Source organism: Oncorhynchus mykiss, chromosome 9 (assembly GCF_013265735.2).
Source record: "Oncorhynchus mykiss isolate Arlee chromosome 9, USDA_OmykA_1.1, whole genome shotgun sequence".
Classification (NCBI taxonomy): Eukaryota; Metazoa; Chordata; class Actinopteri; order Salmoniformes; family Salmonidae; genus Oncorhynchus; species Oncorhynchus mykiss.
Genome location: NC_048573.1, coordinates 20,021,750 through 20,092,065, shown reverse-complemented (window position 1 = coordinate 20,092,065; position 70,316 = coordinate 20,021,750). Strand labels below are relative to the sequence as shown.

The following is a 70,316-nucleotide window of genomic DNA, read 5'->3' as shown; positions in this document are numbered from 1 at the left end:
ATTTGTTTCAATGTACTGGTAGGCACCTGCGGCTTATAGACGTGCGGCTTATTTATGTACAAAATACTTTTTTTTTTTATAATTCAGTGGGTGCGGCTTATATTCAGGTGCGCTTAATAGTCCAGAAATTACGGTGCTGTAGCAGAGAGAATGATGGCATGGAATGATAACACTTTATTTTGCTTTGTTTTTCACTCCCTCAAGTACTCACACTGCGTTTGTTTACTTGTGGGCTTTTTGTAGCTCAGAGGAACACAAACTTGCCATGTAACCCAGTGTTTGTAGCCAGGAGCCAGTCTAAAGCCTGAACTAACACTTTTTCCCCTCTTACTAGCTTTGACTTTGCTGATATCTACTTTATTGAGAAAGAATGTACTTACTATGACTGATTTATGGTTCTCAGCTAGCTATCTTAAGATGAATGCACTAACTGTAAGTTGCTCTGGATAAGAGTGTCTGCTAAATGACTAACATGTAAAATATGTAAATGTCCTGATTTACTGCAGTCAAATCCCAGTGGGATCGTAGTGCCAGCTCTGTCAAGTATCCATTTTGATATTTTTATGTCTCTGCCTTTCTTTACCTCTCCCTCCCTACGTCTCTAGCGGTGGAAGACTACCAGGAAGCGAGGGAGTTTGACACGGAGAACAATGAGATCAGGGAAGGTCTGGAGCGAGCCCAAAAACTGCTCAAGCTCTCCCGGAAGAGAGACTATTACAAGATCTTGGGTGTCAATAGGTATGACTGACCTAGAGAAGGGAGCTCTGTTTAAATATTTCTTAAAAGCATAATTCCTTCCTTCCTTGACATAATCTACTGTCTATATGTGATATTTAAGCAATTGGACAATTGAGAAGTTCATGATGTTGAAATAATTTTCAACCACCCTCCGTGATAACCTCAGGGAAATTGGCATGCATTTGCTCCTTGTATTCAAACAGTCATTTACCTTAGCTTATGTTATTTTTCTCCAGGAGTGCCAACAAACAGGAAATCATCAAGGCGTACAGGAAGCTGGCCAAACAGTGGCATCCTGACAACTTCAGAGAGGAGGCAAAGAAGAAGGAGGCGGAGAAAAGGTTCATCGACATCGCCTCTGCTAAAGAGGTGCTCACTGACCCAGGTACTGTACTTTACTGTATATGCACCTGATAGTGTTCGTCAAGCTTGTAGATAAGAGGACTATTAACCCCTCCCATATTGGAAAATGTATATCTGGTATGATTGTATTTAGGAAGCTGTAACCTATTTGCAGTATGATGACATCCTGTTTTCAGGAATCAACATTTCTGTTGAAACCTAGCCGGAAACAAGATTAACTTGTTGCTTATTCCCACATCTCTCCATCTCCTGTAGAAAAGCGTCAGAAATTTGACTCGGGCGAGGACCCCCTGGACCCAGAGAGCCAGCAGGGTGGCCAAGGACGGCCCTTCCACTTCAACCCCTTCGAGTCTGGTGGCAACTACCACTTCAAGTTCAACCACTAGTGAGGACAGGAATCATGCGGGGGCTGACGGAACGGGAAAGGACCTACGATTGGGGGATTTAAGGCCTATGAAAACCCGTGGAGTAATTTATGGATGTACCCAGGTGTCGGGTTTGGGGGATTGTGGGTAATGTAATGAGACTACGGGGACGTGAATGACTGTCAAAGGCGGTGGACTACTACTGTCCCTCGAGGGTTAAACTTTCTACCACAGATTCTACATGGATGAAACTGGGTGACAATGTGTCGGCAAGTTGACTCTGAAAAGTATTTTATTAGGATCCCCAATTAGGCGCTTCCAAGGCAATGTCTACTCTTCCTGGGGTCGAAACAGGAAACAAAAAACTAATAATATACAATACATAGAAAAATGTCTGTCTCTCCACAGTCGGCGTCGTGAGGTGTTTTTTTTTTAAATCTGGTTTTAAGGCTGGCTGATAATCTTACCTGGGGTGGCAGAGTTCCATGTAGTCATGACTCTAATTTAGTACTGTGCATTTCCCAGCCTCATTTCTTGACCTGGGGACTATGAAGAGTCCTCTGGCTGCATGTCTTGAGTGGTACTGAACTGTGTACCAACTGCTTGAACGGACAGTTCAGTACCTTTTTAACCCATCATCACCTCAAAGACCAATAGTGACGCAGTCAATCAATCCTCAACTTTGATCCAAAAGAGATTGACATGCATACCACTGATATTCACCCTCCGCGTACATCTAAGTGCAATATGTGCTGCTCTGTTCTGGAGCAATTCCAATTTTCCACTCGAGTGGTTGAAGATGCGAGAATGAAGACTGGAATAGGTGTGCTGTTCAGTCCTCCCAACTAGGCCCAGGCTGTAGATGACATCAGTGCATCCCTCCTCCAGTATCCATGTCCTTTTTCTTTGGGATGTCTGCCTGCTGCTATTGCTTTGTTTGCAGTTTTTTTTATTTCTCGCCTCATTCTTCCTCAAAGGGCTCGTTTTGGTAACAACGTAGCTCTTTTGGTTTTTGCTCTGCTACAATAACCTGGGTGTCGGACTCCTTATCCATTTATTTATAATGCTAAGATGAGCTCAAGTCGGATAAAATCAGATTGACTGACATCCAAGCTACTCAGACAGATTATATTCAGAAAAGTACAACATTCAGAGTTTTCAGAATGTTTTATAAGAGATTGATGTCATTCTCTTCACCACACAAACTGTGTCTGTTCTGTTTTTTTATATTTCTATCTGCAAAGCTCTGAACGTTGTTCTCCACTAAATTGGCTTTCACCCCTTCCTGGTTGCGTACCAAATCACCATAGAAAATTATAGAGGCCTCTAGTGGCCAAAAGGCAGTTTTGGCATGGGCAGTGCCATCGAGGGCTTCCACCATTTTAATGTAGTCAACTGGGAGGGACTTCCAACTTCATTGGCTGACGATCAGCCAATCGTGAAGAAAATTGACTACATAAAAATTGAGCTTGCTATAATGGCACAGATATAAAGATGAGTCTTTTCTCAATGCCAATCACACGACTCCTTCCTAGTTGTGTACCCAATCAAAAGGGTGAGCATGAAGCTTCTCTGTCTGCTTCCTGAAAGAGCCTGCGTTGTTGCATTCTCTCCTTTTTTCATTGATTTCAAAGCATGTCTGAATGAAAACTTGCACTTTTTGAATTTTGTCGATTTTCTTTTTAATAACCACTCCTGATGTTACTGAAAATGTGTTCCACGGTTCAAAGCAACTGAAGGGACTGACTGCAACAACGAACAAACTATTGAGTCATTTTAATGTGTCAAACAAATGATAGACTACAACATGTATGGACTGTCAATATCGTCCCATCAACTATTAACATGCATTGAATTCTAAGGATACAGTATAGCTGTAACTGAAAGCTTTGAATGTCACTGACTGCTAAACTGACTGCTAAGCCTTCAGAAAGTATTCATACCCCTTGACTTTCACCACATGTTGTGTTACAGCCTGAATTTAAAGTGGATTTACACAGATGGTTTTTAGGACGATTTCACATAATAACCCATAATGTCAAAGTGGAATTAGGTTTTCATAAATTAACAAATGAATGAAAAATTAACTAATTAAAAGCTGAAATGTATTCAGTCAATAAGTTTTCAATCACTTTTTGTTATGGCAAGCCTAAATAAGTTCAGGAGTAAAAATGTGCTTCACAAGTTGCATGGAATGTTATGTGTTTAATATACTTTTTTGAATGAGTACCTCATCTCTGTACCCCCACACAGGGGATCTGTAAGGTCCCTCAGTCGAGCAGTGAATTTCAAACATCGATTCAACCACAAAGACCGGGGAGGTTTTCCAATGCCTCGTAGGGAAGGGCACCTATTGATTGATGGGTTGAAAATATATATATATATATATTTTTAGAGCAGACATTAAATATCCCTTTTGAGCATGGTGAAGTTATTAATTATACTTTAGATGATGTATCAACTCACCCAGTCACTACAAAGATACAGGCGTGCTTTCTAACTCCGTTGCAGGAGAGGAAGGAAATCGCTCAGGGATTTCACCATGGGGTCAATGGTGACTTTGAAGCAGTTAGAGTTTAATGGCAGTGATAGAAAACTGAGGATGGATCAACAACACTAGTTACTCCACAATAGTAACCTAATTGACAGTGAAAAGAAAGCCTGTACAGAATAAAAAATATTCTAAAACACGCATCCTGTTTGTAACAAGGCACTTAAGTAATACTGCAAGAAATGTGGCAAAGCAATTCCCTCTTTGTCCTGAATATAAAAGTTATGTTTGGGGGAAAATGCAATGCAACACATTACTGAGTACCACTTGCCATATTTTCAAGCATAGTGGTGGTTGCATCATGTTATGGGTATGCTTATAATCGTTAAGAACTGGTGAGTTTATCAGGTTGAAACAGAAACAATGGAGCTAAGCACAGGCAAAATCCTAGAAGAAAACCTGGTTCAGTCTGCTTTCCACCGGAAACTGGGAGATTAATTCACCTTTCAGCAGGACAATAATCTAGAATACAAAGCCAAATCTACACTGAAGTTGCTTACCAAGAAGTTTTGACTTAAATATACTTAAATCTATGGCAAGACCTGCAGCTGGTTGTCTAGCAATGACCAACAATCAATTTAACCAAGCTAGAATAATACAATCCAGGTGTGGCAAGCTCTTAGAGACATACCCAGAAAGACTCACAGCTGTAATCGCTGCCAATGGTGTTTCTACAAAGTATTGACTCGGACGTGTGAATATGTATGTAAATTGGATATTTCTGTGTTTCATTTTCAAAAAATGTGCTTTCACTTGGTGGAAGAGGTGGTGAGACTTTAATCCATTTTGAATTCCGGCTGTAACAACAAATTATGGAATAATTTGGGATGGGTTATTTTCTGGGGTTTGTTTTTTTACGGATAGTTTTTACATTGCCAAACAGAATCAACTGAAATGTTAAAAACTGTATTAAAATATGTGAACAAACCCTGTTTTTATGTGGATGGTGTGATCTTATTTTGAAGAAAGTTTTAAAATGGTACATTACTGATAGCAAACCATCTCTAGCTCTTGTTTGAGTTGTCTTTTTATTGTTGTGCAAATATGAGAATCCTCTTCCAGCAATCTGTGGCAGGTGGTGGGTCTGTCTAGTTCCATGAAAATGAATGTTTATGTGGACTTTAATTATTTGTTTGACACACCTACAATTTAGTTTCCGACTGCCCTGTAATCACAACCAATAACTAGATGTTAACTTTACAAGTAAAGTTGTGGGGCTTGGTAAAGCTCTTTTAAAAGTAGTTTGTGGTAGTGGAAGAAGTTTAAAAAGTGTTACTTTAATGATATTATTCGAAAGTGATCATTTCAAATGCCAAACCCTAGCCAGTAGTAGTGGTCGGTAGTTGTGTGGTTGTGGTGCGTAGTTTTGGTAAGTAGGTATGTGTGTAGTTCAGTAGTTGTGGTGAGTAGGTAAGTAGGTGCGTGGGTCTGTAGATGTGGTTTAGCAGTTGTGGTTGTGGTCAGTAGTTGATTGGTTGTGGTCAGTAGTTTTGTTAAGTAGGTGTGTGGTTCAGAAGTTGTGGTCAGTCGTTCTGTGGTTGTGGTCAGGAGTTGTGGTCTAGCTGTGGTCATTAGTTGAGTGGGTTAGTAGTTGTGTAGTTGTGGTCAGTAGTTTTGGTAAGTAGGTGTGTGCTTGTGGTCAGTAGATGTGTGCTTGTTTTCAGTGGTTATGGTCTGTAGTTATGTTGTGGTCAGTAGTTGTGTGGTCAGTAGCAGCTGTGTGGTTGTGGTCAGTAGTTGTGTGGTCAGTAGCAGCTGTGTGGTTGTGGTCAGTAGTTGTGTGGTCAGTAGCAGCTGTGTGGTTGTGGTCAGTAGTCATGTGGTTGTGGTCAGGGTCAGTAGTTTTGTTAAGCAGGTGGGTGGTTCAGTAGTAGTGGACAGTAGTTGTGGTTCAGTAGTTCTGTGGTTGTGGTCTGGAGTCGTTGTCCCATTGTTTGGTTGTGTTCAGTCGTTTTGGTGAGTAGGTGTGTGTGGTTGTGGTCAGTAGTTTTGTAGTAAGTTGTGGTTCAGTAGTTGTGTGATTGTGGTCAGTAGTTGTTTTCAGTAGCTATGGTCTGTATTTGTGTTGTGGTCAGTAGTTGCATGCTTGTGGTCAGTAGTTGTTTTCAGTAGTTGTGTGGTGTGTCAGTAGTGCTATGGTTAGTAATTGTGGTAGTTGTGTGGTCAGTAGTTATGGTGTTATGGTCAGTAGTCTTGGTCAGAAGTTGTCAGTAGTTATGGTCTCTAGTTGTGCTGTTCAGGTCCGTAATTGGTTGTAGTCAGTAGTTATGGTCTCTAGTTGTGTTGTGGTCAGTAGTTGTGGTAGGTAAATGTGTGCTTGTGGTCAGTAGTTATGGGCAGTTGTGGTCTGTAGTTCTGGTGTTGTGGTCAGTAGTTGTGTGGTGCAATAGTGTGGTTTTGGTAAGTAGGTATGTGGTGCAGTAGTTGGGGTCAGTAGTTTTGTGGTCAGTAGTAGTGGTTTAGTAGCTGTGGTCAGTAGCAGTTGTGTGGTTAGTAATTGTGGTTTAGTAGTGTGGTTTCGGTAAGTAGGTATGTGGTCAGTAGTAGTGGTTTAGTAGTTGTGGTCAGTAGTTGTGTGGTTGTAGTCAGTAGTTTTGTTAAGTAGGTGTGTGGTTCAGTAGTTGGTCAGTAGTGTTGTGGTCAGTAGCAGCTGTGTGGTTGTGGTCAGTAGTTTTAGTAAGTAGGTGTGTGGTTCAGTAGTTGTGGTCAGTAGTTGTATGGTTATCGTTAGTAGTTTTGTGGTTAGTTGTGGTCAGTAGCAGCTGTGTGGTTGTGGTCAGTAGTTGTGTGGTTAGTAATTGTGGCTCAGTAGTTGTGGTCAGTTGTTTTGGTAAGTAGGTGTGTGGTTCAGTAGTTGTGGTCAGTAGCACCTGTGTGGTTGTGGTCAGTAGTCATGTGGATGTCGTCTGGAGTTGTGGTCTCATTGTGTGGTTGTGGTAAGTAGTTGATTGGTTGTGGTCAGTAGTTTTGTTAAGCAGGTGTGTGGCTAAGTAGTAGTGGTCAGTAGTTGTGGTCAGGAGTTGGTTGGATGTGGTCAGTAGTTGTGTGGTTGTGGTCATGTGGCTGTGGTCTGGAGTTGTGGTCTCTGTGTGGTTGTGATCAGTAGTTGTGTAGTAAGTAGATGGTTGGTTGTGGTCAGTTTTGTTGTTGTGGTCAGTAGCTTTGTTAAGCAGGTGTGTGGTTCAATAGTTGTGGTTGTGGACAGAAGTTGGTTGGATATGGTCAGTAGTTATGTGGTTGTGGTCTGGAATTGTAATCTCATTGTGTGGTTGTGGTCAGTAGTTGTGTTCAGTAGTGGTGTGGTTCAGTAGATGTGTGCTTGTGGCCAGTAGTTGTGTGGTTCCGTAGTGGTGTGGTTCAGTGGTTGTGGTCTGGAGTTTTGGCCTAGTGTTGTGGCTAGGAGTTATGGTCTCATTGTTTGGCTGGGTGGTAAGTAGTTGGTTGGTTGTGGTCAGTAATTTTGGTCAGAGTTTTGTAGTTATGGTCAGTAGTTTTTCTTAAGCAGGTGTGTGGTTCAGTGGTTGTGGTCAGTAGTTATGTGGTTGTGGTCAGTAGTTGAGTGGTGTGTCAGTAGTGTTGTGCTTAGTAATTGTGATCAGTAGTTGTGTGGTTGTGGTAGTAGTGTGGTTCAGTAGTTGTGTTGTCAGTAGTTGTGGTGTTATGGTCAGTAGTCTTGGCCAGAAGTTGTCAGTAGTTGTGTTGTTGCGGCCAGTAGTTGTGTGGTCAGTAATTTTGTTGTTCAGTAGTTGTGTGGTTGTGGTCAGTAGTTGTTCTCAGTAGTTGTATGGTGTGTCAGTAGTGTTGTGCTTAGTAATTGTGATCAGTAGTTGTGTGGTTGTGGTAGTAGTGTGGTTCAGTAGTTGTGTTGTCAGTAGTTGTGGTGTTATGGTCAGTAGTCTTGGCCAGAAGTTGTCAGTAGTTGTGTTGTTGCGGCCAGTAGTTGTGTGGTCAGTAATTTTGTTGTTCCGTAGTTGTGTGGTTGTGGTCAGTAGTTGTTCTCAGTAGTTGTATGGTGTGTCAGTAGTGTTGTGCTTAGTAATTGTGGTCAGTAGTGTTGTGGTAGTAGTTATGGTCTGTAGTTGTGTTGTTGTGGCCAATAGTTGTATGCTCAGTAGTTGTGGTCAGTAGTTGAGTGGTGTGTCAGTAGTGTTGTGCTTAGTAATTGTGATCAGTAGTTGTGTGGTTGTGGTCAGTAGTCTTGGTCAGTAGTTGTGTGGTTGTGGTCAGGAGTTGTGGTTCAGTAGTTATGGTCTGTAGTTGTTATTGTGGCCAGTAGTTGTATGGTCAGTAGCTGTGTGGTTGTGGTCAGTAGTTGTTTTCAGTAATTGTGGTCAGTAGTTGTGTGGTGTCAGTTGTGCTTAGTAATTGTGGTCAGTAGTTGTGTGGTTGTGGTAGTAGTGTGGTTCTGAACAGAGACAGCTTCGCTCTATCCAATCAGCGCAACAGGATCAACGTACCAGTTGAGATATTTAGAGCGCGGAGCACAATCCTGAGAATGAAGCTAGTGAGCATTACAAATCTTCTCTATCATTCCAGGTTAGTTTAGACCGGAGAATTATTCAAAATATTAGTGCTAAACTGTTTGGTCCGAAACAGATTCTGAATCATGGGAATTTATTATGAAGACATTGTCCCCCTCCGAGGCACGTGTTGCTAAAGCCAGTGATAAACATGCTAACAAACGTTTGTGCTTTGAAACTAAATAAATGCTGCACCCTGACCCACAATTTATTTAATAGATTCATGATAATGTTGTTAGACAAAGCAAGGAGATAACTTCAAAATGTGATTTAGTTATTGGAATTTACTGCTGTTGGTAAGTAATGAATCTGCTAGCTTCTGACAATAATTGCAAGCAGTTGATGTGTTATTACAACAGATCACTCTATTAATTTGAAGAAGCTATTCCTAATCCGTTTTCAGATTTTAAAAACAGTGAAGTAGAGGAAGATTTCCCACTAACTTTTTGTCTAAATGGTTGGCAAATATTCAAAGTAGCAGATTTGTGTCAAAAGTTGTTGCATTTAAAGTGAATGGAATGTTGGAAGTGATGATGTCACAATGGGGAGATTGTTGAAAAAAGTCCCACTCTCCTGAATGAAGATAGATACAAAGTTGAATATTTTAAAAGATATCAAAAGTTGAATACGAGCAACTCAACTCAAACCAGTCTGTCTACACGTTTGAAGTTTGAATGGTATTTGTGTAAGAGGAGTTGCGCGCTAAAGAATAAGAAAAATGAAGATGTAAGTGGGGCATTTGCTTTGCAAACCAAACCCCACAAGGGCAAAAATTGATACGACAAATACACATTACTAGGAAATAATGGCAAACTTTTGCAATCATGCAACTCTCGTACTGGGGCCTCCCGAGTGGCCTAAGTGGTCTCAGGCCCTGCATCACAGTGCTAGCTGTGCCACTAGAGATCCTGGTTTGTCCAGGCTCTGTCGCAGCTGTGACCGGGAGACCCATGGGGCGGCACACAATTGGCCCAGCTTCATCAGGGTTAGGGGAGGGATTGGCTGGCAGAGATGTTCTTGTCCCATCGCACTCTAGCGACTCTTGTGGCGGGCTGGGCGCAATGCACGCTGACATGGTCGCCAGGTGTACCATCCGAAACACATTGGTGTGGCTGGCTTCCGGGTTAAGCGGGCATTGTGTCAAGAAGCAGTGTGGCTTGGCCGGGTTGTGTTTCGGAGGACGCACGGCTCTCGGCCTTCGCCTCTCCTGAGTCCGTACGGGAGTTGCAGCGATGAGACAAGACTGTAACTACCAATTGGATACCACGAAGAAGGGATAATTAAAAATAAAAAAATCCCTCATACTGAATATCTTTTCCTAGTAACACGTGCACTTTAACACTAACTGATGGCCTCAACTGGTGTGACCTGGAAAGACGTGTCCCGAAACGAGTGAGATGGAGGACGTTTGTCAACGGCCTATGCTGCTAATAGGAGACAAGGGTTTAATCAAATCAAACTTTATTTTCCACATGCACCAAATACAAGCGTAGACTTTACTGTGAAATGCTTACAAGCCCTTAACCAACAGTGCAGTTCAAGAAGAAAATATTTACCAAGTAGGCTAAAATAAAAAGTAACAAGAATAACGATGCTATATACAGGGGGCACCAGTACTGAGTCAGTGTGCAGGGGTACAGGCTAGTTGAGGTGTTTAAGTCAGGTAAGTCATGAACTTTAGCTAGTCATGCTCTGGACCATCTGTAACTGCTGCACTACCAGTATATAAGGACAGTCTGCATCATTCTTCATTAACAGATCAGACAGGTTTAGATACTGAAATGTATTGGAAAACATTTATCCATATTCCATACAATTAAACAGCGGTTCCATACAAACACATATACTGTACAGCCTGGCTCAGTCCATGCCCCTCCTTGAATAAACATGTTGTACTCAGTATATTAACTTAACACACACACACACACTGTAATGTCACTGAGAGTGCCTGGTTAGACCTCACACACACCATGGCTGCCTGCTAAACCAAATACACTGGCACCAGAGATCAGCTGCATCTGGAATTCTCCTTTGTTTGAATTCTCAATTTCAAGTCTGTACTGTAACGTCTTCTAGGCTGCTGAGACATAGACCTGGCTAGCCAGGGTGTTAGCTAGTCTCCTCCAGCTTTGGGCGAGCTGATCTTGTTCCTCAGTGGCTGGACCCGAACCCCTGTGTTCCGACCAGGCTGTCTGATTCCACCTCGATAGAGACCACGTGGTGGCCAGGAATCATGGCTAACCCCAGCACTCTGGGCTCACCCTGGGAGAAGGAGTCTGATGCAGATGCAAGTAGGACACACACAAAATATATTTTTAAAATGAACATGTACACAGTGTATTAACGGCAATGTTACTCTGTTACAAAGCAGAATATGGATATGGTGTTCACTCCGGTCCCAGAGAGCTATAAGGTTTTTACAGCAAATAAACTAAGCAATACATTTGCTAGCTGAATCGGGTTTGTTAGTGCTGGGTTTGGACAAAACCCTGCACCCACTGCTCTGCAGGAACAGGGGTGAGTAGCAGTGAGCTTACTAGAGTATGTGGGCTTAGCCTAATAAGTACTGTCGTAACCTGAGGATTTGAGGAACTCCTGAGCGGACCCCAGGATGACGTTGCAGTCTCTGTCTGTGCACAGGAACAGTCCCACCAGTGTTCGTCCATCTGTCATTCTGATTCTCATGTTTTTGTTCAGCAGGCTCTCCAGCTTCTGCCGTGCTCTGGAGGAGTAAGATGACAGTTCGCCCCGCCCCTAGAAATAGGGAGAAATTAGATGATAGGACTATACTTGTAACGGAAGCATAATGGTGATACTGGGTGCATCTCAACCGTCTAAAGTGGCTTGCTCTCTTTGTAGCCTATACTTGTTAAACTTCCCCTTGGCAAGGTTGACAAGGAGACACGACTTTCAAACACTTTATTTACCTAGCTCTGGTCCATGTGCATACAGTGGATGTGCAAGCAGATCGTAGTGACGGATGCGCTTGGACCAGAGCTAGTTTGAAGGTAAGCAAAATGCTCAACATGTGTTTATTTGTATTTTGAAGAGATGACAGCTTGTACATACAGAGAAGTTTATCGGCACTATAGCAACATCTTTACTTTGGTAACGAAAGTATATTGAAGTCAGTCACGAGACAAAATCTGAGAAATCCTCTATGAAGGAAATGGAACGACGTTAACTTTAGCCCTTGATCATGACTCTCAGTTCCATTACATATAAGGCATCTTCCGTATGGGGAAGCTTTGTTACGAGCCCCAACACTCAGTCTGAACATTAACACGCATAGCTTGCGGTACGGTTTTGGAAGCATAAGGACTTTATCTTTCATATCAGCAACAAAAAAATACATTGATATACACCTTTTATAGGGTTCCTACATGGCCATACATCCATGTTACAGAAGGTGTTTACGGAAGACAGAAGGACCATCAGTGTTAATTAGCATGTTCTGAACACCCGTGTTTAATGGAAGAAGGCTGCCAGAAACGTATTGTCACTGAAAAATACTGTTGCCTGCAACTTTGATAAAGCCGGTTAAAAAAGTGTACAGCATCAACTACATCAAACACAGTTTTCATGTGTTTGCTGCCATTCCATCTGCTCCGTTAAGGACAATATTATGAGCCGCCCACTCAGCAACTTCCTGTGTTGTACAGTAATAGTACATTTTGCCTTTGTGAAATTATTTTTGATGTGATATGAAAGTAAAGGGCTTTATGTTTCTAGAACCGTATCGCAAAAGATAATCGATTTACGTTTAGCTGAAGTATTTGGCTGTCAGAGCAAGTCTATCTTTGGAAGAAAAAAAACACAAGGTCCTTAAGGAGTAATGTTAACGGTCGGCTCCTTAAGAGTACATCTTGGGCTACTTTAGCTTAGCTAGCTAGTGGATCCAACTTGCCCACGAAATGTATGGATCAGCTATGCACGCTCTCCTTTCAGTTTGGCAAAGTGAATATTATGTATTAGAAGTGTGTCAAATACGACATTATTAAATATATATCACCCCTACATGAGTTGATGGACCATTTTCTTCAATCATTGTTGCCATTCCACCCTTTCTTGATCGTATTTTTCTTGAGGAATTATTTCACTGTTGTACAGCCGGAAATTCGTTAGGGAATACGATGCATTGTGGGTATTGTAGTATGCAATGTAGGTAGGTGAAGCCAGAGGTTTGGTAAAACTTTGCACCTATTTGGTTTTGGAGCATTTAATGGATCATTCAGTTAGATCCTATTAAATTACAAAGTATTGTCATGCTTAATTATATAATAAAATTGGTCAAATGTGTGACATGATTTATTGACTGTGCAACCACTTGTGTGAGATTCCGCAAAGCTGATTTCAGTGTCGTGCTGTCTTTGCCAGACGCTTCCGTGGTTACCACAGTAACGGAGCTCCAGCTGTTCGTGTGTACACTTGTTGATACAATAGCGAGTGAGCTTGCACATAAACAATATACGTTACTTGTTATATCTCTGACATATGCTCAGTTGTTACATTTTACATTACCTTTTATAGCTCTACATAAATTGGGTCAATTTGCGGAAGTAATACAAATGCGGCCAACAAAGTATTTCACCCCAACAGAGGTGTCCCTTCATAACACCCTTGGCGACCTGTGGGTGTCATACCTGGGCAAGGTGTACGACTTGACACCATTGGTGAATGAATTTAAAGGTAAGTTGTCAAATACAAATAGGCTATTAGGTTACAACAGTTTAATAAATAACACACTTTTTTTCAGGGGATGTACTTCTGAAGCCTATCATTGAGTGTGCAGGAAAGGACATCAGCCACTGGTTTGACCCAAAGACAAAAGATGTGAGTGAGAAAATAATCAGACTTCTATCAAGAATGTTACATATTTGTCTTTCTTTTTCATTATATTGATGATGAGTAGGCAAATTCCCCATTTGTATTTTCAGATTCTGACCCACATTGACCCACTATCTGGGTGTGTGAAATACTACACCCCTAGGGGGCGCTTTGTGCACGTGCCCCCTCCCTGCCCTCGTACTGACTGGACCAATGACTTTGGGCGACCCTGGTGGAGAGATACGCAATATGAGGTGGGACTACTTTCTGTCAAGACCAGGTGGATCCGCATCATCAACACCCTCACATCCCAGGAACAGGGTCTGGAGGTAAGTCATCCTTATTCTGATGTATACATGTGTTATCATACTAATCTCACATAGCAAGACACCATCCCCTGGCAAGTGGGGCTAGTGTCATACATAGATATCATAAATGCTGCATGCATGTATTATACATATGCTATAGATATGCACACATCATACTGACATCATTCTGCACACATACATGTCACCTTCACGCATACATGCACCATTTATACGTAACCATTATGCATACTATTGTAGCTGTTCATGCCTTATCCTCCCACCTCCCCCTCAACCGCCTTACCAGCAAAGCATTGTCAGCATATCGCAGTAGCAGTCTATTAGGAGTGTATCCACTCATCTGGCACTGTTTCACACATACTGCGTAATATCACTGACTGGAACACAGGTGCTGTGTCTCCCTTACTCTGTGTTTCACTGGCTGAATAAAATATGGGTTACCACACTGCACTCTAGGGAGCCCTGGCCTGTATGTGACTAGCTTCCAAAGGGACCAAAGGGGCACTGGGAGGGGGAGTGAGTAGCACAGTAGTGCAGTGTGTCACTGTCAAGCGCTGGGGGGTTTCTGAGCAAGTCCTGGCTTGGTTCGCTCATTCCCCCCGCAGCCTACACAAACAAACACACAACACAACACGCTCGCACCCACAGCAGAGTACGCCTCTCCTCTCCAGCGCGGTGGGAGAGCAGGCTTTCCCACCAACCTGCCCCAGCTGGCACTAGTAGTCTTCTACTGGGCCAGAAGCTTAGTGTGGGTGCTCCACGCTCCACACAGTCAGACACATGCTCTCTCTCTCTCTGATACAGTCACAAATACTCACGCACACACCACACACAAATTCTCTCTTTCTTTTTCTCATACACTCTCTCCCTCGCACACAATCTCTCCTCCTTTCTCTTTCACCCTGCCCCCCCCCCCCCCCCCCCCCCCCCCCTCTCTCTAGTGGTTCTTAGCAAGTGTGCCCATTGCACCCTGCATAAACAAATTATTTTCTTATTTTTTTTGTTGGCTCCTGGAAGCCAAGCTAGAGTGGTTTAACCGCCAGTTGCAAGACATGCCCATAGACCACAGAATGGGTTTCAGGGGGAAATGCAATGGAAAATACATATATATTTTTACTATTGAAATACAATGGCTGATGACAATGACTGATCATACCTATAGGTTCTAGATCTGAAACAGCTGCAACAGATTTCAGCTGCAGTCAATATATCCCCTGGGAAGTCAGGAACATGGGTTGGAAAACATGGGTTGGAAAAGTAAAATCATTTTAAAAAACTGCAACTTCTCCCTCCTCTCTCTCTTTTCCCAGGTGTGTTCCGAGGAGACCTTGAATGAGATTCTCCAGCGCTACCTCCGCTACAACTCTCACGCCGCCAGCTACACTTGGAAGCACGACTGTGTCAACCTGGACATGAGTAAAACGCTGGAGGAGAACGGCATCCCCGACGAGGACGAGGACTTCTACAACACACGCATGGACCGCGACCTCTTCTCCCAGTCCATCTGCCTATACTTCAACGACGACCTCACTGAACTTTGACCCCATATGTAAGGATGTTAGAAAATGGTGGTGAGCAATATGAGCAGACAATCTATTAAAATGTTGACTCACAAAATACATTTTCTGTATGTGTTATTTGTTAGCGTTATATTATTGTTGTAGCAATTTTATTATAGCCTATTTAACACAAAAAGGACTTGAACTGGTAACCTCACAATTAACCTGTTCCTTTCCTTGTCATTCTATCCCAGTGTCATCCTTTTGTCATTCCTTCAAAGCTTCTTGCATCTTTACAGTAGGCCTACATAAATTCATGCCAACATTTTACATAAAATAGCATGGTAACCATGGTAATTGTTTATGTGATATTCAACAGCACCTTTGTGGCTCTGCTGGGTTAAGATTTCCAGTTGTACAGAATGTGCAGGAAACCAAATCTACTATAACAGTAGCAATATCAGGTTTAGTCAGTCTGATATATAATATCAAATCAAATTTTATTGGTCACATACACATGGTTAACAGATGTTATTGCGAGTGTAGCGAAATGTTATCCATAGTTCTATTAATCAGTGACCTGACATTGTTATCAATATCTAGGCTATTTATCATTATTCACAATTATACACAATTATACACAATTTTACTCTAAAATGTGCATACTGTATGTATGTATGTCTGACCATAGACCCCTTTATCAAAGCTGGGCTGCCTGAAGGGAGACCAACCATTGTCTGACTACTAGAGGTTCCCATGGCCTTACTGCCACCCATATCAAAGGGACTCTAGTGAAAGTGTGCAATATGATTTTCAAATGTATCCTCTTTCATTTGAATGCTTTCAGAATGTAAAAAATAGATATATTCGATATCTATTATTATTATTATAATAAAATAATCTCCAGTTGAAAAAAATGCCCGTTTGCACATTGCATAGATTTTTCTCCCTACCACAAGTGGTTAATTTTTAAGCAATCCAATCTGATGTAAATCTGGGCATGGCTGCAGCAGATTTTCCCAACCCCCCCACTCTCAAGTTCCCTCCCCGACTCTCTCTCTCTCTCACACGTATCATTTTATACCACGGTGGGGGCCTTTAAGATTATTAAAGTGGCCATATTTGATGGATTTGTATCGCGTTTTTCAGTGCAGAAAGGGACTTTTGTTGCGTGTGATCTTGAGACAGTTAGTTGGGATGGCTGATCATGGGGGGCAGTAACATTACAAGCAGTCAAACACCCCCTTTCTTGTTTCTTGTAACAATGTACATGTTTTTTGAGGAGGGAGGGGTAAACGGAGAGAGGCAGAGAGAGAGAGAGAGAAAAGAAGATGGGGGGGGGGGGGGGGCGTTCTGCAATAATATAGTCCGCCATTTTTTATGTAAGGGGATTTTTCTTATTGGGGGGGTTGTTAAAAAATAAATATAAGAGCGGCCATCTTTGTTTCCCTGCCTTGTAGTGTAAAATATTCCAAAACGGCCCCCACTTTTTTTCTGGTGTCGATTTGAATATTAAATAAATATCATAATTCCGGAAGGTTTCTGATTTCGAGGAAGGAGCCGATGACATGAATATAATGTCCTCTCCTCTCCGGTCCTGTGAGGAAGACCAGGGCATGTTGGTTAATTCCGAGGGAGTAGATTTTGATGAAGAAGACGAGGACGACGGAGATCTAGACGAGAACGCAAGCGACATAAACTCGCCGGCGGCGCCTCGAGAAACTGCAACACTAGCCGCGCCAGGTAGGCTATATTAGCTACAGTCGAAAGAGACACTGGCGAAAGACTCGGGAGCGCGCACACAAAATAGAAACACATACATTTTTTTTAAAGTACGCCAGGACACCCTGTGCCGCTCATCTCAATAGTTATCCGTTGCTGCAATATAATTAGTTGCGTGCCCGTTGCTCCAAATGATAGCGCAGCTTTGGAACAGAAAGAGTTGAAGACTTCCAATTTATAAACAATTCCACAAAGTTGATCCTCCTCAACGTTGCTTTTCATCCTGACAATGCTGCCATATTCATAGATGTAAATAATATCTCAATGTTAATAGGTCGATGTGAAGTGTACAGCTCACGACATCACTGGCAGAAAACATGGACTCTCCAGCAATAAGCTTTCTGATTGTGATCTTTAGAATAGTGCTGGGATGTCTGTTCCCGAGGCGTGAGCGTTAAAACCGGATGATAGAGTAAGTGCTGGTATGACAGTGTAAATAAACTTGCCTCCTACCCCATGACGGTCTCCACTGTCATACTGACAGGGACGGTTCATGATAGGACACCGACACTACTCCCAAGTTCTGAATATAACCGTTATGTGTAGCCTACAGGGCTATTGTTCCCACTCTCTTTTGATGTCATAGCAGACTAACACATGTAACACGTAGGCCTATAATACACAAAGCCTAGAAACTATACTGTGAAGCCTAATTAAAGAAAGGACTTGCCTACAACAATTTCATGTGAAAAATACGATCAACAGAAATCTTATTTTACTCCAAATAAATTTATTTTTGAGGGATTACAGATTTGGCCTAGCTGGTTCCACACCAAAGAACATGTTTACATTATTTTGCAGTTCATGTTAATTAATACAATTACATTAATTTGCATGTATTCAACAGTGACATCAGATATTGCAGATCATGATTTTGGGGGTATTCAACAAGGGACATTTTAGCATCACTCTGAACAACTAGCCTAAACTATGTCGCCTGTCTCGAGACAAGAGCCGCGTATCAATTAGTGCGCTTCCCGCAGCGTCTCTAAACCCCCCGCGACATGCGCTGGCGGCTGTTGTGGTCGGGAACCAGGTGTTGGAATTAATTGCGGGGAAGTAGGGTAGGGAGTCGTTTCAGTTCATCCTATAGAGACAGACTGGCTTGCGGCCTCAGAATCACCGAGCCCCGCGTGATGCTAATGCCGCCCCTGGCTGCACTCTGCAGCAGAAATATGCGGAGACCTCGTCTGGGCGCGCGCTGCGTGTTGTCGCCCACCAACAAAGACAAACCATTAAATCGAACTAATTTCTACCAAGTGCAATGGCGGCCGCAAGCGACAGTTTTTTTGGTGATGTTTTCCCCCATCTCTTCATCCCCCTGACAAAGCACATGCTTCACTCTCTCTCACTCTCCAATAGGGTACAGTCTCACTTTTTGCCAGGGGAAAAACTTGAATACAGGGATGAATGGCTCATTATCACTTATTGACCCTCAAAACGTGGGATGTCGTGTCTTCGAAATAAATCTATTACATGTTTGATTTTATTTTATTTTCCCAATTCATTATTGTGGAAATATATATTGCTATGGACATAACGTTTTAGAAGCCCTAAAGCACTGTGTAACATGTAGCCAACATAAGGCCTTACTTTCATATGTCTCAGCCTCACATTTTCAATGCCACCATGAACAACATTCTTGTGTTTTTGTGAGGTGTTCATTAACAGATAAGCCAGATATGGATTTGGTTTTCACTGAACTGATACAAAGCAGCTGTCAATCCCACTTACCAGTCAAACTGTCACAATTCAGTCAATCTCATAGGTTGTGTTAAGACACTATACTCTCCCATATGACACATTTGGTGTCAACGCACACATGACAGTGTGTTGGTGAGAGGCTTTTGTTGTGCTTAATTGTGTTCAGAAGAGATTAGATCGACAATTCAAAGCCTTCAATGATGATTATAGTCAATATGATTTAGTCACATCTCTCTCTTTCTCTCTTCCATCCCCCTCTCCTCGCTTCAATCCCCAGTAGAGGAAGAAAGGGAAGCATCAGACAGGGCCAGTCTAGGGAGGAAGAAACGAGGGCCCAAGAAGAAGGAGACAAAGAAGAAGGAGAAAGAGAAAGAGGGAAAACCGGTTAAAGCCAAAAAACGGAAAAAGATTGTAAGCCTCTCGATCATTACGGTCCATCAACCGCCATACATTCTGATGACACGTCATTCTATTTCATTTGCTTAATTGAAGTCATAGAACAAAAAACTATCTGTGACATTACATATTGATTTAGCATCCTCATCCTCTCTTCTGTTCTTTCTCTTTTTCTCACTTTCCCCTCTCTCCCCTTCTTTTCTCCTCTCCTCCTCTCAGGAAAGTGATGTAGAGAGAGACTCGGAGCGAGAGAGAGATTATGGTGAGAACTCCGACAGCGCAGCGAGTGACTTCTCTGGCGAGAAAAAGAAGAAGAAGAAACACAAGGAAAAGAAGGAGAAGAAAACCAAGAAGAAGAAAAAAGATGATGAGGACAGCACGCACGAGGAGACAACAAAGGTAAGAAGAACACAACAAGAAAGTGCTATAGTTGTTGTTTTGCTTCATTTTTTTACACATTCTGATGGCTAAAAGTCTTCAAGCTCTCTGACTGGTTGTTTCTCTCCTGCAGCCAATAGAACAGAAGACGTCGGCCCAGCTGGCTATGGACTGGGGTCTGGAGGATGTGGATCATACATTCACTGAAGACGATTACCGCACACTCACCAACTACAAAGCCTTCAGCCAGTCCATGAGGTACAGTTGGCCTGCTGTAGTGATTGACAGTCAGTGAGATGACTCAATGAGTTATTGTTTATTTCAGTTGTCTAGTTCACTACCAACCGTGGAACAATTCCCTCCATTCACAATCCCTCAGAAACAACCATTTCTAGTTCAAGTTTATTTTCAAGTTCAAGATTATTTGCCACACTGTTCAAAATCAATTGTCATTACTGTTCTGTACATCAAACACTCAGCTCTTCTTCCTCACCTGCCTCTTCATCTTCCCAGGCCCATGATCGCCAAGAAGAACCCTAAGATCCCCATGTCTAAGATGATGACCATCCTGGGGGTCAAGTGGAGGGAGTTCAGCTCTAACAACCCCTTCAAGGGCTCCGGTGCTGCAGCCGTGGCAGCTGCAGCCGCCGCCGCCGCCATTGCCGTCGCCGAGCAGGTCTCCGCGGCAACCCCATCCCCGGAGCCACCTCCACCCCGGAAGCAGCCCCAACCCCCACGGCCGCCCCCCCTGCCACCACCCCCGCCTCCCCCGCTCCGCAAGGCCAAGACCAAAGAGGGCAAAGGTCAGAGGATGAGAGAGAAGGGTGGAGTAGTGGAGTGTGTCATGTATAGCAAGGACTGATTGAATTGAAATGGAATTGGTCCCAACTTCTAGTCTGGACCCTCAGACATGTTGTAGCCCTGATCAAGGGTTTGGGTAATAGTCGACTAATTTAATCTGGTGTGCCAGTTTAGGGCAAGAACAAATATGTGAAACGTCTGAGGACCCCAAGGAGAGGTTTGGGAAATCCCACACTAGAGCACTAGTAGAAATCTTGACTTCATTCTGTCCCTGTTTCTCAGGCCCTGGGTATAAGAAGAGTCGCAGTAAGAGTCCTCGTGTTCTGGCTGAGAGGAAGAAGGCGGTGGCAGCAGCAGTAGCGGCTTCAGTAGCTAAAGCCAAGAAGATGTCCCCCATACGCATAAAACTGGGGGCCTTAGGCAACAAGAGAAAGAAGAGCAGCTCTGTAAGTATTATAATGCTGGGAATTTGGATATAAAGATGTGCGGTGTAGGCCAATGTATGTGGGAGCATGCTGGTGTATGAGAGGCGACAGATCGGTGTTTCTCTCCTCTCTCTATCTCTCTCTCAATTCAGTTCAGTTCAATTTAAGGGCTTTATTGGCATGGGAAGCATATGTTTACATTGCCAAGGCAAGTGAAATAGATAAACAAAAGTGAAACAAACAATAAAAAATTTACAGTAAATGTTACACTCACAAAAGTTCCAAAAGAATAAAGACATTTCATATTTCATATTATGTGCAAATAGTTAAAGTACAAAAGGGAAAATAAATAAACATAAATATGGGTTGTATGTACAATGGTGGTTGCTCTTCACTGGTTGCCCTTTTCTTGTGGCAACAGGTCACAGATCTTGCTGCTGTGGTGGCACACTGTGGTATTTCACCAAATAGATATGAGAGTTTATCAAAATTGGGTTTGTTTTCAAATTCTTTGTTGGTCTGTGTAATCTGAAGGAAACATGTGTATCTGATATGGTCACACATTTGGCAGGAGGTTAGGAAGTGCAGCTCAGTTTCCACCTCATTTTATGGGCAGTGTGCACATAGCCTGTATTCTCTTGAGAGCCAGGAGCAAGGCTTTGCTCACTGAGTGTGTACATAGTCAAAACTTTTCCTTTTATTTAGGGTCAGTCACAGTTGTCGCTGTGCAGGGCCAAATTGTCTCTGTTTAGGGCCAAATAGCATTCTAGGTTGCTCTGTTCTTTCCAATGTGTCAAGTAATTCTCTTTTTGTTTTCTCATGATTTGGTTGGGTCTAATTTTGTTTCTGTCCTGGGGCTCTGCAGGGTCTGTTTTTGTTTGTGAACAGAGCCCCATGACCAGCTTGCTTAGGTGACTCTTCTCCAGGTTCATCTCTCTGTAGGTGATGGCTTTGTTTTGGAAGGTTTGAGAATCACTTCCTATTAGGTTGATGTAGATGGCTCTTTTCTGGATTTTAATAATTAGAAGGTATCGGTCTAATTCTGCTCTGCATGCATTATTTGGTGTTTCACATTGTACACAGTGGCTATTTTTGCAAAATTCTCTCTCTCTCTCTCTCTCTCTTTCTCTCTCTCTCTCTATATATATATATATATAATGTAATGACAACAAGCTCAGTGCGATGATGCTGTGACACACCGCCCCAGACCATGATGGACCCTCCACCTCCAAATCGATCCCGCTCCAGAGTACAGGCCTTGGTGTAATACTCATTCCTTCGACGGTAAACGCGAATCCGACCATCACCCCTGGTGAGACAAAACCGCGACTCGTCAGTGAAGAGCACTTTTTGCCAGTCCTGTCTTGTCCAGCGACGATGTCTGGTGAGGACCTGCCTTACAACAGTCCAACAAGCCCTCAGTCCAGCCTCTCTCAGACTATTGCGGACAGTCTGAGCACTGATGGAGGGATTGTGCATTCCTGGTGTAACTCGGGCAGTTGTTGTTTCCATCCTGTACCTGTGATGTTCAGATGTACCGATTCTGTTCAGGTGTTGTTACTCGTGGTCTGCCACTGCAAGGACTATCAGCTGTCCATCCTGTCTCCCTGTAGCACTGTCTTAGGCGTCTCATAGTACGGACATTGCAATTTATTGCCCTGGCCACATCTGCAGTCCTCATGCCTCCTTGCAGCATGCCTAAGGCATGTTCACGCAGATGAGTAGGGACCCTGGGCATCTTTGTTTTGGGGTTTTTCCGAGTCAGTAGAAAGGCCTCTTTAGTGTCCTAAGTTTTCATAACTGTGACCTTAATTGCCTACTGTCTGTAAGCTGTTAGTGTCTTAACCACTGTTCCACAGGTGCATATTGATTAATTGTTTATGGTTCATTCCACAAACATGGGAAACAGTGTTCAAACCCTTTACAATGAAGATCTGTGAAGTTATTTGGATTTTTACAAATTATCTTTGAAAGACAGCGTCCTGAAAAAGGGACGTTACTTTTTTTGCTGAGTATATACAGTGCCTTGCGAAAGTATTCGGCCCCCTTGAACTTTGCGACCTTTTGCCACATTTCAGGCTTCAAACATAAAGATATAAAACTGTATTTTTTTGTGAAAAATCAACAACAAGTGGGACACAATCATGAAGTGGAACGACATTTATTGGATATTTCAAACTTTTTTAACAAATCAAAAACTGAAAAATTGGGCGTGAAAAATTATTCAGCCCCCTTAAGTTAATACTTTGTAGCGCCACCTTTTGCTGCGATTACAGCTGTAAGTCGCTTGTGGTATGTCTCTATCAGTTTTGCACATCGAGAGACTGAAATGTTTTCCCATTCCTCCTTGCAAAACAGCTCGAGCTCAGTGAGGTTGGATGGAGAACATTTGTGAACAGCAGTTTTCAGTTCTTTCCACAGATTCTCGATTGGATTCAGGTCTGGACTTTGACTTGGCCATTCTAACACCTGGATATGTTTATTTTTGAACCATTCCATTGTAGATTTTGCTTTATATTTTGGATCATTGTCTTGTTGGAAGACAAATCTCCGTCCCAGTTTCAGGTCTTTTGCAGACTCCATCAGGTTTTCTTCCAGAATGGTCCTGTATTTGGCTCCATCCATCTCCCCATCAATTTTAACCATCTTCCCTGTCCCTGCTGAAGAAAAGCAGGCCCAAACCACGATGCTGCCACCACCATGTTTGACAGTGGGGATGGTGTGTTCAGCTGTGTTGCTTTTACGCCAAACATAACGTTTTGCATTGTTGCCAAAAAGTTCAATTTTGGTTTCATCTGACCAGAGCACCTTCTTCTACATCTTTGGTTTGTCTCCCAGGTGGCTTGTGGCAAACTTTAAAATACACTTTTTATGGATATCTTTAAGAAATGGCTTTCTTCTTGCCACCATTCCATAAAGGCCAGATTTGTGCAATATACAACTGATTGTTGTCCTATGGACAGAGTCTCCCACCTCAGCTGTAGATCTCTGCAGTTCATCCAGAGTGATCATGGGCCTCTTGGCTGCATCTCTGATCAGTCTTCTCCTTGTATGAGCTGAAAGTTTAGAGGGACGGCCAGGTCTTGGTAGATTTGCAGTGGTCTGATACTCCTTCCATTTCAATATTATCGCTTGCACAGTGCTCCTTGGGATGTTTAAAGCTTGGGAAATATTTTTGTATCCAAATCCGGCTTTAAACTTCTTCACAACAGTATCTCGGACCTGCCTGGTGTGTTCCTTGTTCTTCATGATGCTCTCTGCGCTTTTAACGGACCTCTGAGACTATCAAAGTGCAGGTGCATTTATACGGAGACTTGATTACACACAGGTGGATTGTATTTATCATCATTAGTCATTTAGGTCAACATTGGATCATTCAGAGATCCTCACTGAACTTCTGGAGAGAGTTTGCTGCACTGAAAGTAAAGGGGCTGAATAATTTTGCACGCCCAATTTTTCAGTTTTTGATTTGTTAAAAAAGTTTGAAATATCCAATAAATGTCGTTCCACTTCATGATTGTGTCCCACTTGTTGTTGATTCTTCACAAAAAAATACAGTTTTATATCTTTATGTTTGAAGCCTGAAATGTGGCAAAAGGTTGCAAAGTTCAAGGGGGCCGAATACTTTACCAAGGCACTGTATCTAACTCAATCCCTTCCTCTCAGAGTGGTGATGATGTTGATGAGGAGGACTCGCTGCAAGAGGACTCCAGTGTCCACAGCTCCTCGGTCCGCTCCGACAGCTCCTCCCGGGTCAAGAAGAACAAGAGAGGACGCCCGGCCAAGAAGAATAAGAAAAGTAAACAAAATGTTCCATAAAAAAAGGTTATAAACTCTGAATCTGTCTGACTTATGCTCAGCATGTGATGTGTCTCTGTCTTTTCTCCTTCTCCCTCTCTCCCACCCCTCTCTCTTATCCCCCTTCCCTTTTCCCTCCTCATTTTTCCCTCCCCATTTTCTCTCTCTCTCTCTCTCGCTCTCTCTCTCTCTTTTCTCTCTCTCTCTCTCTCTCTCTCTCTCTCTCTCTCTCTCTCTCTCTCGCAGTGCTGGATGAGGGTGAGGTGGAGGGGGATGGTTATGAGACAGACCACCAGGACTACTGTGAGGTGTGCCAGCAGGGAGGGGAGATCATTCTGTGTGACACCTGTCCTAGGGCCTACCACCTGGTCTGTCTGGAGCCTGAGCTGGAGAAGGCCCCCGAGGGCAAGTGGAGTTGCCCACACTGTGTGAGTACCGTACCGTAATCCTCAAAGTTGGTGTTAATAATCCTCAAGTCTGCCTATTTGACTGATTGTTTATGTCAGCATTACAGACCGAGCTGCGTGCAATGCTACTGTTAGTGTGTACTCTATTCACAGTGAGCTTTCGGAAAGTATTCAGACCCCTTGACTTTTTACACATTTTGTTACGTTCCAGACTTATTCTAAAATTGATTAAATTGTTTTTTCCCCCCCTCCTCAGTCTACACACAATACCCCATAATGACAAAGAAAAAAATGTTTTTAGGTATTTTTGCTAAATAAAAAAATGTCAAAACCCGTAAATATCACATTTACCGTTGAAGTCGGAAGTTTACAGACACCTCAGCCAAAGACATTTAAACTCAGTTTTTCACAATTCCTGACATTCCTAAAAATTCCCTGTTGTAGGTCAGTTAGGATCACCACTTTATTTTAAGAACGTGAATTGTCAGAATAATAGTAGAGAGAGTGATTTATTTCAGCTTTTATTTCTTTCATCACATTCACAGTGGGTCAGAAGTTTACATACACTCAATTAATATTTGGTAGCATTGCCTTTCAATTGTTCAACTTGGGTCAAACATTTCAGGTAGCCTTCCACAAGCTTCCCACAATAAATTGGGTGAATCTTTGCCCATTCCTCCTGACAGAGCTGGTGTAACTGAGTCAGGTTTGTAGGCTTCCTAGCTCGCACACACTTTTTCAGTTCTGCCAACAAATTTTCTATGGAATTTAGGTCAGGGCTTTGTGATGGCCACTCCAATACCTTGACTTTGTTGTCCTTAAGCCATTTTGCCACAACTTTGGAAGTATGCTTGGGGTCATTGTCCATTTGGAAGACCCATTTGCGACCAAGCTTTAACTTCCTGACTGATGTCTTGAGACGTTGCTTCAATATATCCACATATTTGTTTTGCCTCATGATGTCATCTATTTTGTGAAGTGCACCAGTCCCTCCTGCAGCAAAGCACCCCCACAACATGATACTGCCACCCCCGTGCTTCAAGGTTGGGATGGTGTTCTTTGGCTTGCAAGCCTCCCCCTTTTTCCTCCAAACATAATGATGGTCATTATGGCCAAACAGTTCTATTTTTGTTTCATCAGACCAGAGGACATTTCTCCAAAAAGTACAATCTTTGTCCCCATGTGCAGTTGCAAACCGTAGTCTGGCTTTTTTATGGCGGTTTTGGAGCAGTGGCTTCTTCCTTGCTGAGCGGCCTTTCAGGTTATGTCGATATAGGACTTGTTTTTCTGTGGATATAGATACTTTTGTACCTGTTTCCTCCAGCATCTTCACAAGGTCCTTCACTGTTTTTCTGGGTTTGATTTGCACTTTTCGCACCAAAGTACGTTCATCTCTAGGAGACAGAACGCGTCTCCTTCCTGAGCGGTATGATGGCTGCGTGGTCCCATGGTGTTTATACTTGCGTACTATTGTTTGTACAGATGATCGTGGTACCTTCAGGCGTTTGGAAATCGCTCCCAAGGATGAAAAAGACTTGTGAAGGTCTACAATTCTTTTCTGAGGTCTTGGCTGATTTCTTTTGATTTTCCCATTATGTCAAGCAAAGAGGCACTGAGTTTGAGGGTATGCCTTGAAATACATCCACAGGTACACCTTCAATTGACTCAAATGATGTCAATTAGCCTATCAGAAGCTTCTAAAGCTATGATATAATTTTCTGGAATTTTCCAAACTGTTTAAAGGCACAGTTAACTTAGTGTATGTAAACTTCTGACCCACTGGAATTGTGATACAGTGAATTATAAGTGAAATAATCTGTCTGTAAACAATTGTTGGAAAAATTACTTGTCATGCACAAAGTAGATGTACTAACTGACTTGACATGTTAACATGACATTTTTGGAATGGTTGAAAAATGAGTTTTAATGACTCCAACCTAAGTGTATGTAAACTTCCGACTTCAACTGTACGTAAGTATTCAGACCCTTTACTCAGTACTTTGTTGAAGCACTTTCGGCAGTGATTACAGCCTTGAGTCTTCTTAGGTATGACGCTGAAAGCTTTGCACACCTGTATTTGGGGAGTTTCTCCCATTCTTCTCTGCTGATCCTCTCAAGCTCTTTCAGGTTGGATGTGGAGCGTCGCTGCACAGCTATTTTCAGGTCTCTCCAGAGATGTTTGATCAGGTTCAAGTCCGGGCTCTGGGTGGGCCACTCAAGGACATTCAGAGACTTTTCCTGAAGACACTCCTACGTTGTCTTGGCTGTGTGCTTAGGGTCGTTGTCCTGTTGGAAGGTGAACCTTTGCCCCATTCTGAGGTTCTGAGCGCTTTGGAGCAGGTTTTCATCAAGGATCTCTCTGTACTTTGCTCTGTTCATCTTTCCCATGATCCTGAATCGTCTCCCTGCCGTTGAAAAACTGAGTGGCTTTCAGCTTGCCACTCTACCATAAAGGCCTGATTGGTGGAGTGCTGCTGAGATGGTTGTCCTTCTGGAAGGTTATTCCATCTCCACAGAGGAACTCTGGAGCTCCGTCAGAGTGAACATCGAGTTCTTGGTCACCTCCCTGACCAAGGCCCTTCTCCCCCGATTGCTCAGTTTGGCCCGGCGGAGTCTTGGGTTCCAAACTTCATCCTTTTAAGAATTCTGGAGGCCACTGTGTTCTTGGGGACCTTCAATGCTGCAGAAATATCTCTGTACCCTTCCCCAGATCTGTGCCTCAACACAATCCTGTCTCTGAGCTCTATGGACAATTTCTTCGACCGTATGGCTTGTTTTTTGCTCTGACATGCTCTGTCAACTGTGGGACCTTATACAGACAGGTGTGTGCCTTTCCAAATGATGTCCAATCAATTGAATTTACCACAGGTAGACTCCAATCAAGTTGTAGAAAAATCTCAAGGATGATTCATGGAAACAGGATGCACCTGAGCTCAATTTCGAGTCTCATACCAAAGGGTCTGAATACTTATGTAAGTAAGGTATTTCAGATTTTTTATTTTATACATTTGCAAACATTTCTAAAAAAAAACAGTTTTTGCCTTGTCATTTTAGGGTATTTTTGATTTAATACATTTTAGAATAAGGCTGTAATGTATCAAAATGGGTATGGATAAAGTCAAGGGGCCTGAGTACTTTCTGAATGCACTGTAAGGTATCATCAGACATGTAAACCCTACCGATGATGATAATGGATCAAATTATTTTATTTACTTATTACTTCCCCATACACTCTTCTCATGTCCTCCTCCTGTCCTCCTCCTGTCCTCTTGTCCTGTCCTCCTCCTGTCCTCCTCTTCTCCTCTCCTGTCCTCCTCCTGTCCCCCTACTGTCCTCCTCCTGTCCTCTTGTCCTGTCCTCCTCCTTTTCTCCTCTTCTCCTCTCCTGTCCTCCTCCTCTTCTCCTCTCCTCTCCCGTCCTGTCCTCTTCCTCTTCTCCTCTCCTGTCCTCCTCCCCTCCTCTTCTCCTGTCCTCTTCCACTCCTCTTCTCCTCTCCTGTCCTCTTTCTCTCCTCTTCTCCTCTCCTGTCCTCTTTCTCTCCTCTTCTCCTCTCCTGTCCTATTCCTCTCCTCTTCTCCTGCAGGAGAAAGAGGGGATCCAGTGGGAAGCGAAGGATGAGGACTTTGAGGAGTTTGAGGAGGAGAGTGAGGACATGGTGGTACCAGAGGTACCTGGGGTTGGACTGCTGGTAGGACTGGAGGAAGAGGAGGATGACCACATTGAGTTCTGCAGGGTCTGTAAAGATGGGGGGGAACTATTGTGCTGTGACACCTGCACTTCCTCCTACCACATCCACTGTCTCAACCCGCCCCTGCCTGAGATCCCCAACGGAGAGTGGCTGTGTCCACGCTGCACTGTAAGTCTTGTTTGTTTATCATTATGTGCACAATGCCACATTATGTGCACAATGCCACCAAATGCAAAATGTCCACATTGTGTGGACAATAAAGCTTTCCTATTGTATTCTATTCAATCTACTCTACTTTACCTTACTCTAATTTATTCTGATTCTGCATTTTCGTCTTCTACACCCAGTGTCCTGCTATCAAGGGCAGGGTGCAGAGGATCCTCCACTGGCGATGGGGCGAGCCCCCCGATCCTGTACCCGTGCCTCCCGCCCCCGATACCCCTCCTGATGCTCCTCCGCCACCCCCCATGAAGGGCAGGGCTGAGAGGGAGTTCTTTGTCAAGCTGACTGGACAGTCCTACTGGCACTGTACCTGGATCACTGAACTGCAGGTGAGAGGGAAATAGAGGGAGATGAGAGGAAAGGGAGAGAGAAGTAGGCAGGGAGGGAGGGAGAGAGAGAGAGAGTGAAACAGTTGGAGGAGAGGCTGATGTAATGATATGAAAAACGACAAGACGCTTAGCATGCAAGTATCCTACACACTTCCCTTCCTTGTTTTCATTCAACACATTCTCTCTTTCCTCCATCTATTCCTCTCTTCTTTTTTCTCTTCTTTACCATCCGTCTAGCTGGAGATCTTCCACTCTGTGATGTTCCGTAACTACCAGAGGAAGACAGATATGGAGGAGCCTCCCAGTCTGGACTATGGGTCGGGGGGAGAGGAGGAGAGTATTAAGAGTGAGAAGAGGAGGCTGAAAGACCCAGACTATGCTGCCCTGGATGACAAGTTCTATAAATACGGCATCAAGCCTGAATGGATGATGGTCCACCGCATCATCAACCACAGGTACGTGTGCATGTGGGGATGGGGGGGGGGGGGGGGAGCGGGGTTGGGGTGTGTGAGATGGGGGTGGGTGGGTGGGCGGGGTGTGTGTGTATGTGTGAGGCGGGTGTGTGTGTATGTATGTGTGTGTGTGCTAGTTTATTATTGTGTGCAGTTCTGTCCATAATGTGTGTGTACGTGTGTGTGTGTACGTGTGTGTACGTGTGTGTACGTGTGTGTGTGTGTGTGTTTCCCAGTATGGACAAGAAAGGGATATACCACTACCTGGTCAAGTGGAGAGACCTGACCTACGACCAGTGCACATGGGAGAGAGACGATCTGGAGATGCCAGAGTTTGTCATTCACAAGGCCAACTACTGGGCACACAGGTACTGGACTAGTGGACTGGCCAAATGGCATCCATGTTGGCACTTAACACTACTACAGTGAATCTGTCTTAATAATGTCAGTGTCAACATGGTAAACGTCACAGTTCTACATCACAAACCAAGTTTGGCAAACCTTGTATGCTGTTGTAAATAGCTCAGGGACACTGGATTGATGCTTGATAGATTGATTGATGGATCAATTGATTGATTGGTTCAGGGATGAGGTGATGAAGGAGGCCCCAGACATGCCGAGGAGGATGAGGAGGATGAGGATGGAAGAGAGTGAAGACCCCCACAGATCACCTGTCAACGACGTGAGTTCTGATTGGCTCACTCACTCTGTAACGGCCACATCTATTGGTCGTCATTCCGGTAGCCGATCAACTCTCACTACCAAGTCAAAACTCTAGTGTCATTCTGTACAATGATGTCAATGATGTTTATCTCCATTTTTCCCCCCTTACATCACCATCCCTCTTTCTCTTTATCTTCCAGCCTACGATAAAGTACGAGGAGCAGCCAGACTTTGTGACGGCGACGGGGGGCACTCTGCACCTCTACCAGCTGGAGGGACTCAACTGGCTGCGTTTCTCCTGGGCACAGGGCACTGACACCATCCTGGCAGACGAGATGGGGCTGGGCAAGACTATCCAGACCATCGTCTTCCTTTACTCACTCTTTAAAGAGGTAGGACGGCACCGTTAGGAGCCCTGTGTTCTCTGTGCTATGCAAATTCCCTCTTGAGTATCATGTTGTCATTTTAATAGAATAATAAAGTATTCTATTCATCTTTGTATAAAAAAAATCTCTCCTACCCTCTTCCCCCCACCAAGGGCCACACTAGGGGCCCGTTCCTGGTGAGTGCCCCCCTCTCCACCATCATTAACTGGGAGAGAGAGTTTGAGATGTGGGCCCCTGACTTCTACGTGGTGACCTACACAGGAGACAAGGACAGCAGAGCCATCATCAGAGAGAACGAGCTGACCTTCGACGACACGGCCGTACGGGGAGGGAGGAAAACCTTCAAACTGAGGGTGAGGACGGACGGGAGGGAGGGAGGGGAGGAGGGGGCAGAGGAACGACATGAGAGAAAGCTCAGATCTGTTCATCCCATCTTCTAAAAAAGAAAAAAATCAAATATCTGCTTCTGTTTCTCTCTGTCCCTCTCTCCCCTCTCTATCCCCCCTCTATCCCCCCTCCTCTCTCTCCCCCCTCTATCCCCCCTCCTCCTCTCTCTCCCCTCTCTATCCCCCCTCTATCCCCCCTCCTCTCTCTCCCCCCTCTATCCCCCCTCCTCCTCTCTCTCTCCCCTCTCTATCCCCCCTCTATCCCCCCTCCTCCTCTCTCTCCCCTCTATCCCCCCTCCTCCTCTCTCTCCCCTCTCTATCCCCCCTCTATCCCCCCTCCTCCTCTCTCTCTCCCCTCTCTATCCCCCCTCTATCCCCCCTCCTCCTCTCTCTCTCCCCTCTCTATCCCCCCTCTATCCCCCCTCCTCCTCTCTCTCTCCCCTCTATCCCCCCTCTATCCCCCCTCCTCCCCTCTCTATCCCCCCTCTATACCCCTCCTCCTCTCTCTCTCCCCTCTCTATCCCCCCTCTATCCCCCCTCCTCCTCTCTCTCTCCCCTCTCTATCCCCCCTCTATCCCCCCTCCTCCTCTCTCTCTCCCCTCTCTATCCCCCCTCTATCCCCCCTCCTCCTCTCTCTCTCCCCTCTCTATCCCCCCTCTATCCCCCCTCCTCCTCTCTCTCTCCCCTCTCTATCCCCCCTCTATCCCCCCTCCTCCTCTCTCTCTCCCCTCTCTATCCCCCCTCTATCCCCCCTCCTCCTCTCTCTCTCCCCTCTCTATCCCCCCTCTATCCCCCCTCCTCCTCTCTATCCCCCCTCTATCCCCCCTCCTCCTCCCTCTCTCCCCTCTCTATCCCCCCTCTATCCTCCCTCCTCCTCTCTCTCTCCCCTCTATCCCCCCTCCTCCTCTCTCTCTCCCCTCTCTATTCCCCCTCTATCCCCCCTCCTCCTCTCTCTCTCCCCTCTCTATCCCCCCTCTATCCCCCCTCCTCCTCTCTTTCTCCCCTCTCTATCCCCCCTCTATCCCCCTCCTCCTCTCTCTCTCCCCTCTCTCTCCCCCCTCTATCCCCCCTCCTCCTCTCTTTCTCCCCTCTCTATCCCCCCTCTATCCCCCCTCCTCCTCTCTCTCTCCCCTCTCTATCCCCCCTCTATCCCCCCTCCTCCTCTCTTTCTCCCCTCTCTATCCCCCCTCTATCCCCCCTCCTCCTCTCTCTCTCCCCTCTCTATCCCCCCTCTATCCCCCTCCTCCTCTCTCTCTCCCCTCTCTATCCCCCCTCTATCCCCCCTCCTCCTCTCTCTCCCCTCTCTATCCCCCCTCTATCCCCCCTCCTCCTCTCTCTCCCCTCTCTATCCCCCCTCTATCCCCCCTCCTCCTCTCTCTCTCCCTTCTCTATCCCCCCTCTATCCCCCCTCCTCTCTCTCTCCCCTCTATCCCCCCTCCTCCTCTCTCTCTCCCCTCTATCCCCCCTCCTCCTCTCTCTCTCCCCTCTCTATCCCCCTCTATCCCCCCTCCTCCTCTCTCTCTCCCCTCTCTATCCCCCCTCTATCCCCCTCCTCCTCTCTCTCTCCCCTCTCTATCCCCCCTCTATCCCCCCTCCTCCTCTCTCTCCCCTCTCTATCCCCCCTCTATCCCCCCTCCTCCTCTCTCTCCCCTCTCTATCCCCCCTCTATCCCCCCTCCTCCTCTCTCTCTCCCCTCTCTATCCCCCCTCTATCCCCCCTCCTCTCTCTCTCCCCTCTATCCCCCCTCCTCCTCTCTCTCTCCCCTCTATCCCCCCTCCTCCTCTCTCTCTCCCCTCTCTATCCCCCTCTATCCCCCCTCCTCCTCTCTCTCTCCCCTCTATCCCCCTCCTCCTCTCTCTCTCCCCTCTCTATCCCCCCTCTATCCCCCCTCCTCCTCTCTCTCTCCCCTCTATCCCCCCTCCTCCTCTCTCTCTCCCCTCTCTATCCCCCCTCTATCCCCCCTCCTCCTCTCTCTCTCCCCCCTCTATCCCCCCTCCTCCTCTCTCTCTCCCCTCTATCCCCCCTCCTCCTCTCTCTATCCCCCCTCTATCCCCCCTCCTCCTCTCTCTCCCCTCTCTATCCCCCCTCTATCCCCCCTCCTCCTCTCTCTCTCTCCCCTCTATCCCCCCTCTATCCCCCCTCCTCCTCCCCTCTCTCCCCCCTCTATCCCCCCTCCTCCTCTCTCTCTCCCCTCTATCCCCCCTCTATCCCCCCTCCTCCTCTCTCTCTCTCCCCTCTATCCCCCCTCCTCCTCTCTCTCTCCCCTCTATCCCCCCTCCTCCTCTCTCTCTCCCCTTTCTATCCCCCCTCTATCCCCCCTCCTCCTCTCTCTCTCTCTCCCCCTCTCTATCCCCCCTCTATCCCCCTCCTCCTCTCTCTCTCTCCCCTCTATCCCCCCTCTATCCCCCCTCCTCCTCTCTCTCTCCCCTCTATCCCCCCTCCTCCCCTCTCTCTCCCCCCTCTATCCCCCCTCCTCCTCTCTCTCTCCCCCTCTATCCCCCTCCTCCTCTCTCTCTCCCCTCTATCCCCCATCCTCCTCTCTCTCTCTCCCCCCTCTATCCCCCCTCTATCCCCCCTCCTCCTCTCTCTCTCCCCTCTCTATCCCCCCTCTATCCCCCCTCCTCCCCTCTCTATCCCCCCTCTATCCCCCCTCCTCCTCTCTCTCTCCCCTCTCTCCCCCCTCTATCCCCCCTCCTCCTCTCTCTCTCTCCCCTCTATCCCCCCTCCTCCTCTCCAGAGAGAAGCCCCTATAAAGTTCCATGTCCTGTTGACGTCCTATGAGCTGGTGACGATAGACCAGACCTCCCTGAAGTCTATAGACTGGGCCTGTCTAGTGGTGGACGAAGCCCACCGCCTCAAGAACAACCAGAGCAAGGTAGGCTGCACCTGTTTGGTTTTGTGTGTGTGCGTTTGTACTGTTTTTAACTTTGGCCAATCAGATCACGTCTCTCTGTTCCTACTCCCCCGTCCTACACGCAGCAACTCAAGAAGGAGACACCAACACAGAGAATAGTGAGGCGCTGGACAGAGGAGGCAGACTCAATGCTGCAGGACTGTTTTGAGAATACTGATTGGAATACGGTCAAAGCTTCATCCACCCAGGACTCATCCATCAACATTGAGGAATATACATCGTCAGTCACAGGCTTCAATAGGAAATGTGTTGATGATGTTGTACCCACAATAAGAATCCAGACATACCCCAAGCCGCTGGTGTAGTGGAGGGTATACGCAGGTATATGCCATATACCCACTTATTCTTCAGTGGGCATTGCTGTATACTCACTTCTTAATCACCAGAAGCTCCATTCCACGTTATACTGATTGAGGACATCTAGTTGAAGGCGTAGGAAGTGCTTCCAGATCTCAATCTTATTTGCAAGTGGATAGGCGATGACTTAAAATTAGACATGTATTCAGAATTTCACTTCCTGTTTGGAAGATTGCCTGCCCTATGAGTTCTGTTATACTCACAGACATAATTCAAACAGTTTTAGAAACATCAGTGTTTTCTATCCAATAGTAATAATAATATGCATATATTAGCAATCTAGGACAGAGTAGGATGAAGTTCACTATGGGCACGCAATTCATCCAAAGTGAAAATACTGCCCCCTATCTCCAACAAGTTTTAAGCAGGTTACCTTAGTGTTCTTGGGCACAGGGACTATGGTGGTATTACTGACTCAGACAGGGAGTAGTTGAACATGTCAGTGAAGACATTTGCCAGTTGGTCAGGTCATGCTCGGAGTACACATCCTGGTAATCCGTTTGGCCCTCCGGCCTTGTGAATGTTGACCTGTTTAAAGGTCTTACTCACATCGGCTGCGGAGAGTGTGATCTCACAGTCGTCCGGAACAGCTGAAGCTCTCATGCATGTTTCAGTGTTATTTGCCTCGAAGTGAGCATAAAAGTTATTTAGCTCGTCTGGTAGGCTCTTGTCACTGGGCAGCTCTCAGCTGTGCTTCCCTTTGTAGTCTGTAACAGTTTGCAAGCCCTGCCACATCCGAAGAGCGTCTGAGCCAGTGTAGTACGATTCGATCTTGGTCCTGTATTGACGCTTTGCCTGTTTGATGTTTTGTTGGAGGGCATAGCAACATGGGTGACTAACATGATTAGGATGATGCCTTTGGCTGCTAGACAATGAAACAAAGTTGAAAGAAAACCAATAGAACACATATGAGGAAGTCTTTATAAAAAATAATTGCCTTCCCGTTTCTATGGTGGATTTTGGCTACATGCTACTTTGAAGCAAGGTAAGACATGCCTCATAATATGAAGTAAAACCAATTAAGGAACAGGTCAAATATAGCGATGCTAATGAAAGGCAAACCCATCTTCTGGTAGATTGAAAGGCTTTCCCAAAAACCTTCTCTATTAAATGTTAGCTAGATACAAAGTATCCTACCTGTCAGAAACAGATCATGATTATTTGCATAATTCCAGTGGCCTTTTCCTTTGCAAACTCCATCTCATGTGCTAGAAACATGCTAATCAAACAATAGTGCTAGGTGCCTGCACACGTGAAGTAAAGGGTAACTTTTTTTTTAAATCTAAAAAATGTTGATTTTCCCAGATCTCAAAGGTGGTCTCTTGATGTGGTTTAAGCATTGTTATTGACTTAGAACATACAATGATGTTGTTTTTCTGTTAAAAACTGTGTGACTTTGAGAACGAAAACCTGGAAACAAAATTGGGTAAAATCTGTAACCTGTACATATCTAACTCAGTTTATCAGTTTCAATAGTAGGCCTACTATTAGCCTACTGCATAGAACAGCTTGGGTTGGCCTGACTGTGAAAGACCAATGTGGGATTTATCATTGTAGGTTCATAGTGTATGTAATTGTTTCTCAATTTTTCAGACAGGGTGCCTTTCCTTTGCCGGACAGGGCGTTTGGAGAAAAATTGGCAAAATTTGAGTATACCTACTTTTCAAGGCACCGCTACACCACTGCCCCAAACAAAAACCCTGGATGAACGGAGATATCCGTACAATGCTGATAGCCCGTACTGCAGCATTCAATGTCAGCAGAACGAACCCCGATGACTTGGTAGCACGCAACGCGTACAAGGCGAGCAGTTACGCAAATCCATTAGGGACGCCAAAGGCAATACAGACTCAAACCTTGAATTGACGTTCGACAACTCAGACTCACTCCGTATGTGGCAAGGACTACACACTACCAAAGACTACAAAGGCAAATCCAGCTGTGAGGTGCCCACTGAATCCTCCCTCCCAGACGAGCTCAACACATTCTATGCTCACTTCGAGGAAGACAATACCGAGCCATCCAGAAAGACTCTCGCTAATCATAAAACCTGAAAACTTCACAAATACAATTTGAAACCTTACAGAATTTCCTCTTGAAAGACAATGAACGTCACCAATCAATCAATCGTTGAATCAATCAATTAATTATTGCCTGTGGTTTCTCTCCTCAGTTCTTCAGACGTCTGAATGACTATACGATTGACCACAAGCTGCTGCTGACTGGTACTCCTCTACAGAACAACCTGGAGGAGCTGTTTCACCTGCTCAACTTCCTCACTCCCAACCGTTTCAAGTAGGGTAACACACGCACACACATATTCACATAATGGCTGTGTTTACACAGACAGACTAATTCTGATCTTTTGCCACTAATTGGTATTTTGACCTATCAGATCAATAATTAGGCCAAATATCAGAATTGGGCTCTCTGTGTAAACACAGCCATATAAACACATACGCATAACATGTACATATAGACTGACACCGACTTGGACGTATGTGGATGTATAGATGCACACACTCAAAGGCTGTGTTTAGACAGGCAGCCCAATTATGATCTTTTTCCCCCACTAATTGGTCTTTTGACCAATCAGATCAGCTCTGAAAAAGAGCTGACGTGAAAAGATCTGATGTGATTGGCCAAAAGACCAATTAGTGGAATCGAGCTGCTTGTCCAAATGCAGCCATATATGCAAGCAAACCACTCACACACAACACAGCCATGCATCTGTACTTCTATTTGCATGTTTTCAACCTAAATAGCCTCCATTCACCAGACATGCTTTCACTATCTCTCTCTCCCTCCCTCTGTAGTAATCTGGAGGGGTTCCTGGAGGAGTTTGCAGACATCTCCAAGGAGGACCAGATCCAGAAGCTCCATGACCTGCTGGGTCCCCACATGTTGAGGAGGCTGAAGGCTGACGTCTTCAAGAACATGCCGTCCAAGACTGAGCTCATCGTACGAGTGGAACTAAGCCCCATGCAGAAGTAAGGAGGAGCGGGGTGGAGAGAGAGTGGGGAGGGGTGGGGGAGGATGCATGAAGGGAGAAAGGAGAGGAGAGGAATGAAAGGACAGGAATAGTGAAAAAGAGGGAAGAGAGGAGGGAAAGGCGTATGGTTGACAAAGAGACTGAAAAAGAGAGAGTGACAAGATAATCATAAAAATAATCACACACTAACTGTGTCTTTCTTCATTGATGTATTATAAAAGGAAATACTACAAGTTGATTCTGACAAGGAACTTTGAGGCTTTGAACTCTAAAGGAGGAGGTAACCAGGTGTCTCTACTCAACATCATGATGGACCTGAAGAAGTGTGCCAACCACCCCTATCTCTTCCCTGTCGCCTCCATGGTAACTATGATCTGTCATGTACTGTCATGTTGTGTCTTGTCTCTGTCCTTTCCCTTCACCCTGTCTCCCTCTGCTGGTCGTTGTTAGGTTACCTTTTCTCCCCCTCTTTCCCCCAGCTGTGCCTTGTCTCCTCCTAACCACCTCGTCACCCCTTTTCCCACCTGTTCCCTTTTTCCCTCTGATTAGGTCCCTATATCTCTCTCTGTTTCTGCTCCTGTCCTTGTCGGATTCTTGTTTGTTGTGTTTCATGCCTGAACCAGACTGTCGTCATGTTTGCTGTAACCTTGTCTTGTCCTGTCGGAATCTGCCGGTCCGTCTGAGCCTACCTATGTTTGGTAATTAAAGAAGCTCTGTTTAAGTTAATTCGCTTTTGGGTCCTCATTCACGCACCGTAACATGATCATAATGATACACTGAGTGTACAAAACGTTAGGAACACCTGCTCTTTCAATGATTGACTGACCAGGTGAACCAAATCATATCAAATCGAATTTGTTGGGGCGGTATGCGAATTGGAGTGGGTCTACGGTTTCTGGGATGATGGTGTTGATGTGAGCCATGTCCAGCCTTTCAAAGCACTTCATGGCTACTAACATGAGTGTTACGGGTCGGTAGTCATTTCAACAGATTACCTTCACTTTCTTGGGCACAGGGACTATGGTGGTCTGCTTGAAAGATGTAGGTATTACAGACTCGGTGAGGGAGAGGTTGAAAATGTCAGTGAAGACACTTGCCAGTTGGTCCGCACATGTTCTGAGTACACGTCCTGGTAATCCGTCTGGCCCCGTGGCCTTGTGAATGTTGACCTGTTTAAAGGTCTTACTCACATCGGCTACGGAGAGCGTGATCACACAGGCATCTGAAACAGCTGGTGCTCTCATGCATGTTTCAGTGTTGCTTGCCTCGAAGCGAGCATACAAGGTATTTAGCCCGTCTGGTAGGCTTGCGTCACTGGGCAGCTCACGTCTGAGTTTACCTTTGTGGTCCGTAACACTTTGCAAGCTCTGCCACATCTGACGAGCGTCGGAGTCAGTGTAGTAGGATTCAATCTTGGTCCTGTATTGACACTTTGCCTGTTTGATGGTTCATCTGAGGGCATAGCGGGATTTCTTATAAGCTTCCGGATTAATGTCCCGCTTCTTGAAAGCGGCAGCTCTCGCCTTGAGCTCGGTGCAGATGTTACCTGTGGGGACAATATCGTCAATGCACTCATTGATGAAGCCGGTGACTGAATGCCATTGGATGAATCGCGGAACATATTCCAGTCTGTGCTAGAAAAACAATCCTTAAGCGTAGCATTCGCGTCATCTGACCACTTCCGTATTGAGTGAGTCACTGGTACTTCCTGCTTTAGGTTTTGCTTGTAAGCAGGAATCAGGAGGATATAATTATGGTCAGATTTGCCAAATGGAGGGCGAAGGAGAGCTTTGCATGTGTCTCTGTGTGTGGAGTAAAGGTAGTCTAGAGTTTTTTCCCTCTGGTTGCACATGTGACATGCTGGTGGAAATGAGATAAAACGGATTTAAGTTTTCCTGTATTAAAGTCCCCGACCACTTCTGGATGAGCATTTTCTTGTTTACTTATGGCCATAAATGCGGCCTTATGGCTCATTGAATTTTTTTTACATTTTTTTATTTCACCTTTATTTAACCAGGTAGGCTAGTTGAGAACAAGTTCTCATTTGCAACTGCGACATGGCCAAGATAAAGCATAGCAGTGTGAACAGACAACACAAAGTTACACATGGAGTAAGTAAACAATTAACAAGTCAATAACACAGTAGAAAAAAAAGGGGGAGTCTATATACATTGTGTGCAAAAGGCATGAGGAGGTAGGCGAATAATTACAATTTTGCAGGTTAATAACACTGGAGTGATAAATGATCAGATGGTCATGTACAGGTAGAGATATTGGTGTGCAAAAGAGCAGAAAAGTAAATAAATAAAAACAGAATGGGGATGGGGTAGGTAAAAATGGGTGGGCTATTTACCGATAGACTATGTACAGCTGCAGCGATCGGTTAACTGCTCAGATAGCAGATGTTTGAAGTTGGTGAGGGAGATAAAAGTCTCCAACTTCAGCGATTTTTGCAATTCGTTCCAGTCACAGGCAGCAGAGAACTGGAACGAAAGGCGGTCTTACTGCCACTTTCGGTTTGTGGTGGTAAATAGATGGCTATGAAAAATATGGTAGATAGAGTGGTCTACAGCTTATCTTGGTAGATAGTGTGGTCTACAGCTTATTATGTTGTACTCTACCTCAGACGAGCAATACCTCGAGCCTACCTTAACATTAGACATTGCGCACCAGCTGTTATTTACAAATAGACACAAACCCCCAACCCTACCAGACGTAGCTGTTCTGTCCTGCCGATGTACGGAAAACACAGCCAACTGTATATTATGCGTGTGGTCGTTCAGCCACGACTTGGTGAAACATAAGATATTACAGTTTTTAATGTCCCATTGGTAGGATAGTCTCGAACAGAGCCCACCCAGTGTTTTCTACAGTGTTTGCACGCTAATAGAACAGATGGTAGAGGTGAGTTACCCTCTTGCCGACGAATTCTCACCAGGCACCCTGATCTGCGCCCCCTGTATTTCCTTATTTTCTTCATGTGAATGATGGGGATTTGGGCCTTGTCTGGGAGCAACATTATACCCTTCGTGTCAGACTCATTAATTAAGGTGAAAGCTATGGTCCCTTGTTGATGTCACCTGTTAAATTCACTTTAATCAGTGTAGATGAAGGGGAAGAGACAGGTTAAAGAAGGATGTTTAAGTATTGAGACAATTGAGACATGGATTGTGTATGTGTGCCATTCAGACGGTGACTGTGCAAGACAAAATATTTAAGTGGCCTTTGAACGGGTTATGGTAGGAGGTGCCAGGCGCATTGGTTTCAGTGTGTCAAGAACTGCAATGCTGCTGGGCTTTTCACTCCTAACAGTTTCACGTGTGTACCAGTAATGGTACCATGTACCAAAACGGTGACACATTCTGGTAGGTTTGAGTAGTATAGCTACAATTGTATTCAGCCTATTATTTCAGTCTAAGGGGGGAAAAAACCTAGGAATATGCATTAATGTAAACATGACCACAAATGTTCATTGAAATGAAAGAGTTTACGTTCTTTCAGTTATTCAAGTTCAATAAAGAAGTTATATCTATATATAATGTATGAGTTATATGTCATCACATGGCCATGGTGTGTTGTCTTTACCGTGGTATTAGGAAGCCCGCAAGACGGCGAGCGGAGCGTACGAGGGCATGGACCTCACAAAGGCTTCTGGGAAACTGACTCTGTTGCAGAAGATGATGAGGAAACTGAAGGACCAGGGACACCGGGTGCTAGTCTTCTCACAGGTTGGTACACACACGCGCACACACACACACGCAAACACAAACATGCGCGCTGTTAGCAGTTCCGTAACCATTTCTCTTCTCTCTCCTGCTCTCCTCCCTCCCTGGTAGATGACTAAGATGTTGGACCTGTTGGAGGACTTCCTGGACTTTGAGGGTTATAAGTACGAGAGGATCGACGGAGGAGTCACAGGAGCTCTGAGACAGGAGGCCATAGACAGGTTCAATGGTGAGGCAGACGCTCAGTCCACTGCAGGTTCTAGAAACAGATACAAATATTTCCATTTAGATGAAAGGGAACATTGCGATTTTTTTCCTTCTCGTTATCAGTGTCTAATCCAATTTATTTATCTCCCCCCATCTCACTTTCTGTATCTCCTTCTCTCTCTCTTTCCCTCTGTCTCACTCTCTCAGCTCCTGGTGCTCCTCAATTCTGTTTCCTGCTGTCCACCAGGGCAGGGGGTCTGGGTATTAACCTGGCCACAGCAGACACTGTTGTCATCTTCGACTCAGACTGGAACCCCCACAATGACATCCAGGTAGACTGTCACTTGAATGTTGAAATCATTTCCATTATCGAGAAAAAAAAAAAGTTTTAAGGACATTCATGTAGAATTTACATACATTTCCATGCACTTACTTTTTGCTCTTTAAACACCATACAAACAGTAAATAAATGGCTAATCTGCCTTTGCCTTCCATCCTGCTAGCTAACGTTTAATCGCTGGAAAATAAATGGGACGAACAGAAAGCACATATATACCTACCAACGGGACATTAAAAACTGTAATATCTTATGTTTCACTGAGTCGTGGCTGAATGACGATATTAAGAACATACAGCTGGCGGGTTATACACTCTATCGGCAGGATAGAACAGGAGCCTCTGGTAAGACATGGGGCGGGGGCCTATGCATATATGTAAACAACAGCTGGTGCATGATATCTAAGGAAATCTCTAGGTTTTGCTCGCCTGAGGTAGAGTATCTCATGATAAGCTGTAGACCACACTATCTACCTAGAGAGTTTTCATCTGTATTTTTTGTAATTGTCTACATACCACCACAGAGCAATGCTGGCACTAAAACCGCACTCAATGAGCTGTATACCGCCATAAGCAAACAGGAAAACACTCATCCAGAGGCGGCGCTCCTAGTGGCCGGAGAATTTAATGCAGGGAAACTTAAATCAGTTTTACCTCATTTCTATCAGTATGTTAAATGTCTAACCAGAGGGAAAAAAAAAAAAATTCAAGACCACCTTTACTCCACACACAAAGACGTGTACAAAGCTCTCCTTCCCCATCCATTTGGAAAATCTTACCATAATTATATCCTCCTGATTCCTGCTTATAAGCAAAAATTAAAGCCGGAAGCACCAGTGACTCAGTCTATAAAAAAAGTGGTTAGATGAAGCAGATGCTAAACTACAGGACTGTTTTTCTGGCACAAACTGGAATATGTTCCGAGATTCTTCCGATGGCATTGAGGAGTAACCCGGAAGCTTATAAGAAATCCCGCTATGCCCTCCGACGAACCATTAAGCAGGCAAAGCGTCAATACAGGACCAAGATCGAATCGTACTACACCGGCTCCGATGCTCGTCGGATGTGGCAGGGCTTGCAAAATATTACAGACTACAAAGGGAAGCACAGCCGAGAGCTGCCCAGTGACACAAGCTGACCAGACGAGCTAAATAACTTTGATGCTTGTTTCGAGGCAAGTAACACTGAAACATGCATGAGAGCATCAGCTGTTCTGGATGAGTGTGTGATCACGCTCTACGCAGACAATGTGATTAAGACCTTTAAACAGGTCAACATTCACAAGGCTGCAGGGCCAGACGGATGACCAGGACGTGTACTGCGAGCATGCGCTGACCAACTAGCAAGTGTCTTCACTGACATTTTCAACCTCTCCCTGTCTGAGTCTATAATACCAACATGATTCAAGCAGACCACCATAGTGCCTGTGCCCAAGAACACTAAGGTAACCTGCCTAAATGATTACCGACCCGTAGCACTCACGTCTGTAGCCATGAAGTGCTTTGAAAGGCTGGTCATAGCTCACATCAACACCATTATCCCAGAAACCCTAGACCCACTCCAATTTGCATACTGCACCAACAGATCCACAGATTATGCAATCTCTATTGCACTCCCCACTGCCCTTTCATACTTGGACAAAAGGAACACCTATGTGAGAATGCTATTCATTGACTACAGCTCAGCGTTCAACACCATTGTGCCCTCAAAGCTCATCACTAAGCTAAGGACCCTGGGACTAAACACCTCCCTCTGCAACTGGATCCTGGACTTCCTGACGGGCCGTCCTCAGGTGGTAAAGGTAGGTAACAACACATCCGCCACGCTGATCCTCAACACAATGGCCCCTCAGGGGTGCGTGCTCAGTCCCCTCCTGTACTCCCTGTTCAATCATGACTGCACGGCCAGGTATGACTCCAACACCATCATGAAGTTTGCTGATGACACAACAGTGGTAGGCTTGATCACCGACAATGATGAGACAGCCTATAGGGAGGAGGTCAGAGACCTGACAGTGTGGTGCAAGGACAGCAATCTCTCCCCCAATGTGATCAAGACAAAGGAGATGATTGTGGACTACAGGAAAAGGAGGACTGAGCACGCCCCCATTCTCATCGACGGGGCTGTAGTGGAGCAGGTTGAGAGCTTCAAGTTCCTTGGCGTCCACATCACTAACACACTAACATGTTCCAAGCACACCAAGACAGTCATGAAGAGGGCACGACAAAACCTATTCTTCCTCAGGAGATTTGGCATGGGTCCTCAGATCCTCAAAAGGTTTTACAGCTGCACCATCGAGAGCTTCCTGAGTGGTTGCATCACTGCCTGTTACGGCAACTTCTCTGCCTCCGACCGCAAGGCACTATTCCCCCCTATTCTACGCTGCTGCTACTCTCTGTTATTATCTATGCATAGTCACTTTAAGAACTCTACCTACATGTACATATTACCTCAATTACCTCGACACCGGTGCCCCCACACATTGACTCTGTACCGGTACCCCTGTTGTTATTTACTGCTGCTCTTTAATGATTTGTTATTCTTATCTCTTACTTTTTTTTAGGTGTTTTCTTAAAACTGCATTGTTGGTTAAGGGCTTGTAAGTAAGCATTTCACTGTAAGGTCTACTACACCTGTTGTATTCGGCACATGTGACTTATACAATTTGATTTGATTTAATGGTTAATTCCTTAATCCCTTTTCTCTCTCCCTCATTCTGTGTCCATTCCCTACCTATCTCACTCTTTCCTCCCTCCTCTTCTCCCTCCTTCTCCCTCACAAGGCATTCAGTCGCGCCCACCGCATCGGGCAGGCCAACAAGGTGATGATCTACCGTTTTGTGACCCGTGCCAGTGTGGAGGAGCGCATCACCCAGGTGGCAAAGAGGAAGATGATGCTGACCCACCTGGTGGTGAGGCCCGGCCTGGGCTCCAAGGCTGGATCCATGTCCAAACAGGAGCTGGACGACATCCTCAAGTTCGGCACCGAGGAACTCTTCAAGGACGAGATCGAATGTAAGTGACATTTGTTGATTGGTTTGATTTGATTGATGATCGATTGTGGGGGATGGGAGGAGGATAGGAGAAAGGGAGAGGGGGAGTTGGAAGGATAGAGGAGGAGGATGGAGGGATTTCAGAGGAAGAAATGCAAGGATAGGACATTTATTTTGGGTATATGTTTAGATGTCAGAGATTTGGGAGAATTCTGTAACATACATTGCATTTTGGGGGTTGTTACATACATCTTTATAAAGATCGATTTTAGTCACATCCTAATCTGTGTTTCACCACCGTTTTCTATTCCCCCAATGTCCTCTCACCACCACGTATGTCCCCTCTCTCTCCTATACGCTGTCCAGCGGGGGACAACAGGGATGATGAGGGCAGTGTGATCCACTATGACAGCTCGGCCATCGAGAGACTGCTGGACCGGAGCCAGGACGCTACAGACGACACAGACATGCAGAACATGAACGAATACCTCAGCTCCTTCAAAGTGGCCCGCTACATGGTACGAGAGGAGGATAAGGTGAGAAAGGGAAGGAGGGAGAGAGGGAAGGAGAGAGAGAGGGAAGGGAGAGGTGAGGTTTTGGGGGGGGGGCAGTTGGGGAATACCTCAGCTCCTTCAAAGTACCTGGCTACATGGTTTGAGAGGATAAGGTGATGTACAGAGAGAGCGATGGAGAAAAGCTGTTGGAGAGAGAAGTGATAGATAACATTACTGTTTTTGTACGCTTTAATGTATACAAAAATGTGTATGGCACTTTAGTGTACTTTTAAAAATATTTATCTATGTGTAAACTGTTAACACTGTCCATTGAGCTATTATACGGGTTTATAAGTAGATTGTATCACACTGGTTGTATGTAAACTTTACTTCCATGTTCTTGCATGTGTGTATCCAGATTGAGGAGGTGGAGCGTGAGATCATTAAGCAGGAAGAGTGTGTGGACCCAGAATACTGGGAGAAGCTGCTGAGACATCACTATGAGCAACAACAGGAGGACCTGGCTAGTAAACTGGGCAAGGGCAAGAGGAACCGCAAGCCTGTCAACTACAACGACGCAGCACAGGAGGACCAAGGTAGGTAGTTGGGAACTGTCAGTCCTGGTTGTCATGGAGATGGATGGAGGTGTCGTTTATGTTATTAGCATGCATCACTATGACAACATGGGCCATTTTGTACTGTCACACCTTAGGCATTCTGAATAACTTCTTCTTCTTTTTTATAATTAAAGAAGGGTTAGACTCCTCCTACTTTGTATTGGCCCATATATTGGTTCATCCATGATTGTTTTAAATAAAAGCTGTGCTCTTTGCTAGAATTAGATCATGTAATATGGTCTCTGTGCTATACGTTAGGTATTGCTAAAGTATTGCTAATGGTAGCCGCATGGGGCCAGTGGGCCTAGCCTATTGACGGTACACCATGTGCTGTTTCAGAGTGGCATGCTGGTATTTCAGATAACCAGTCCGAGTACTCTGTGGGCTCTGAGGAGGAGGATGAAGACTTCGATGAGAGGCCAGAAGGTATGCCTAAGTACACAAGACACAAACACATTTGGAATGAAGCCTCTTCTGTTGAATGTGTTGGGATGGATCACGTGTTAAACTTCTGTCCTCGACGGCCGAAGGTCTGCTGGTTTTAGCTCCTCCCTTGTACTTGATTGATTAGTAAGGAACTCCCCTCACCAGGTTGTCTAGGGCTAATTGGACAGAAGTTGAAAGGAAATAACGAAAACCAGCAGACACACAGCCCTCCAGGAATTGACTTTGACACCCCTGTAACAGATGGATGATTAGATTTCAGATGATATGGCTGCTTCACTCAAGTACCATAATGACTATGCTGCTTACTCTCCTGATTTCCCCTCACTCTCTCTCTCTCTCTCTCTCTCTCTCACCCCCCCTTCATATTCTCTCTATCTTCGTCCAGGTTCTCGCCGACAGTCCCGTCGCCAGATGAGGAACGAGCGAGACAAGCCACTTCCCCCCCTGTTGGCCAGAGTAGGGGGAAACTTGGAGGTTAGAGACAACAACTTATCTGCTATTCTTGTTGACATAAGAATTTATACATTCTGTATAGGGGTTATGGATATTATACAGTTGACGTAAACCTTTGCCAAATACATTTAAACTCAGTTTTTCACAATTCCTGACATTTAATCCTCGTAAACATTCCCTGCCTTAGGTCAGTCAGGATCACCACTTTATTTTAAGAATGTGACATGTCAGAATAATAGTAGAGAGAATGATTTATTTCAGTTTTTATTTCTTTCATCACATTCCCAGTGGGTCAGACATTTACATACACTCAATTAGTATTTGGTAGCATTGCCTTTAAATTGTTTAACTTGGGTCAAATGTTTCAGGTAGCCTTCCACAAGCTTCCCATAATAAGTTGGGTGAATTTTGGCCCATTCCTCCTAACAGAGCTGAGTAAGGTTTGTAAGGCCTCCTTGCTCACACACGCTTTTTCAGTTTTGCCCACAAATATTCTATAGGAGTGAGGTCAGGTCTTTGTGATGGCCACTCCAATACCTTGACTTTGTTGTCCTTAAGTCATTTTGCCACAACTTTGGAAGTATGCTTGGGGTCATTGTCCACTTGGAAGACCCATTTGCGACCAAGATGTTGCTTCAAAAGAACCACAGACTTTTCCTACCTCATGATGCCATCTATTTTGTGAAGTGCACCAGTCCCTCCTGCAGCAAAGCACCCCCAAAACATGATGCTTCCACCCCCGTGCTTCACAGTTGGGATGGTGTTCTTCGGCTTGCAAGCCTCCCCCTTTTTCCTCCAGACATAACGATGGTAATTATGGCCAAACAGTTCTATTTGTATTTCATCAGACCAGAGGACATTTCTCCAAAAACTATGATCTTTGTCCCCATGTGCAGTTGCAAACCGTAGTCTGGCTTTTTTATGGCGGTTTTGGAGCAGTGGCTTCTTACTTGCTGAGCGGCCTTTCAGGTTATGTCGCTATAGGACTTGTCATACAGTGGATATAGATACTTTTGTACCTGTTTCCTCCAGCATCTTCACAAGGTCCTTTGCTGTTGTTCTGGGATTGATTTGCACTTTTCACACCAAAGTACGTTCATCTCTAGGAGACAGAACGCGTCTCCTTCCTGAGCGGTATGACGGCTGCGTGGTCCCATGGTGTTTACACTTGCGTACTATTTTTGTACAGATGAACGTGGTACCTTCAGGCATTTGGAAATTGCTCCCAAGGATGAACCAGACTTTGTAGATACGCCTATGTAGATATTCCATTTAAAAACATCTGTCGTTTCCAGCTACAATAGTCATTTACAACATTAACAATGTCTACACTGTATTTCTGATCAATTTGATGTTGTTTTAATGGACAAGAAATGTGCTTTTCTTTCAAAAACAAGAACATTTCTAAGTGACCCCAAACTTCTGAACGGTAGTGTATGGTTATGAATGTGTTATGAAGTCCTTATGCTCTCTCTCCCCTCTAGGTATTGGGCTTCAACACGCGCCAGAGGAAAGCCTTCCTAAACGCGGTGATGCGTTGGGGCATGCCCGCACAGGACGCCTTCTCCTGCCAGTGGCTGGTCAGAGACCTGAGGGGCAAGAGTGAGAAGGAGTTCAAGTGAGTGGAGTGGGACTGATATGGCATGGCGTCCTTATTGTTTGAGTCATAGGCAGGCTAAAGTATGAGCTTACACTGAGCTCTTCATGCTACAATGATGCTGCTGGTCTGTTCCCTCTCTGTCGTCTGTTCTCTCTCCCTCACTTCTCTCATCTTATGTATCAATCTCTTCCCTTTCTCCTCCCTTTCTCTTTTCCAGGGCGTATGTCTCTCTGTTCATGCGTCACCTGTGTGAGCCCGTGGCCGACGGTGCCGAGACGTTTGCCGATGGCGTGCCGAGGGAGGGCCTGTGTCGGCAGCCTGTGCTCACCCGCATCGGAGTCATGTCCCTGGTCAAGAAGAAGGTCAGGGGTCAAAGTGTATCTTAGAAGCCACAATGCTAAGCTAACAGGCTAGCTACATTTCAACCAATAGCAATTGTCTGTTTTTTGGCAAAGCTTTAATTGATTCAGACCTGTCAGACCAGAATCAGTCCAGAATCAGACCAGAATCGTATGAGGAAATACAGATATTTCACAGTTATTCAACTTCTTTCGTTTCCACTAAGACATTTTCCCAGGCTGTGACTTCCTTGTAACATAACGATAATAGACAGAAAATTAGGGTCAATTTCTTTCCAAGGGAAAGGGACTGTTGGCTAGAATAGAATTAGAACAGAACAGAATAAAATACTTTATTGCTTGATTTTGTCACAATCCCCTTCCTCAGATCCAGGAGTTTGAGCACATCAATGGGCGGTGGAGTCTTCCAGAACTGAAGCCAGAGATGAAGCCAGAGGCCCTGAGACCAGAGGTCAGTGTGTCTTCTTCCTCCAGAGCCTCCTCCCCTGGTGGGACCATGAAGACCGCTACGCCCACCCCTGACCCCAGCTGTACCTCAGACAACACCCCCTGCACCTCAAAACCAGGTGGGTGAACAAAGACACTCGCGCAGACGCAGCTCACAGGATGCCCAGCAGAGGGCACTCAAGTCTGACTGTGATAACTGTGGAAACTACACTACAGTAAACTTCAGTTTAGAATAATCTCTGATTGAATGCGCCTGTACACACATGGGGCTCGATGAAATATCGATGAAATAAACCAAGTCTAAATATATAGCATACTGCGTATACCAGGAGATTGTAATACTGGCACATTTTACCAGAGAAAACGCTGACATTGTATCCAGGGAAAAAACGTAAGTCACCCCCACCCTAAATAAACATGACTCAGCATTCTGCTGTTGAAAAACATAAGACATGACATCACATATGAGTCAAATCAACTCAATTAAATTTGAATGTCATGACCGGAGAACAGGAAAATGCTTGAAACCGGTCGCACTGAAAATCCATCAATGCAGAATACATACAGTTGAAGTCGGAAGTTTACATACACTTAGGTTGGAGTCATTAAAACTAGTTTTTCAACCACTCCACAAATGTATTCTTAAAAAACTATAGTTTTGGCAAGTCGTTTGGGACATCTACTTTGTGCATGACACAAGTAAATTTTCCAACAATTGTTAACAGACAGATTATTTCACCTATAATTTACTGTATCACAATTCCAGTGCGTCAGAAGTTTACATACACTAAGTTGACTGTGCCTTTAAACAGCTTGGAAAATTCCAGAAAATTATGTCATGGCTTTACAAGCTTCTGATAGGCTAATTGACATAATTTGAGTCAATTGGAGGTGTACCTGTGGATGTATTTCAAGGCCTACCTTCAAACTCAGTGCCTCTTGGCTTGACATCATGGGAAAATCTAAAGAAATCAGTCAAGACCTGGTTCATCCTTGGAAGCAATTTCCAAACGCCTGAAGGTACCACATTCATCTGTACAAACAATAGTACGCAAGTGTAAACACCATGGGACCACGCAGCCGTCATACCGCTCAGGAAGGAGACGCGTTCTGTCTCCTAGAGATGAACGTACTTTGGTGCGAAAAGTGCAAATCAATCCCAGAACAACAGCAAAGGACCCTGTGAAGATGCTGGAGGAAACAGGTACAAAGTATCTATATCCATAGTAAAACTAGTCCTATATCGACATAACCTGAAAGGCCGCTCAGCAAGGAAGAAGCCACTGCTCCAAAACCGCCATAAAAAAAGCCAGACTTCGGTTTGCAACTGCATATGGGGACAACGATCGTACTTTTTGGAGAAATGTCCTCTGGTCTGATGAAACAAAAATATAACTTTTGGCCATAATGACCATTGTTATGTTTGGAGGAAAAAGGGGGAGGCTTGCAAGCCAAAGAACACCATCCCAACTGTGAAGCACGGGGGTGGAAGCATCATATTGTGTGGGTGCTTTGCTGCAGGAGGGACTGGTGCACTTCACAAAATATATGGCATCATGATGAAGGGAAATTATCTGAAGACATCAGTCAGGAAGTTAAAGCTTGGTTGCAAATGGGTCTTCCAAATGGACAATGACCCCAAGCATATTTCCAAAGTTGTGGCAAAATGGCTTAAGGACAACAAAGTCAAGGTATTGGAGTGGCCATCACAAAGCCCTGACCTCAATCCTATAGAACATTTGTGGGCAGACATGAAAAAGCATGTGCGAGCAAGGAGGCCTACAAACCTGACTCGGTTACACCAGCTCTGTCAGGAGGAATGGGCCAAAATTCACCCAACTTATTGTGAGAAGCTTGTGGAAGGCTACCCGAAATGCTTGACCCAAGTTAAACAATTTAAAGGTAATGCTACCAAATACTAATTGAGTGTATGTCAACTTCTGACCCACTGGGAATGGTGAAAGAAATAAAAGTTGAAATAAATCATTCACTCTACTATTATTCTGACATTTCACATTCTTAAAATAAAGTGGTGATCCTAACTGACCAAAGACGGGGAATTTTTACTTGGACTAAATGTCAGGGATTGTGAAACTGAGTTTAAATGTGTTTGTCTGAGGTGTATCTAAACTTCCGACTTCAACTGTACAACTGTACGAAATTAATGGATATAATGCATTTCTAATCTCTTGAAACAAACCCGAACGAACACGACAATTGAAGTTGCACAAACACTCACAACATAAGGTCCCGTTTTAATCACTTTCCAGGAGACAAGTGGAATCTCCTGTAGGCCGCTGTCCTGTCGAGGGCTGGAGGTACGAGTTCAGGATGTACCGTGCTCTTTGAAGTTCAAAGATGTGGCCATCTATCCAGACAATATCATAAATATCATAAATTGTGATTGAATCATCACGCTGTGCTCCTGTGCCAGCCAGCCACCAACGCGTCTGAATCACAGTCCAAGAAGGTCATCATCTCTCCCAATGTGTGTGTGTGTGTGTGTGTGTGTGTGTGTGTGTGCAAGTGTGTCTGTGCGAGTGAGTAAGAAATGACCCCCTTGCATGTGTGTTGTGTTCAGCTACCCCTGCTCCGTCGGACAAACTAGAGAAGAACGGGAAAGATGGAGAGAAGGAAGAGGAAGATGAGGAGGGTAAGGCCTCATCTGAGCCAGAGCAAGATGGCGAGAAGGAGAAGAACGAGGGGAAGGAGGAAGAGAGCAACAAGAGTGCAGACCCTGAAGAGGTGAGAGATTCAACGTTATTAATTACACTAAATCTTTCTACCAATAACTCTTACTGAACATTTTGTCATGTCCCCAGACTCCAATCTCTACCAAAGAAGCACTACAAGAATTATCCCCTTGCACAACAACAGACAAGGAGGAGAAGGGTACAAAAGAGGAGAAGGAGGGGAAAGAAACCAAAACGACTGACACCCTTCCGGCCCTAGTGGAGGAGAAGAAAGTTGAGGAGGAGAGTAAGGAGGAGGGGTCCTTCGGGGAAACAACTAAGCAAGGGTCGGAGGTCAAACATGAGAAACCAGGTAGTGTAACACTCTCACCTAGAGAGAAGGTGGAGGAGGAGAAAGAGAAGGACAACAACAAGGAAAAGGACATGGAGAAGAGTGAGGAGGCCCCTGTCCCCACAGAAGGGCCAGACAACATGGAAAGGATGGAGCGACAGCAACCCTCTGACGTGATGAAAGGTGAGTGACCTCACCTGTCCGTCCATCCGTCTGTACATGTCTGTTAGTTAGTCAGTCAGTTAGTTAGTTAGTGACTCACTGACTAGTCACTGATAGATAGGTATAGACTATTAGGTATAGTTCAATGGCATCTACTTATCTGAATGAACTGGCTTGTGTTTTTACTGCTCACAGAGGAAGTAAAAGGTGAAAAGGATGCTGGGAAAGAAGTGGCGAAGGAGGAGGTTGCCAAAGATGCCTTGCCAAAACCCCCCATCACCCCCCCCGAGCGACGGCGCTTCATGTTCAACATTGCTGATGGGGGCTTCACGGGTAAATGAGCCCTATCATATGTCATGTCTGGTACTGTGTATTTGAGTGGACACAGCCCTAAGCCGTGATATATTGGCCATATATCACAACCCCCCGAGGTGCCTTGTTGTTATTATAAACTGATTACCAATGTAATTAGAGCACATCATTACCACAACAAAATCCAACCATGACACCGACAAGACTGTCAGGATTCAGGACATGCTTTTGTACTATTCAGTTAAGCAATAAGGAGGTGTGGTATATGGCCAATATAACACGGCTAAGGGCTGTTCTTATACCCGACGAAACGCAGAGTTCCTGGATACATCCCTTAGCCTTGCGATATTGGCCGTATATCACAAACCCCCCGAGGTGCCTTATTTCTATTATAAACTGGTTACTAATGTAATTAGAGCAGTAAAAATACATGTTTTGTCATACCCGTGGTATGCGGTCTGATATACCATGGCTGTCAGCCAATCAGCATTCAGGGCTCGAAGCACCCAGTTTAGAAGCAGAACTCACTGTGTCATGGGTTGTTTGAACATGAATTCAACGTTATGCTGATGATCTCCCACAAAGAGCTCCACACACCGTGACTTAGTATCAAATCAAATTGTGTTGGTCACAGACACGTATTTAGCAGATGTTATTGCGGGTGTAGCGAAATGCTTGTATCATGGGTTGTTTTGACGTCAATGTTTTCAGTATCACAGGTTGCTCTTATAACATTGACACACAAAGTTATGTTGACGATCCCCCATTAAGAGCTCCACACACAGTGGTGGATCACACTCAGCATCAGATGTTGTTTTAACATTGACACAGCGTTATGCTGCTGTCCCTGTGCTGAGCAACATACACAGTGGCATAATACACTGAGTCCGTATCACTGTTTGTTATGACATTGACACAACGTTACGTGGATGCTATAACACTGACCCAACATTATGCTGACGTTTCACCCTGCAGAGCTGCATACGCTGTGGCAGAACGAGGAGCGGGCCGCCATCTCCTCCGGGAAGATGAATGAGATCTGGCACCGGCGACACGACTTCTGGCTGCTGGCGGGAATTGTACTGTATCCTTGACGGTGGTTGCCGCGGAGACCTTCTTGTCGTGTTTATTTATCTGTCATGCTGCGGCAGTGGCTTCGTGTGAAGTCCACCCGTCGGTGCATTTGTGTAACAGAGAGGTATTAGATTGTATCTGCAGAAATCTACACATGAAATAGGGATTGGAACAGTCCATTCTGTTCTATTTGTATGACTTTGACTAGAATGCCAAATATCGAATCCAAGCCTAGCCCTCCTACCACAAGAAACAATCAAGATCTGAAAGGATTCAGTAGGAATACACTTGATGAGAATAGCCCTATTCATAGAAGTTGTGCTAAAATACTTGTTACTACTGACAGACTAGGTATTGCTTTGGCTGCTGGTGTATTGAGCTGTATGACCCTTGACCCCTGCGCATCAGTCATGGGTACGCGAGGTGGCAGGACATCCAGAACGATCCCCAGTTTGCTATCGTCAACGAGCCCTTCAAGTCGCAGGCCAACAAGGGCAACTTCCTGGAGATGAAGAACAAGTTCCTGGCCCGCCGCTTCAAGGTGCGACACCACAGCATGTGACACAGCATGACATAGTATGACATAACATGACATGACATGACATAGGGTGAAAAAAAAACGTGACATGGCATAACAGTGTAGCATGGTATAACCTTCATAGCATAACTCGAAGGCCTGGAAACACTCTGGACCCGACACATCACATGACATACTATAACATTACCATAACATAACTATGACACAACAAAATCCAACCATGACACCGACAAGACTGTCAGGATTCAGGACATGCTTTTGTACTATTCAGTTAAGCAATAAGGAGGTGTGGTATATGGCCAATATAACACGGCTAAGGGCTGTTCTTATACCCGACGAAACGCGGAGTTCCTGGATACATCCCTTAGCCTTGCGATATTGGCCGTATATCACAAACCCCCCGAGGTGCCTTATTTCTATTATAAACTGGTTACTAATGTAATTAGAGCAGTACAAATACATGTTTTGTCATACCCGTGGTATGCGGTCTGATATGCCATGGCTGTCAGCCAATCAGCATTCTGGGCTTGAACCACACAGTTTATAATATCTAATAGAAAACATCTGTTTGAAGGATGTAAGAACAAGACAGACCCTATGAGAGACAGATATTGGGTTGACAGACCAGGTTGGTATTGCTGACCGGTGCATTTGTGAAATGACACTCATCCTGTTTTTGACGGCCTCACATGTTTCATACCCTGACCTCAACATCCGCATTCTCTCTCTCTCGCGCGCGCTCTCTCACGCTCTCTCTTTCTCTCTGTCTCTTTCTCCTTTCTCTGTCCTCTCTCTCTCTCTCTTTCTCTTTCTCTCTCTGTCTCTCTTTCTCTCTGCCCCCGAATTGAGTAAAATCACAAATGATGGTGTTGACTAAATCACAGCTGGCTAAAATAAAACTGTAAATATGTATATAATCTCTAGAATTTCTCCAAACATGTCATCTATCGTTTTCCTCCTCCTCCTCACCCCACACCCACCTATACGGTATCTCTCTCCTCTCTCTTCCCTTCTATCTCTAACATCTTCCTCATTACAGTTCAGATCAATGAAATCCAATAGAACTGTATTGCCATGAAGTGCAGTAGATACTGTAGATATACTGTATGTCAGAAAGCAGAGGAGTTTTATGATGGTCCGGCAGGGTAGCCTAGTGGTTAGAGCGTTGGACCAGTAACCGCTTGGTTGTTAGATCGAATCCCAGAGCTGACAAGGACCAAATCTGTCCTTCTGCCCCTGAACAAGGCAGTTAACCCACTGTTCCTAGGCCGTCGTAGTAAATAAGAATTTGTTCTTAACTGACTTGCCTAGTTACATTTTTTTTTTTTTAAGGAAAGAACTGACTGTAAGGATATGCGCTGAGAGTCGGGAAGCAAGTTCAGGGAGTTAGTGTTTTAATAAAATAAACACAACATAATACAAAACAAGAACCTTGAAAAACGTACAGACCTGAAACAGAAACAATGATGCCTGGGGAAGGAACCAAAGGGAGTGACATATATAGGGAAGGAACCAAAGGGAGTGACATATATAGGGAAGGAACCAAAGGGAGTGACATATATAGGGAAGGAACCAAAGGGAGTGACATATATAGGGAAGGAACCAAAGGGAGTGACATATATAGGGAAGGAACCAAAGGGAGTGACATATATATAGGGCAGGTAACCAGAGAAGCGATGGAGTCCAGGTGAGTCTGACGACGCACAGTTGCGCATAACGATGGTGACAAGTGTGCGCCATAACGAGCAGCCTGGTGACCTAGAGGCCGGAGAGGGAGCAGACGTGACACTGACTCTCCTTGTCTCCCCCTTCCCTCTCTTTCCCTTCTCCCCTCCCGCTCTCCCCCCAGTTATTAGAGCAGGCCCTGGTGATAGAGGAACAACTGAGACGGGCAGCCTACCTGAATATGACCCAGGACCCGGTCCACCCCGCCATGGCGTTGAACGCCCGTTATGCCGAGGTGGAGTGTCTGGCCGAGTCCCACCAACACCTCAGCAAGGAGTCCCTGGCCGGGAACAAACCGGCCAATGCCGTGCTGCATAAAGGTGAGGGGGAGTGTGGAAGGGGGTGGAGGGAGGATTGTGTGTGTGTGTGTGTGTGTGTCTGTACGCATTTATATCAGTGATAAAGAAACACAGGCCCCCCCCCGGGCTATATTTTTTCAAGGTTCTTTGACCTAAATCTGTCCAGTAAGCCTCACAGAGCTGTTGCTGCCAGAGGCGAGCATTTCACAATGTCATCATCAGGATAGAGTTACAATCTCAGAAGAGTTGGTATGTTTGTACTGTTAATTTGAAAGGACAACATACTTGGTACATTTTCAACAAATGATGTTGAAAAGGAATGTTCAATACTGGCGGACTGCAGAGTTTGAAGGCTTTGGTTCTAGTCCAGCACCAACCCACCGGATTCTCTGTGCACCGTGACTCACGTTCGCTATGTGTCCCACTTCTAGTGGATAATGTCCCCCAAACCCAGTGGAACTGAATAGTAGATGGTTGATGGTTGACTTAATAATAGTAAATGAAGAGGTGCCTGTTAACTGGAAACTGACCGTTGTGTTGGTGTAATGTCAGTGCTGAACCAGTTGGAGGAGCTGCTGAGCGACATGAAGGCTGACGTGACACGGCTCCCCGCCACGCTGTCCCGGGTCCCGCCCATTGCCGCACGTCTGCAGATGTCAGAGAGGAGCATCCTCAGCAGGCTGGCCAGCAAGGGCACTGACACACACCCGCCCCCGGTGAGCACACACGCATGCAAGCGTATACACACACACACACACACACACACACACACACAACCCCACACTGGTTAAGATATTCTGGCTTCTGATGACTTGATTTAAGATTGATCATCAAATGAACCATCTGTCCCCTCTCCCTCCAGACCATCCCTCCAGGACCCTACGCCACTCCTCAGAACTTTGGGCCCCCCTTCACCCCCACCCCCCTGGGAGTCTTACCCATGGGAGGAGCCAACTACAGCCAGATGCCTCCTGGATCCTTCGTATCAGGTCAGTGGCCCATACTGTACATATACCCATTCACTGAGAAGGGCTTTCCAAAACTACTGATGAAGGATTCACTGTTTATATTGGTTACGATTGACTTTAAGGGTGTCTACTCTGCAGCCGCTGCAATGTCCTCTGAAATCGATCATGGACTGTCTGATATAGTGAACAATTCACTAGAAAACCTTCATCAGTGGCACTTTGGAAGAAGAAGAAATGTGTGTGTGTGTGTGTGTGTGTGTGTGTGTGTGTGTGTGTGTGTGTACTCGATCCAAGTAGGTGGTCTGTACAGTCCAAATGGAGTAAACAGCTCAATTTAGCTCAGTACACTTACATATACACACACACACACACACACACACACACACACACACACACACACACACACACACACACACACACACACACATTTCTTCTTCTCCCAAAGCGCCACTGATGAAGGTTTTCTAGTGAATTGTTGACTACATCAGACAGTCCATGAACGATTTCAGAGGACATTGCAGCTGCTACCGAGTAGCCACCCTTAAAGTCAATCGTAACCGATATAAACCTGCCCCGCAATGGACGGCCCAAGAAGCCCTGAGGATGGAGGGATGGAGAAGTATGTCACGATATTTGTGTTGATGTAGACCTAATAAGGTACAGTTCAGAATGCATTGGCTTCTGGCTTTGGCAACTTGGACAGATGGGTCAAATCTGTTCCAGATATGCATGGGGAATGTAGCATCTTTATATGGTCATACATTTTGTAGTGAGACATAATGTAGTGAAATATTTGCAGCTGCTGCTATATATAAATCATTATGGTGAGGCTTAGTGCTTCTGTGTAGTAATCATTATTTTTTTCTCTCAAATGGCTCTGTGAGAAAACTCCATGTTTTATATCACCCTCCTAAGCACTGTTTATTGAAGAAAACAGAGTTGAGTACGTCTGTCATGATATAACCTGCCAATGCGGGAGCCACTTCGATCAGGGAGATCCACGTGATCCACTTCGTCTTCCTCTCTGTCGTCGTTGTTGTTGACAGATTGTTGCCACCTGAAGTAGTCAGGTTCACAGCCAATCACAATCTCTGATGTCACTTTGGGGCAGACCCCCCCCCCCCCCCAGAACTGGTATGATATCATTCTATCTCTATGGTGAATCCTAACTTCCGCCTAAGTTGAACTTTCACTTTGTCATGCGTTGATGGAAATGGGAGATTTAAGAATTCAATGTAGGTGCAAGTTAGGATTCTCTCCTTGATCTGTTCAACACGATCGTTAAAAAACCCTACAAATGGTTTTCTATCAGATGTTACGAACAAAGCTAGTAAAAATATGAAGGATTCTAGTACATTGGAACCCACCGACAATTTTGGAAGAATATTTGCAGATGTTTATTTTTTCCTCCTAAAGGTTTATTGTACTCATTACAGTGCTTTTTTAATTCAAATCTCCTAAACTCTCCACCTCAAAGGTTTGTTGGCTTATTATCCAGCTCCTTCACTCATTCTTAGTCCTCTTCAACTGCCAATGATGGAATTTATTTTCCCTCCATTAGTTTGGCTACAGCAGATGTTGACCAGATACGTCTGCACTGGGGCGGGTTTGTGTTCCAAGACGTTTTGTAATGTAATAGAGATATGTGGTGAAACCTGATACTCTCGACTGGTATTACCTTGTAATTGGCCTGACCCAGTGTGCTGTCCAGTCCAGTCCGCCTGTAGCGTGGGCACTGTCTGTATTCTAACGTCTTGATTTATGTCATTGCAGAGGGGCCCGTCTGTCAGAGACATAGTATTTTTGGGAGCTTTTTCTGAAAATCTCATTGCAGTGCAGTTTCGTACCGAGTTGCGGTGCCAAGATACAATTCAGTCTCCAGGGACTTTTGTACAAAGGTATTTTAAGAGGACACCAAACCACACAGAACTTACTTGTGTAAACTCCTTGTTGGGACTTGTAAACTAGATCTCTCTTAGACCGAACTGAATGTTGGGCTGAATGCTGGTGTTCAGAAATAGTCGCCAGATCGCGCGCCGTCTGTTCTCCGTGGGTGTTGAGTCTGAGTGGACCGTGCCGAGCTGAATGTTGCCTGAACGCACAGACGAACCCGCTGATCTCTCTCTCTCTCTCTCTCTCTCTCTCTCTCTCTCTCTCTCTCTCTCTCTCTCTATCTCTCTCTCTCTCTCTCTCTCTCTCTCTCTCTCTCTCTCTCTCTCTCTCTCTCTCTCTCTCTCTCTCTCTCTCTCTCTCTCTCTCTCTGGAGAGAGATACATATTTGGTACATGGGGGCGTCTTGGGGTTGTTGTCTTGGTTGTTACTGACCCCTTTTTAGAGAGAAGGAAAAAAGGTAGAGGCAGATGAGGAGAGGAGAGATATGAGAGGGGGAGGGAGGACAACTGTGACCTCATAATAACCTCCTAGTAACCTCAACAGTCTGTTAACCTCATCCTCGTCCTGAGTACGCAAAGCTGCTGCTGTCTCAAAGTAAACAATGTCTGTCTGCCCTGCTTCTTTTCTCATCACGTAACTTTAAGCTACATTTGGTGAACTCCAAGCAATTACGCATGACATATTGGACTCTCATACCAGTCACTCTCTGTGCTTTTCAACAGTCCTGAATTGTGGGAACACAAACTTTCAACAACATTGAAAGTCCCCCAAAATGCATTGCCCTCTGGGAAGTATAACGGTGGTTGTCGTTGTTTCCATGACACCTTGAGGAAACTGACCCTCTCAGTACTGGAGTGTTGAGGGCCAGACAGAGTGTCTCTGCTACGGTACTGCCTGAACTGCCTGACTGTCACTCCTGTTGCCGTGCCGTTGCCGTGGCCAACCCTACCTCTCCCTCCCAGTCCCACCCAGTCTCTACAGCTCTGCCGCTTGTCTGCCCCCACAGAAGCCCCAGAAGCCCCGGGTGGCGGCGGCGCCGGCTTCCTGAAGACCAAGGAGCACAACATCATTCAGCGGCAGCGCGTGGTCGACCTGTGGAAGGACGGCAAGTCGGAGGGGTCCATAGGGCAGGAGCTGAGGATGCCTAAGTCCACAGTGCACAGCATCATCGCCAAGTATCGTCTCAGTAACACTGTGGAGAACCTGCCCCGCAATGGACGGCCCAAGAAACCCTGAGGATGGAGGGATGGAGAGGCCCAAGAAACCCTGAGGATGGAGGGATGGAGAAGTACAGAGAAACCCTTAGGATGGAGAAGTACATAGAAACTCTGAGGATGGAGGGATGGAGAAGTACAGAGAAACCCTGAGGATGGAGAAGTACAGAGAAACTCTGAGGATGGAGGGATGGAGAAGTACAGGGAAACCCTGAGGATGGAGGGATGGAGAAGTACAGGGAAACCCTGAGGATGTAGGGATGGAGAAGTACAGGGAAACCCTGAGGATGGAGGGATGGAGAAGTACAGGGAAACCCTGAGGATGGAGGGATGGAGAAGTACAGGGAAACCCTGAGGATGGAGGGATGGAGAAGTACAGAGAAACTCTGAGGATGGAGGGATGGAGAAGTACAGAGAAACCCTTAGGATGGAGGGATGGAGAAGTACAGAGAAACCCTGAGGATGGAGAAGTACAGAGAAACTCTGAGGATGGAGGGATGGAGAAGTACAGAGAAACCCTTAGGATGGAGGGATGGAGAAGTACAGAGAAACCCTGAGGATGGAGAAGTACAGAGAAACTCTGAGGATGGAGGGATGGAGAAGTACAGAGAATCCCTGAGAATGGAGAAGTACAGAGAAACCCTGAGGATGGAGAGATGGAGAAGTACAGAGAAACCCTTAGGATGGAGGGATGGAGAAGTACAGAGAAACCCTTAGGATGGAGGGATGGAGAAGTACAGAGAAACTCTGAGGATAGAGGGATGGAGAAGTACAGAGAAACCCTGAGGATGTAGAAGTACAGAGAAACTCTGAGGATGGAGGGATGGAGAAGTACAGAGAAACCCTGAGGATGGAGAAGTACAGAGAAACCCTTAGGATGGAGGGATGGAGAAGTACAGAGAAACCCTTAGGATGGAGAAGTACAGAGAAACCCTGAGGATGGAGAAGTACAGAGAAACCCTTAGGATGGAGGGATGGAGAAGTAGAGAGAACCCCTGAGGATGGAGAAGTACAGAGAAACTCTGAGGATGGAGGGATGGAGAGGTACAGAGAAACCCTTAGGATGGAGGGATGGAGAAGTACAGAGAAACCCTGAGGATGGAGAAGTACAGGGAAACTCTGAGGATGGAGGGATGGAGAAGTACAGAGAAACTCTGAGGATGGAGGGATGGAGAAGTACAGAGAAACCCTGAGGATGGAGAAGTACATAGAAACCCTGAGGATGGAGAAGTACAGGGAAACTCTGAGGATGGAGGGATGGAGAAGTACAGAGAAACCCTTAGGATGGAGAAGTACATAGAAACCCTGAGGATGGAGAAGTACAGGGAAACTCTGAGGATGGAGGGATGGAGAAGTACAGAGAAACTCTGAGGATGGAGGGATGGAGAAGTACAGAGAAACCCTGAGGATGGAGAAGTACATAGAAACCCTGAGGATGGAGAAGTACAGGGAAACTCTGAGGATGGAGGGATGGAGAAGTACAGAGAAACCCTGAGGATGGAGGGATGGAGAGGCCCAAGAAACCCTGAGGATGGAGGGATGGAGAAGTACAGAGAAACTGAGGATGAAGGGATGGAGAGGCCCAAGAAACCCTGAGGATGGAGGGATGGAGAAGTACAGAGAAACTCTGAGGGGGGGGGGGGAGAGAGAGAGAGAGAGAGAGAGAGAGAGAGAGGTGAATTGTCTGGCCCAAAAATAGAGGGAGAAAAGGGGGAGGAAAGAGGTCTGAAAGCTGAACCTGGAGGTGTAATGTCGGCAGAGAGGGAAAAAAACAAGAGTATGTTAATGTATTCAAGAGAGAATGTAGGTCTGAGCAGCTGAAAGAACAAAAAATGCAAAGAAAGGGGAGATTTGCCCTTTTTCATCCCTCCTTCCCTGTGTCAGACAAATCTACTGGCCCGTTCTGCTCCCGACCCAGGCCACAACGTTTCCCTTCCGGAATCCTTCTTTATCCAATGGCAGAGTGAACGAGTCTGACCCCGCCCTCCTTTATTCTTCCTCAATCCCTCTCTCAGTCCTGCACACCTCCTCATCCCCCACTCCCTCTCTCTTTCTCTCTCACACACACTCACCCTCCCAAACACCGCAGACCTCACACACAACATGACCTAAACCTATTAAGACGACTTTCTCTTTCCGTAGCCACCCTCCTCTGTTCAATACAAGACACTGGGATGCAAATGCAAGCCAAAGAGGACCATCCTGGAGTTTCTCATTTCAACCAACAGAGCAGGAGAAATGAATGACTTCTAAGTATAACACACTCCTTTCCCTGAACTCTGTCACCCCTCGGCATTCCACCCCCGACCAACCATAGAGGAGCATAGTTGTAGAGACAAAAACAACTTCCTGTTTTTATATTGTTGTCGTTGTAATGAACCAATCAACATGAGATGTTGAGAGGACAGTGCCCAATGGGAAGAGAGCCTGGTGTAGAGACATGTCATCTTTGTACTGTATTGACCAATCATACTTACTGTAGCACCATTATATGAGGTCACTTTATCATGATGGATGTAAGAAGGAAACAAGGGCAATAGGGGATCTGCTATTGGGATGAGGATGTAGTGTACACTCTTAGAAAAAAGGGATCCACAAGGGTTCTTTGGCTGTCCCCAAAACAGAACCCCTTTTTGGTTTGAACCCTCTGCGTGAATCAAATCAAACCAAATCAAATTGTATTTGTCATATGCGCCCAATTCAACATGTGTAGACCTTACAGGGAAATGCTTACTTACAAGCCCTTAACCAACAATGCAGTTTTAAGAAAAACAAGTGTTAAGTAAAAAAATAGATAAGTAAAAATAAATAAATAAATACAAATAATTATAATTATAGAGCTATTGGGTTCTACATGGAACCCAATATATATTTTACCTGGAACCAACAAGGGTTCTTCAAAGGGTTCTCCTATGGGGACAGCCGAAGAACCCTTTTAGGTTCTAGATAGCACCTTTTGTTCAAACAGTGTCGTGTCATGAAGTGTGTCTGTGTGAAAAAGTTCTCATCTGGCGTCTCCTGTACCTCAAAGCACAAAGCGTGGCTCGACTTGTCCACCCAAATTCTTTCATGGAGCGACATTACAAAGAGATTAGGTTGGATCTGAAGAAAGGAAAGTGATATTGTAAAGGACATGCCTGTGCACAAACACAAATACACATACAGTGCCTTCTGAAAGGATCCAGATCCCTTTACTTTTTCTACATTTTGTTATGTCACAGACTTATTCTAAAATTGATTAAATTGTTTTTTTCCCCCCGCATCAATCTACACACAATAACCCATAATGACAAAGCAAAAACAGGTTATTTGAATGTTTTGAAAATGTATTAAAAAAAATTAAAAAACAGAAATATCACATTTACATAAGTATTCAATCCCTTTACTCAGTACTTTGTTGAAGCCCCTTTGTCAGCGATTACAGCATCGAGTCTTCTTGGGTATGACGTTACAAGCTTCGCACACCTGTATTTGGGGAGTTTCTCCCATTCTTCTCTGTAGATCCTCTCCAGCTCTGTCAGGTTGGATGGGGAGCGTTTCCTCCAGACGTGACGCTTGGCATTCAGGCCAAAGAGTTCAATCTTGGTTACATCAGACCAGAGAATCTTGTTTCTCATGGTCTGAGAGTCCTTTCGGTGCCTTTTGGCAAAATAAAAGCGGGCTGTCATGTGCCTTTTCCTGAGGAGTGGCTTCCGTCTGGCCACTCTACCATAAAGGCCTGATTGGTGGAGTGCTCCAGAGATGGCTGTCCTTCCGGAAGGTTCTCCCATCTCCACAGAGGAACTCTAGAGCTCTGTCAGTGACCATAAGATTCTTGGTCACCTCCCTGACCATGGCCCTTCTCCCCCGATTGCTCAGTTTGACTGGGCGGTCAGCTCTAGGAAGAGTTTTGGCGATTCCAAACTTCTTACATTTAAGAATAATGGAGGCCCCTGTGTTCTTGGGGACCTTCAATGCTGCATAATTGTTTTGGTACCCTTCCCCATATCTGTGCCTCGACACAATCCTGTCTCGGAGCTCTACGGACAATTCCTTCGACCTCATGGCTTGGTTTTTGCTCTGATATGCACTGTCAACTGTGGGACCTAATATAGACAGGTGTGTGCCTTCCCAAATCATGTCCAATCAATTCAATTTACCACAGGTGGACTCCAATCAAGTTGTATAAAATTCTCAAGGATGATCAATGGAAACAGGATACACCTGATCTCAATTTCAAGTCTCATAGCAAAGGGTCTGAATATTTACATAAATAAGGCATTTCTGTTTTTAGTTATAAATTTGCAAACATTTCTAAAAACCTGTTTTTGCCTTGTCATTATGGGGTATTGTGTGTAGATTGCTGAAAAAAAAACATATTTAATACATTTTAGAATAAGCCTGTAACGTAACAAAATGTGGAAAAAGTGAAGGGGTCTGAATAGTTTGAGAATCCACTGTATATGTGAATACACACACACACACACACACATACACATGAAAATGCATGGACACACACACACACATACACATGAAAATGCATGGGCACACACACACACACACACATGAAAATGCATGGGTATACACACACACACACACACACACACACACAAATCAATACATCACATATCTCTGACAGTGTAATTGTGGATATTCTTGTATGTTATCCTAAGTGGAGCTGCAAGTCTCTCTCCTAGACTGCTCTCGTCCTAAATGGACAACTATAAATCCCTGTGAACTCCAAAACCTCTACTGCCTGCGCTCGTTTGTGTTGCCAGGTCTTCTCCCCCTCCTCTGTTCATGGTTTTCATTTCTCTCTGAGGTGAATGATAGATGCACCAGCGCAGTGTCTGTTTAGACAAGCAGGACAGAACACTCTCTCGCCTTCTCTCCTTTCTCTTCCCCCCCCCCCCCCCCCCCCCCCCCCCCCCTCTCGCTCTCTCTCATTTTCTCTGATAGGCCAGAAACAGCCGCTTGAACAAAGGAAACACAGGTAGAACAGAATGAACAAGGGATTAGACTACACTCCCGAGGAGGGAGAGAGAGGAAAACGAGAGAGAAGGAGGGGGAGCGATAGGGGTATGAAGTTGTGAAAGTGCTGGATTAGTGAAAAGGCTGACTTTGGAGTCAGAGACAGAGACAGAAGGAGGAGAGAGAGAAAAAGAGAAAGGGGGAGGAGAGAGGGAGAGATATGTGTGGATGGGTTTCGAGGGAACTATATGATATGAAAGCCTTTATCTTGTACACCACAAGTGATCCATTACATTCCCCTCACTCACATACTCATTCTCTCTCTCTCCTTCTCTACCTCCCTCTCTTTCTTCATCTCTTTTTCTTTTTTATTCTCTAAATTGTTACTTCTTTCTCTCCCTCTGTTTCCTTCTCTCTTCGACCCCCCCCCCCCCCCCCCCCCCCCTTTCTCCAACTTTCCAGCTTTATTTGTATTACTCGTTATCAGATTTGAACTCACACACACAGTCACACAGCTCTAAGTTAAGTAGTCCGTCTGCCTTCCTCCCCTTGCATTGGCCTCCACTGGGCCACATGCCATACGGTGTCCCTGTATCCCCCCCCCCCCCCCCCCCTCAGTCTGTCTCCGGCTGGACGTACAGCAGCTACAGCCACAGCAGCGGTAGTTATCATTATCATCACACCCATTGCTCTCCTACAGTACGCTATCAGTGCTTTGATCTAGACAGTGGGTGTTATGACAATGTATGCCTCTCCAGGGCCAGAGACCATTCCAGCCAAAGCGGACAGGCCTGGGTCTGTTTGTGATGGACCACCACCTCCAGGAGAGTTTAGCCTCCAGGAGTGAGTTTGAGGTCATCACTACCATCCGTTCAGAGCTGTGACAGTGAATCTAAAGGGAAATTGATGTATATCTTGTTGTAGGTTTCCTGCACAAACTAATGACAACCTGTGTGTGTGTGTGTGTGTGTGTGTGTGTGTGTGTGTGTGTGTGTGTGTGTGTGTGTGTGTGTGTGTGTGTGTGTGTGTGTGTGTGTGTGTGTGTGTGTGTGTGTGTGTGTGTGTGTGTGTGTGTGTGTGTGTGTGTGTGCGTGCATGTGTGTTTGTTGTAGTGTCCCCGCAGTTAGCATGTTGGATGGAGGTGAAGGGACAGTAGCAGCAGACTTTATACTGTATACCTCAGTGTAGCAGATGCTAGTCTGCTCCAAGACACACGTGTTGGCTTGAGGCTACGGATCTACTTGGCAAGGTGGAAGCTTAAACGCGGTCCTTCCTCTGGATTTGTGGTGTTCCACTACCTATTGGTGTAGTGTAGTGTGTATGCGTGTGTTTTGCAACTGTATTTGTAAGTGTATGCCAGCCCCATATTCCTCAAGCAGATCCCCATTAAATATTGACGATATAAGCTCTTTTTTATGTTTGGTTTTGTTGTATTATTCTTAACATTACATATACAGTTGAAGTTGTAAGTTTACATACACTTGGAGTCATTAAAACTCATTTTTCAACCACTCCACAAATTTCTTGTCAACAAACTATAGTTTTGGCAAGTCGGTTAGGACATCTACTGTGTGCATGACACAAGTCATTTTTTCAACAATTGTTTACAGACAGATTATTTCACTTATAATTCACTGTATCGCAGTTCCAGTGGGTCAGAAGTTTACATACACTAAGTTGACTGTGCCTTTAAACAGCTTGGAAAATTCCAGAAAATGACGTCATGGCTTTAGAAGGTTCTGTTAGGCTAATTGACATAATTTGAGTCAATTGGAGGTGTACCTGTGGATGTATTTCAAGGCCTACCTTCAAACTCAGTGCCTCTTTGCTTGACATCATGGGAAAATCAAAAGAAATCAGCCAAGACCTCAGAAAAAATATTGGAATCCTCCACAAGTCTGGTTCATCCTTGGAAGCAATTTCCAAATGCCTGAAGGTACCATGTTCATCTGTACAAGCAATAGTACACAAGTATACACACCAACACCATGGGACCACGCAGCCGTCATACTGCTCAGGAAGGAGACGCGTTCTGTCTTCTAGAGATGAACGTACTTTGGTGCCAAAAGTGCAAATCAATCCCAGCAAAGGACCTTGTGAAGATGCTGGAGGAAACAGGTACAAAAGTATCTATATCCACAGTAAAACGAGTCCTATATCGACATAACCTGAAAGGCCGCTCAGCAAGGAGGAAGCCACTGTTCCAAAACCGCCATAAAAAAGCCAGACTACGGTTTGCAACTGCACATGGGGACAAAGATCGTACTTTTAGGAGAAATGTCCTCTGGTCTGATGAAACAAAAATATAATTGTTTGGGCCATAATGATCATCATTATGTTTGGAGGAAAAAGGGGAGGCTTGCATGCCAAAGAACACCATCCCAACCGTGAAGCACGGGGGTGGCAGCATCATGTTGGGGGGTGCTTTGCTGCAGGAGGAACTGGTGCACTTCACAAAATAGATGACATCATGAGGACTGGAAATTATGTGGATATATTGAAGCAACATCTCAAGACATCGGTCAGGAAGTTAACGCTTGGTCGCAAATGGGTCTTCCAAATGGACAATGACCCTAAGCATACGTCCAAAGTGGCTTAAGGACAACAAAGTCAAGGTATTGGAGTGGCCATCATAAAGCCCTGACCTCAATCCTATAGAACATTTGTGGGCAGAACTGAAAAAGCGTGTACGGGCAAGGAGGCCTACAAACCTGACTCAGTTACACCAGCTCTGTCAGGAGGAATGGGACAAAATTCACCCAACTTATTGTGGGAAGCTTGTGGAAGGCTACCTGAAATGTTTGACCCAAGTTAAACAATTTAAAGGCAATGCTACAAAATACTAATTGAGTGTATGTAAACTTCTGACCCACTGGGAATGTGATGAAAGAAATAAAAGCTGAAATAAATCATTCTCTCCACTATTATTCTGACATTTCACGTTCTTAAAATAAAGTGGTGATCCTATCTGACCTAAAACAGGGAATTTTTACTAGGATTAAATGTCAGGAATTGTGCAAAACGGAGTTGAAATGTATTTGGCTGAGGTGTATGTAAACTTCCGATTTCAGCTGTAGTTTGATATTCTGAATGTATATGCCAGCTCGCTCATAAAAAGGTTGTCATACGTGCTCGGAAGCAAATGGTGTGTAATCATTCTGTTCATCAGTGTAGTACGTGCTGTCTCTCTCTCTACCTCTCTTTTCTCCCCCTATCTCTCCCTCCCCCCCCCCCCCCTATCTCTCCCTCTCTCTCACTCTCTCTATCTTGTTTTTTTTTCTCTTTCCCACGTTCCTGATCCTGAAAGTTCAGGGTAAGGATTAAGAGAGTGATAGCGTGTGACATTGTGATGATTCTGGTGGAGGACGGGGCTTTGATTCAGCACAACATGCCTTGACCTCTGTTCATCATGGAATGGAGAAACATTTTAAGTCAGACATCAAACAAAGTGCAGGGTTTGATGTGTTCTCTCTCTCTCTCTCTCTCTGTGTGTGTGTGTGTGTGTGTGTGTGTGTGTGTGTGTGTGTTGGGTTCTGAAAGGGAAATGTTAGATGCAAAACGGGCTAAATGTGAGGTGCAAAAGGGAAGCGGAGAAGGATTAGGAAATCAAACAGGAAATATGTTTATGTGTGTGCTCTCACGTGCGTGCGTGTTTGTCCAAATATTTCTGAATATACGTGTACACTGAGTTTACAAATCATTAGGAACACCTTCCTAATATTGAGTTGCACCCCTTTTGCCCTCAGAACACCCTTAATTGATCGGGGCATGGATTCTACAAGGTGTCGAAAGTGTTCCACAGGGATGCTGGTCCATGTTGACTCCAATGCTTCCCACAGTTGTGTCAAGTTGGCTGGTGGACCATTCTTGATACACACGGGAAGCTGTTGAGTGTGAAAAACCCAGCAGCATTGCAGTTTGATTCAGCACAACCTTAACCTCTGTTAATCATGGAATGGAGAAACATTTTAAGTCGGACATCAAACACTCAAACCGGTGTGCCTGGCACCTCCTACCCCGTTCAAAGATACTTAACTCTTTTGTCTTCTCCATTCACCCTCTGAATGGCACATATACACAATCCATGTCTCAAGCCTTCTTTAATATGTCTCCTCCCCTTCATTTACACTGATTGAAGTGGATGTTAAGTCCCCAAAAAAATAAAGTGACATCAATACGGGATCATAGCTTTCACCTGTATTCACCTGGCCAGTCTGTCATGGAAAGAGCAGGTGTTCCTAATGTTTTGTGTACTCAGTTTATATGCTGTGTGTGACTGTGTGTGTGTGTGTGTGTGTGCTCATGTGTGTGTTCTCGTCTCCCTACAGTGTTGAACGGTCCTCCTGTGTCAGTGAAGAAGGAGAGGGAAGCAGAGCAGCTCCTGAGCAGGAGAGACCAGCGCCGTGGAGAGGTCATCTGTATCGACGACTGAACAATATCGCTCACTGACCGCACACACACACACGTCAACATATATACACACACATATATACAGAAACATATATACACACACACACACACCAACATATACACACACACCAACACATAACACACTCAGTACAGTATCCACACTCCGCAGACTGACACTCCCTATGAATATATACACACACACATGAACATACACACACCAACACACAATACACACAGTACAGTATCCACACTCCACAGACTGACACTCCCTATGAATACACACACACACACACACACTTGTGGTCCATGCTGTCACGTACATACTCACCTGCTCAATCGCTTGTTGTCTGCCTCAAACCAACCAATCCTCACAAGCAGCCTACTCATAGAATATCTCCCCTCCAGAACAGTATGGTTCTGTAATCTAGAACCTCCCTCTCTATCCTAGCATCGCTCACATACCCCCCCCCCCCCCCCCCCCTCCAATACCTAGAACTAATAACTGCTACCAAACCTGACCCTTGACCTTTGATCCCCTCAGGGGTCGCTCCAGTGACATGAAACTGCATGATATAACATTGTGAAGATTTTGCTCTTGACACCATTCCTGCCATTCGTCCTGAGAAGCATGCTGTGCTAAAACTCACAAAACAATGGCGTTATCATGCAAGCTGTGCCTACAGTATTTCTTCTAGTACTGGTTTTATCTCCGAAGCTTGCCGAAAACCATTCATCAATCGCCCCATTGGAGAATTGATTGAGTGAAGTATTACAGGACTCGGGGCTGTAAACTTGTCAGGA

General features: G+C 45.1%; 4 protein-coding genes across 7 annotated transcripts in view; 3 read left to right on the top strand and 1 right to left on the bottom strand.

The window, feature by feature from the left end:
* LOC110531707 (dnaJ homolog subfamily C member 3) overlaps positions 1–3,959 on the top strand; it is a 14,981-nt gene extending 11,022 nt beyond the window's left edge. Inside the window, exons 10-12 of the mRNA XM_021615038.2 lie at positions 606–738; positions 975–1,123; positions 1,357–3,959. Of these exons, the coding sequence (XP_021470713.1) occupies positions 606–738; positions 975–1,123; positions 1,357–1,487 (413 nt within the window). The 3' untranslated portion in view covers positions 1,488–3,959. The remainder of the gene's footprint in view (positions 1–605; positions 739–974; positions 1,124–1,356) is intronic.
* A 6,022-nt stretch (positions 3,960–9,981) lies between these two features.
* LOC110531706 (N-alpha-acetyltransferase 38, NatC auxiliary subunit) lies at positions 9,982–12,684 on the bottom strand. 2 transcript variants are annotated; one of them, XM_021615037.2, is made up of 3 exons: positions 12,556–12,684; positions 11,114–11,291; positions 9,982–10,813 (listed from the first exon to the last, which is right to left on the bottom strand). In XM_021615037.2, the coding sequence occupies exons 1-3, from the start codon at positions 12,592–12,594 to the stop codon at positions 10,689–10,691; spliced, it is 342 nt and encodes a 113-aa protein (XP_021470712.1). In that variant the 5' UTR covers positions 12,595–12,684; the 3' UTR covers positions 9,982–10,688. The 2 variants fall into 2 exon arrangements, with proteins under 2 accessions (XP_021470712.1, XP_036843428.1); XM_036987533.1 differs by having other exon boundaries at positions 12,550–12,653.
* On the top strand, positions 12,644–15,309 carry LOC110531705 (cytochrome b5 domain-containing protein 1). Its single transcript, XM_021615036.2, has 4 exons — positions 12,644–13,226; positions 13,294–13,370; positions 13,475–13,693; positions 15,001–15,309. Exons 1-4 carry the CDS (start codon positions 13,106–13,108, stop codon positions 15,229–15,231), a joined length of 648 nt encoding a protein of 215 aa, XP_021470711.1. The 5' UTR covers positions 12,644–13,105; the 3' UTR covers positions 15,232–15,309.
* Positions 15,310–16,575: 1,266 nt separating this feature from the next.
* LOC110531704 (chromodomain-helicase-DNA-binding protein 3) lies at positions 16,576–69,872 on the top strand. Of its 3 annotated transcripts, none has more exons than XM_021615035.2 (39): positions 16,576–16,932; positions 18,953–19,086; positions 19,291–19,470; positions 19,583–19,707; positions 19,963–20,252; positions 20,533–20,696; positions 24,342–24,474; positions 24,720–24,901; positions 28,464–28,736; positions 28,916–29,119; positions 29,357–29,574; positions 29,808–29,939; positions 30,157–30,253; positions 30,435–30,626; positions 30,773–30,973; positions 33,744–33,881; positions 36,451–36,572; positions 37,094–37,267; positions 37,491–37,632; positions 40,866–40,997; positions 41,106–41,223; positions 41,409–41,533; positions 44,320–44,551; positions 44,896–45,065; positions 45,442–45,619; positions 46,001–46,066; positions 46,473–46,561; positions 48,025–48,158; positions 48,358–48,502; positions 48,867–49,065; positions 51,528–51,691; positions 51,769–52,153; positions 52,328–52,465; positions 53,420–53,528; positions 53,927–54,059; positions 55,906–56,101; positions 56,633–56,796; positions 56,943–57,069; positions 69,434–69,872. In XM_021615035.2, exons 1-39 carry the CDS (start codon positions 16,758–16,760, stop codon positions 69,535–69,537), a joined length of 6,384 nt encoding a protein of 2,127 aa, XP_021470710.2. In that variant the 5' UTR covers positions 16,576–16,757; the 3' UTR covers positions 69,538–69,872. The 3 variants fall into 3 exon arrangements, with proteins under 3 accessions (XP_021470710.2, XP_021470708.2, XP_021470709.2); XM_021615033.2 differs by having other exon boundaries at positions 45,980–46,066; XM_021615034.2 differs by having other exon boundaries at positions 16,586–16,932; positions 18,956–19,086; positions 45,980–46,066.
* The last annotated feature ends 444 nt before the right edge of the window (positions 69,873–70,316 follow it).

What these genes read in the sequence shown, in the direction of transcription:
- LOC110531706 (XM_036987533.1), bottom strand. Translation starts at nt 12,594, where the DNA reads ATGGCAACAATGATTGAAGAAAATGGTCCATCAACTCATGTAGGG. An exon ending in GTCCATCAACTCATGTAGGG is followed by an intron (nt 11,292 to 12,549) that starts GTGATATATATT and finishes CCCTATTTCTAG; the next exon opens with GGGCGGGGCGAACTGTCATC. An exon ending in GGAGTTCCTCAAATCCTCAG is followed by an intron (nt 10,814 to 11,113) that starts GTTACGACAGTA and finishes CATCTGCATCAG; the next exon opens with ACTCCTTCTCCCAGGGTGAG.
- LOC110531705 (XM_021615036.2), top strand. Translation starts at nt 13,106, where the DNA reads ATGCGGCCAACAAAGTATTTCACCCCAACAGAGGTGTCCCTTCATAAC. An exon ending in TTGACCCAAAGACAAAAGAT is followed by an intron (nt 13,371 to 13,474) that starts GTGAGTGAGAAA and finishes TTGTATTTTCAG; the next exon opens with ATTCTGACCCACATTGACCC. An exon ending in CCCAGGAACAGGGTCTGGAG is followed by an intron (nt 13,694 to 15,000) that starts GTAAGTCATCCT and finishes CTCTTTTCCCAG; the next exon opens with GTGTGTTCCGAGGAGACCTT.
- LOC110531704 (XM_021615033.2), top strand. Translation starts at nt 16,758, where the DNA reads ATGAATATAATGTCCTCTCCTCTCCGGTCCTGTGAGGAAGACCAGGGC. An exon ending in CTTCAAGGACGAGATCGAAT is followed by an intron (nt 44,552 to 44,895) that starts GTAAGTGACATT and finishes TACGCTGTCCAG; the next exon opens with CGGGGGACAACAGGGATGAT. An exon ending in CAATGCCGTGCTGCATAAAG is followed by an intron (nt 56,102 to 56,632) that starts GTGAGGGGGAGT and finishes GTGTAATGTCAG; the next exon opens with TGCTGAACCAGTTGGAGGAG.